Source organism: Clytia hemisphaerica, unplaced genomic scaffold (assembly GCF_902728285.1).
Source record: "Clytia hemisphaerica strain Z4C2 unplaced genomic scaffold, Clytia hemisphaerica genome assembly, whole genome shotgun sequence".
Lineage (NCBI taxonomy): Eukaryota > Metazoa > Cnidaria > Hydrozoa > Leptothecata > Clytiidae > Clytia > Clytia hemisphaerica.
In genome coordinates this window covers 15,771-84,014 of record NW_027103576.1, presented here as the reverse complement: position 1 = coordinate 84,014, position 68,244 = coordinate 15,771, and the positions used below count along the sequence as shown (strand labels likewise).

The window sequence follows — 68,244 nt, the reverse complement described above, 5'->3', positions numbered from 1 at the left end:
CGTTGTTACTAAAAGTGGTACACAAGGTAACACATGGTAACAGGGGGTAACACTAGGGTAACAGGGGGTAACACATGGGTAACACATGGGTAACAGGGGTAACACTAGGGTAACAGGGGTAACACATGGTAACAGTTTGAAAATGGTGGCTCTGAGGGGTCGGAAATTTGAAAATTGACTTAACCAATGTTGTTGGTGAATACAATGATAGAATGAATGATGCTGGTCAATGCAATGATGGAATCGATGTTGCTGGTGAATGCAATGATGGTGTTACTGGTGAATGCAATGATGGAATCAATGGTGCTGGTGAATGCAATGGTGGAATCAATAGTGCAGGTGACTGAAATGATGGAATCGATGTTACTGGTGAATGCAATGATGGTGTTACTGGTGAATGTAATGATGGAATCAATGGTGCTGGTGAATGTAATGCTGGAATCAATGGTGCTGGTGAATTCAATGTTGGAATCAATGGTGCAGGTGACTGAAATGATGGAATCGATGTTGCTGGTGAATGCAATGATGGTGTTACTGGTGAATGCAATGATGGAATCAATAGTGCTGGTGAATGCAATGGTGGAATCAATGGTGCAGGTGACTGAAATGATGGAATCGATGTTACTGGTGAATGCAATTATGGAATCAATGGTGCTGGTGAATGTAATGCTGGAATCAATGGTGCTGGTGAATGCAATGGTGGAATAAATGGTGCTGGTGAATGCAATGATGGCATCAACGTTACTGGTGAATGCAATGATAGAATTAATGGTGCTAGTTAATACAATGGCCCTGAGGACTGAGGGGTAAAAATATAAAAGCCACGTGTTTTAAAGCTATTGAAAGTTAAATAGGGTTTCACTTTCTATCCGTTTATATCATCAATATCAAACTAATAAAATAAGTCATTTTGTCAATATAAGGAAAATAGAATAATGAGAACATTGTACCTCTAAAACTGGCCTTCCCAGTGTTCGCGGGGTGTTTGAATAAGAATATTTGGCTTAATAAAGCTTAAAGATACCACACTTATATACAAAAGTATATCAATATTTTTTGTAAAAAAGCGTCTCTTTGTCAAATTACATCAGGACTTGATTTGGATGTTCTCTACGGTTGAGAGAGCAAATAAACTTTTGTCTTTTTTTCCTTTTTTTGTATTTTGTTGAGATCTTTCTCGTAGAAGAAGAAACACGTGGATTTCCTTTCATAACTGATTGATTCCACCATTGCATTCACCAGCACCATTGATTCCATCATTGCATTCACCAGTAACACCATCATTGCATTCACCAGTAACATCGATTCCATCATTTCAGTCACCTGCACCATTGATTCCACCATTGCATTCACCAGCACCATTGATTCCATCATTGCATTCACCAGTAACACCATCATTGCATTCACCAGCAACATCGATTCCATCATTTCAGTCACCTGCACCATTGATTCCACCATTGTATTCACCAGCACCATTGATTCCATCATTGCATTCACCAGTAACCCCATCATTGCATTCACCAGCAACATCGATTCCATCATTTCAGTCACCTGCACCATTGATTCCACCATTGCATTCACCAGCACCATTGATTCCATCATTGCATTCACCAGTAACACCATCATTGCATTCACCAGTAACATCGATTCCATCATTGCATTCACCAGCACCATTGATTCCACCATTGCATTCACCAGCACCATTGATTCCATCATTGCATTCACCAGTAACACCATCATTGCATTCACCAGCAACATCGATTCCATCATTTCAGTCACCTGCACCATTGATTCCACCATTGTATTCACCAGCACCATTGATTCCATCATTGCATTCACCAGTAACACCATCATTGCATTCACCAGCAACATCGATTCCATCATTTCAGTCACCTGCACCATTGATTCCAACATTGAATTCACCAGCACCATTGATTCCAGCATTACATTCACCAGCACCATTGATTCCATCATTACATTCACCAGTAACACCATCATTGCATTCACCAGTAACATCGATTCCATCATTTCAGTCACCTGCACCATTGATTCCAGCATTACATTCACCAGCACCATTGATTCCATCATTGCATTCACCAGTAACACCATCATTGCATTCACCAGCAACATCGATTCCATCATTACATTTCACCAGCACCATTGATTCCATCATTACATTCACCAGTAACACCATCATTGCATTCACCAGTAACATCGATTCCATCATTTCAGTCACCTGCACTATTGATTCCACCATTGCGTTCACCAACACCATTGATTCCACCATTGCATTCACCAGCACCATTGATTCCATCATTGCATTCACCAGCAACATCGATTCCATCATTGCATTGACCAGCATCATTCATTCTATCATTGTATTCACCAACAACATTGGTTAAGTCAATTTTCAAATTTCCGACCCCTCAGAGCCACCATTTTCAAACTGTTGCCATGTGTTACCCCTGTTACCCTAGTGTTACCCCTGTTACCCATGTGTTACCCATGTGTTACCCCTTGTTACCCTAGTGTTACCCCCTGTTACCATGTGTTACCCTGTGTTACCACTTTTAGTAACAACGGATGGTAATCAGTTTCTTTAAAAGATCTCCAAGAGGGGGTTTGTATCTAAAGAATCCTGCATTTACTAAAAATAGACAAAAAGAACGACAAATTTCTTACCATGCAGAACCTCTTGAAATTTTGATATATTAAGGATTTTACTTTTACATAAGTGTACCCGTTTCATATCAGACACATATTTCATATCAGGACAGTGTCTTGCTATTGTTATATTATGCTTATATAAGCAAAAAAAAATTTCTTTTCCTGTTTCTGACCAATCTTGCTCCACATCCGTGTCAATCCAATGTGAAAAAGCTTGTGAATTGAAATTGATGAGTAAGCAATCAAAACCATTAAGGATTGAAGGATCGAGGTCTGATCATAATTTGGCTTTCTTTTAATGATGTCCAATATCCTTTCCAATCATGCCAGATGATACCATTTGCTTCAGATGAAGCAACTCCATTATGGCTGTATCGACCATTCATGGCTACTCTGTGACACATTAGATGCCACCAAGGGCCAAATCTGAATGCACAACCTTCAGCATTGCTCCAAACATCATTCCTCGTATCCACTGTTGAAAATTTCGCTCCATTCATCCTCTCCATGCCGTATAATTCGTTCGGTGAGTAATCTTGAGTTTCTTGCTCAAAAGTAATTTTGAACCCCTCATCCTCATTCTCGACTCGAACACCAAGCATTTTCTTCATACGAGTATCACCGTCAAATGCTTTTGCCCACACCAAATAATCATACTTCTCCGACGTTGTCAGAAGATTCAACCATTTGTTACCAAGCCAATATTCACCACTGGCATCACCAAATCCTTCTTTATAAGCATCCCAATCTGCGTTATAAAAGTCAATACTACCGTCAAATCTTCTTTGAAAAACCATCCAGCCTCCTCCAGCTATTTCCATCTCACAATACAGTTGTTTTCGGTAGATTCCTAATATATAAATTTCATATACCCCGTTGGTACGTTTTCCTTGCTGGTATAACTCTGTACAATCTTTAGCAATTCTTAGTGAGTGGTATGTAACTCCTGGTTTATTGAGCAATGTCATTGACTCATGATAACTTTGTCGATAAAACAGACAGCCGGTGAAAGTTGAAGATCGTGAAACTTCGAATGAAAAACATTGTGGCGAATAATGACAAACGCTGAAACATTTTTGATATGGTGCTCCTTCGATTGAATGAAATGGTGTAGCTGTTATTGATCTGTTCGTTCCAATAAGGTTAAAAATGGCACCAAATAATTTTCCTATTATAACAAAATTTAGGAAGACCAGAAACGTTAGTTTTTTCCTCTTCATTTTCAAGTGAAAATTTTCTTCACAATCACAATTTTTCTTTTGCCACCATTGAAAAATATATTTTTTCTAATTTTGATTTTTGATTGAAACAAATTAACCGATTTATTTTTTCAATCAGCCAACCTGTTGATTGGTCGGTTGCCTTGTAAATAACAATACTTATTGTTAAACAAAATTATTTCGTATATTCAAAATCCGTGACAGAATCATTAATTATTGCGATTCCTTCTCAAACATTGGTTTAAAGGGACATAAAAAGTAGTCAAATATAAACATTGCGCGAACCACGTGTCATTAAAGAGAACAATCAAAAACACGTGTCCAAAACCAAATTGTAAAACAATTGAAACATTCAAAATCAGCCATATTTTTTATTTTTTTTTTATTTTGACATGTGACATTTATTTTGATTTTGTGTCCCGCTGCATACGGTTTGTTTACGAATTTCGTGAGTACTTTCATGTCCCTTTAACTAATGAGGAACATGTACTAAAAATACTGAAAAGCTGTTCCGCGAAAGTTATTTCTCTCGTATTAGAATAGAGTTTTATTACATACACAAAAAATGAATTTCCTTCAAAATGACAGAATTTGGTTATTAACAAACTGTTTTGAATACTTTATCGGGGAAAGAAATGTCGGAGTTTTATTTAGTCGTTTTTTTTCGTCACCTAGAGGCATTTTCGTCACTTTCCCCCGACCAAAATTTCAAATTCGTCACTCCTCGACAAAAATTTCAAATTCGTCACTTTCACCCGACTAAACCCTCCAAAAGATTTGGCTTTCTTCACTAGCTCGTAAATGGATCTTGTAATTCGAAGTTTAAAGCACTAATTTCGGTAAATAAAGGTGTATAAAAATTAGATTTTGGTTGCGGTATAAAATTTCGGGTAAATGTTTTGGTCGGGGATGAAAAAATTGGGTACAAGTTTTGGTCGGGTGACAAAATGTCGGGGAACAATTTCGTCACCACCTCAAAATTTTCGTCACTTTCCCCCGATATACGGTGAGAGGCGGGTAGGATAAATATGAAAAATCTGAATACATATTGGAAATTACACTTAGCCAATTAAATCATTCTTAGGTTTTGGCAGTGTTTTTGCAGATTATTAACTAAAAAGTCTGTCCAGATATAATTGGCCGTGGAAACAAGAATGGGGAGTACCAATGCACCAACAATTAAACACTTTCCAACTTTTAATTGCACTGTTCAAAAAAGATAACATAACCCCCGTTTTTAGTAATAAGTTGCAGATTAGATATTTCACAGAAAAGTGCTACCAAGGAGTATTTCGGGTCCCATATCTTCCGAAGGACTTTTCTATTCGCCTTGAAATTTAACAATTTCTTAACCTAAGGTTGAACTACCACTGGTGTAAAAATGAACGTTATAGCATAAGTAGAAAAAAAGCTCAATTTTTGTAATCGCAAATTTAACCGCTAAAAATCGCAAATTTTTCAACCAAAAATACATTCAAATAGAGCGCTTTTGATTCTCTGAAACGAGCAAAAAAAATTCCATAATTATATTTGACTATCAAAAGTTACAGGCATTCTTGTTTCCACTGCCAATTATATCTGGGCAGACTTTAGTGAGATGCGTTGTTATTCTAAAACGATAATTACCACGTAAATAAAATGGCAGCTTGTTGCCAAGCTACCAAAATCCGGAAGGATTGGACTATGTTTTAAACCTGCTTTCATCGATTAAACAAAATTGATTAGGATGAACACATAGGAAACATTAAATGAAAAAAAAAGAAAATCCAATCTTTATCCTTTCATTGTCTTCTTAAATGAGTTTTTTTTTCAACAAAAAATCTGAAATCTGAAATAGAAACATTAAAACAACAAATCTTGATTTAGTTTGTTGTTTGTGATAATATGATGCGATAAAATAGTTCTTTACAAAAGAAGAAAACCTTGACGAGATGTAAAAAAAAATTCAATATGAGATTTGATGACCAGTATGGTTAAAATGATGTAAGGAAAAACTAGAATAACTTGTTACTTTATATCAAGGTGAGAGGGTTTGAACCAATGCAATTCTGACACGAAAAATTTATGATTGATTGATTGATTGGTTGCCGTTATTGAGCACTTGAATATAGGTTCATTTATTGATTCGCAGGAACATTTATTGACAATCAATAATGGATATCCAGAGAAACACAGGTCCAATTAAAGACGTGTTATGGATCTTTTTATTGGTCAATTTGATTTTCGAATCTGTCAATTGTTATAATAAAGGTAAATGACATATTATTTGACCTTAAAGGTTTTGTCTTTACATAAGTGTTCCCGTTTCATATCAGACACATATTTCATATCGGGACAGTCTCTGCCTATTGTTATAATAGTTGATATAAGACAAACATGTTTACTTTTCCTTTTTCTGACCTTGCTCCACATCCGTGTCATTCCAATGTGGAAAAGCTTGTGAATTAAAATTGATGAGTAAGCAAACGATATCACCCTTATTTAAAAACAAACCTTTAAAACTTCCTGAGGCTTGAGAGGCTTTTAATGTTTGTCATTTTGGAAGCACCGTTTGATTGTGCTTTTGAACTAGTCCAACATTGTGGTCGAATTGCAGCGACTTTAAATTTTCTGATAAACATTACATTGTGTCCGAGAGAAAAAAAAGGACACAATTGGTTAAACCATGGTCAAACTTGGTTTCATTCGAAACGTTTTGAGCGTATAATTCTTTCCAGCAAGCACACAACGTTGTTTTAACGTTCAAAAATCTTAACAGGAGCAAATAATAAAAAAGCTAATATATGTCAAAAATCTGGTCTAATGACTTCATTATGGCAAAGTAAAGACGTTAAAAAGCAATATAGGGGTAGGAGCAAAAGTACACCAATAATGACTTCCTAAAAGTTACATACACGTCAAAATCTAGTCTAATGACTTAATTACCTGTTATTTACAGCAAGATAATTGAGAAGATTAAAATCACATCTGAACCCACTTGTTGTTCCTATTTTCGTTCCACTAAGTATATCAATCTTTCAACTTTAAAACTGGCTAATCAACATTATAAATTAGATTTAGTAATTAGGGCTACTCACAAAGTCAAATTTGCTGACACGAAATTTATTAAAACACAAGACAATCAATGTATCTTAAAGGTTTTATTTTTAGATAAGTGTTCCCGTTTCATATCAGACACATATTTCATATCAGGGCAGTGTCTACCTTTTGTTATATTATGCTGATATAAGCGAAAAAATGATTTTCTTTTCTTCTTTCTGACCAATCTTGCTCCACATACGTGTCAATCCAATATAAAAAGCTTGTGAATTAAAATTGATGAGTAAGCAAACAATATCACTCTTAAATTAAAAACAAAACCTAATAAAAAAATATTTTTCCCTATATCGAGGGACTTTTTGGTGACATACTCTCCTTTAAATTCAAATTGAAAATATTCTAACCCCTGAAAATCCAGGCCAATTTAGGGTTAACCCGCCTCTTGAATTCTGTATTTTTATAGAATGTTAAAAGATTACCCACGTTGAAATTCTGACCATTTTTGACACTTTTATTTTATCCTTGGGGGTTTTAACCTATGGGGTTCCACCATATTTAAAATCTGAGAGGAAAATCACTCCAACGTTGTCAAAACCTTTGTCTGAAACGCATTTTTAGATAGATCAACAGTCAAGAGTTAAAGCTTGAAGACTTTCCTTTTAAAATTAGAAAACAATTCCTACTTAAGGACAGTTGGCAAAGTCTGCATTCTTTTTGTTACTATTTTTATGGAACCATAATCAGTGAAATTAGACTAATTTCCCCTTCATCCGACAGCAGCGAGTTTATGTCTTTGCAGCCATTTGCACTCTTGAGGACGAAGGAGTTACTCAAGCGATTTATGGAATAATCCACAATTTTGACCCGTCGTCCTCAGTCAATCAGGATCTAGTCAAATCAAAAGCTAACCGTCTCCGTCACAGAAAAATGCACATACATAAACTCGCTAGTGAGGCTGGGGAGGGTTCAGCTTCCCCACTTTTGAGCAAAATAGACTTTTTACTCTAATTCATGGCGAATTCAATATCATTTAGATCCTTTAGCCCCTCCACTGTTAAGGTGGTTCCGCCGGGCCTGCAGACCCAAGAGAATGCCAAAAAATCATAACTTTTGAAAACCACTTCACCTTTTTGTTTTTGCAACCATGTGGAACTCCATGTTTCCGCCGGGCCTGGTCTGCTTTCAGTCACAAGATTTAAAAAATCTTATATTTTGCTTTAGAAACGTCGAATGGAAACGAAACTGAAAATGAAGAAACAAAACTTACCGACAGTCTCGATTTCAAAATCACCATAGCAACCCTGTGTGCTTTGCTACTCCTATTGGCTATTGCGCTGTTGATTCTTCGGAAATGTAAGCGATCTAAACCAAGTAAGCCATCAAACCAAAATGGATATAAAACCAAGAGAACCAAGTGGTCTGTTATGCTGGATAGACGACCGTTACCAAAACTTCCACCAGAATCTAAAATAGATGAAGAGAACATGACTTTGAGAAGTAAGAAAAATGAGAAAAAGCGTCTCCGAAAGATAAGCAAAGCTAAAGATTTACAAATCGAAACATTTGATACACCTCGAAAATCGTATGATATTAAGAATGCAAATTCCCCGGAATCAAAAGATATAAAAACGGTCGAAAACGCAGTAATCGAGGTACACGATGGAATCGGAGTTATCGAGGAAATTGAAACATACGATTATGCACCTCCGCCAATCGAGAATCGATTAAGTATTGATAATTCAACTATCGAAGAATCATCGAATATAAGCGATCAGCCGATCGAACAATTATCAAATTCGAGTGATAGAGATATCGAAGCAAGATCGAATACAAGTGGGTATTACGAGACTACGATACATGGTTACGCGAGAAACGGACCTGATTACGCGTCTTCCTACGAGGATTTAATTACGACATCAGCTAGCGAGAATATCGGAAATTACGAGCCTGAAAGAGGATCTAATCCAGGTAACCACGGCACTCGACAACCTTACGAGCTGAATTATTACGAGGAGCCAGATAACACGTATAATGAACTGGCTAAGACTGTTTATGACTCTTCTCATTACGAGGATTTAGGCAATATTACGAGGGTAGATGAAAAGAAAGACACTGAAACATTTTCGATAGAGGTTTATCAGACTTTGAACGAGGTAAGTTTCGATAACCACGACGGAGAAGATTATGATGATAATAAGGGTTATGAGGTCCCTGTCGAGAGTATATCGATGGAAAGTATATCAACCGATTTGAAATAAATGATTTTTAACTCCTGTACTTTTAGAGGGTAATAACAGGTACGGACAAAACGAGTTACTGAGTTTTGGTGAAAAATTGAACATTGGGAACATATATTGGATTTTGGATTCCAATGCACTAGTAAACATACACCCCCTTCTCACAGACCCACTGAGACCCCTTCCCACTAGAAAAATCTGCCAAAATATCGTCCCAAATGGAAAATTATCCTGCTATTTTTGTCCGTTATTTTTATTCCCACTGGTTGGTAAAATCCTACCGGGTCTGTGAGAAGGGGGTGTAAACGTAGAGATGTATTTCTCCCAAATCACTCTGTTTCTGTTTAAGGGCTCTGACCATAGTCCAAAAATTGATTTTGGTATTTGAACATTAAAAGTTATATTTCAGGTTCCTTAACACTTTTAACAAAGAATTGCCTTTATAAATTGCTTTTTAATCGAATCCCTTAAGAGTAATTAAGAATTTAATTGCAAAAATGACGTTATGAACTTTAAAAAGATGTTAATAATATGTTGCATCACCCTCTTTTACAAAAAGTGCCTAGTTTTAATGGGTAATTAACTTTTTTGTTTCAAAATTTCTTTACACTGTCCGCAAAGAATTGAACTATTTTAAATGTTGCGGAAAATTTTTCTGAAAAGATGTGTCAAAAGTTACGACTGTTTTTTTAAGCAAAATCCAGATGAAAAATTGATGAAAAACCACTATTTTGAAGATTTCGAGACAAAGAAGCATTTACAAAAATTTTCCGCAAAAATTCTTATGGTTCGGTAAAAGATACACCATCTACAACGAAAATCTTTTCGAAATCTTTTTTCTTCGCCAAAACTAAGCTCTTCAAAGTTGAAATACTCTTCCTCGCAAAAGTCTTCATTTTCTTCTTCATCAATTTTTTTCAATGCAATTTTTGAATTTTCAGATTCAGGAATAGTTTGTCTAACAGAAAACGTATAACATGCCATAGTTTTGTTGGTTACATCAGTCAGAAAACACATTTTAAACACAGCAATTATGAAAAATTCACTATGGTCAGAGCCCTTAAGTCAATAGACAAGAATTCACTTTCATCTTTGCAGAGTGGCAATTGAGTTCGACGGTTTCAAAGTTCGCGTCTGCCCGGATAAGTTAGTTTTCTAACGGTTCTGGTGACTGGTCAAAAGACAACATCCAATATACTGTATTCACCTTGCAACATGTATACACGCTTTTATAAGAATGGTGTAAATCCATTTCATCATATTCTTAACTTTTTTGGGAAAAATCATCCTTAAATATTTATACAGCATTCTTAGGTTAGGATCCTAATTCAGACTAGATTTAACATACGTCTCAAGGCATTTTTGTGAAAGGAGTGAGCCTTACTTAGGGTAATTGACAATTTATATTTGAAAATACTCTAAAAATGGCATTCTTAGCTTGAATAACAAAATTCCATGATAAAATTCCAGGTGGTATTCTTAGCATTATTCTTAATTTTTTGGCCATTTTCATCATGGACATCCTCATAAAGTGTATTCTTATAAAAAAAGCGTGTAGGGCAATGCGTATATACGATCTTCAGAGAATCATATGTATGCAACCTACCCCTTGGAGAAATTTAATGTTGGTGAAGAGCGAGTTCAAAAGAGACTTATTATAAGCCTGTGGTCGAATTTCTAACTTTTCTTATATTAAAGAATTTAACGAAAAATTCTATTTCCTAAACCTAAAGAGTCTACACTTTTTGAACTTTTCTGATATTTGCAAGAGAAGCCCGGAAAGGTGGTGATGGATGCTGAAAGTTATATAAGCTGGAATTTGATTAATTTCCTCAAGTGTACGAAAAACATTGAAGAGAAATAAAAAACAAAAAAAGTATTTAGGGGGATTTGCAGATATTAATTTTTTTCTTGGGTTTTTAAGTGCCCCTCACTGAGTCCTTTTGAGAGAGTAGACGCCATAGGCTGGCCTCAAAAGAAGGAAATGTTTTACCACTTTAGGAAATAATGATAACTTCAACTTTTTAGATACTCTCCTTGATTTCAGAATAAGTGAGGTCATCGATTAAAAAATTATTTTTTTGGTTCCTTTGGAGTTATTGATTTTACTACGGTAATGACTAGCTAACTTCTGATACTTAAACGTTTTTTTATAAAAAAATCCAGAATTATTGAAGCCTTTGGATGTTCTTTTAAAGTTTTTGAATTTTTAGCTTAAAAGTGTTCTTAACATGCTCTTATTTTCACCATTTGGCGAGTATTTTTGTCCATTTTCCTAAAAATTTGAGTGCTTTAGAGTCCGCAATGCCTTAAAATGTTCTTAACTTGTTCTTAATATTTCGGTCATCGAAGCCTTATGTTCTTATATAGTTTGTTCTTATGAGAAAAAAAGCGTGTATCTTTAAAGCTGTAAATCATGATATTTATGACGTAATGTTTTATATGGAAGCATCCAAAAAAGCCCGGGTATTTACCACTTATTTGAATTTAAACAATAAAACTGGTGGTAACCCAACTGGCACACAACGTTGTTTTAACGTTCATCTGACGTTTTATGGACGTTGTGAACGTTAAATAAACGTTGAAACAACGTTGTGTGTCAGCTGGGAAATGCCCAGGCTATTTCGGGAGTCTCCGTAAAAACATTTCGTCCTGAATTATCAATAGATGCCCAGAATGGTAAAGGACGTTGTTTCAACATTCATCTAACATTCTAAACGTCCTTTTGACTGTCCATGGGGTTTTGCAACATTGTGCCAGCTATAATACTGTTGACCATTGTATTACATTATTTCTATTGATTTAATTTTGGGCTGGCAGCGTCAATTTGTTTGAAAACGGCAAATCATTTGATTGTGGTTGGTTTTCGAAATCAGAAAAAAATTTCAAACAATTTACTACCAAATAAAGGAAGAATTCATAATAGCTAATAGATATTGTTTTGAAGCCTAATAAATAGCTTAGATTAAGCGGTTAATTATATTTTTGGACTGAATGTTGTTGATTAATGGTCAATGATCTCTTATATTAACAAATAACGAGTGTGTAACTTGCCGCGCGAGTGACGTCAAACGCTCCATCATTTTGCCACTAATTTGGTCTTCTTCGTTCCAGACATTCACGTGTTTTCCACTACGGATTTTTTTTTCATATTTCGATTTAAAAGCCTACTCGGTGCGAAAAAGAAATCGTGTAATTTTTAATACGCCGTTCATTAACTCAAATCAAATGACTTTGGAGGTTCGGTGAAATGGTTACCCTGAGTATCAGAGGTTAAGTTTTCAAAGAAAATAGTAACCTCTGAAGACAAATAATAGAAATTTTATCGCGCATGTGTCAATCTAATCACTGTAGAAAAAATCAAAGATGAAGAGCAAATATTACCATATTAATGTCTAGCAGACTGTATCAGTATGCAGTTTACTATTTACGAATTCCCCAGAAACCTCCAAGTGTAGTTGAAATGAGTTTATTTCGAAAGAAATCTTTTACATGATCCCCAAATGTATAACAGTAGTTACTAAACTTTTAATTATGGAAATGTCACTTTAATTGAATCGAAATAATAGACAGACTTTATGTTATGATTCTCTATCACTGATTCTTTTTACAAAGCATTGATGACTTTTTGTAAGTTGTGTTTTCAACGACGGGAATAAAAATATCGACTATGACGCTCATCCAAGATCTTGGATGGTCGTCATGGTTACTTTTGTCTTCGCTGATTGCGCGATGAATAGAATCTCGATTCGTCGGCACAGCGTAAATATATGATTTTGAGCTGTGCTTTTCACGGTATGAAATGGTGGCTGAATTGCCGTACCATGTTTTGTCAGATAGTCCCAAGTTAGAGCAGTTGACGGTATGCACTATAGAACTCCTATTTCGCCGGATTCATGGTCTTAAAATCTAAATTGAACTTAAAGAATCAATACGTAATTTAATGCTGCCAAACTTTTTATGATAAGAGAGATCGCTTTAAAATATTACAAATATCTGAAGATTATAATTAGCATAGGAGCCGGGGGAGGGCAAAATAGGTGCAAGGTATGCCAGGTGCCAATTTTTTCGCCGCACATATCGTCAGTTGGTAAACCCACTGCCCCCCCCCCCCCGGGAAAAGTCATACCCGTCACCTCGCAAACCTGGGGGTACTAGGTACTAGGGGTACTCCCCCGCGGAGCATAAGAGAAAGTAGTTTGAAGGATAAGTTTTATGTACATTAAAGTAATTAGGGAAGCACAGTGAAAAGTAAAGTGAAAATTTTGCTCCAAATTAGAAACAATATAATCAAATAGTTGATCTCATCAGGGGGTCAAAACGACTCAAATCAAAATAAAGAAAGAAAATGTAAATTTGAAAAAAATCTTTTTCCTCACTCTTCATATATCTATCGTGTGATTTTAAATTTTCGGAAGAAATGTTGGAGCTTATGTTTTGTCTTGGCGACCTGGTTGTACAGCAACCAAAATATTTAAGTAGTGAGAGTAACAAACAATCCTTCAAACGTCAGAGGCTTTTCCTCTAATTTTGCGATTATTCATGATGTAATCTTTTACAGTTTTGGAGAATCTTGACATGTAGAAATCAAGACTACAACACTTTCTTATCGGAGACACCAGAAAAAATAGTTGAATCTGAGCTCTATTTTCCTACACGTTTTTTTATAAGAGCATCCAAAATTTTTGAAGCCTTCGGATGTTCTTAACTTTTTGAGTTTTAAGCCTAAAAATGTTCTTAAATTTTTCTTATTTTGACCATTTTCCTAAGAAATTTGGTGTTTTTGAGTCCACAAAGTCTTAAAATGTACTTAACTTGTTCTTAATATTTCGGTCATCGAAGCCTTATGTTCTTATATAGTTTGTTCTTATTTAAAAAACGTGTACTTTTAGAAACATGGTTTAAGTCTGACTTTTTCGATTGTTTCCGATAGGAGAAAATAACGTAATCTTGAAATAACGGGTAATCTTGACAGTGGCTAATTTCAGGCCCGGCAGAAGCGGAGAGACTGGGGAGACTGAAGCCTCCCCACTTAGCAAGTGAGACTTTTTTGTCGAATTCCTAGAGAATTTTATCTTGTTTTGAGCCTTCAGCATCCCCACTTTTACGGTTTTTCCGTCGGGCCTGAAATTGACCTTATATTATTCGAATTTTTTTTAATTCGAATAGAAAGAGTTTTAATGAGTGAACTGTATGCGCCTTATGAATATCGTATTATAAACGCGTGTAATACAGCAGTATAGGCGTTATATGATAATACGATTATTGTTGTACGGCATTTAGTTCGTATAAACTAAAATTGTTCCATCCATCACTTTTTGATTTATTTCTACTATGTCTGAAATAGTGGTCTAGCTTGGTAGACTAAGTGGCACTGGATCTTGAATCTCAAAAGGAAGTTTGACGGTTTTTAGAAAAATTTTTCTAATGTAGCTCATTGGCTTTAAAACTAGCATTTCCTGAGCTTGGGTTTCTTAGCTGTCAACTATTTTTTCTGAGTTTCCTTGTTTTATGTCCCACGTTTACCTGTGATCTTTCTCTCAAACCATGATGCAGTCTGCCTGCGCTCCAGATCAGCAAATCTATCATTCATCAATTACGCAATATCTGACCTTGGGTTTACAAATATCTAGGTAGATCGACGCTTTATAAAAAAAGAGTTTGCAGCTTAGATATTCAGGCAAGTTTTTCTTGCGAAATATGAAATCAGAGGCTAAAGATCACAGTCTTGGCAAGTTCTTGGTATTAATTGTAAAACCAGCTGAATTTCTTTTTATTCAAAAGCCTTTATTCGTAACAGTCCATAAGTTCATAAAATTTGGGTTTTTGTGAATCCCAGCTGGCACACAACGTTTTTCGACGTTTATCTAACGTTCACAACGTCCACATAACGTTAGATGAACGTTGAAACAACGTCGTTTGCCAGCTGGGATTTCAGTCCCTCCAAAAAACTCCAGTCCGTTGAAAGGGCTTTGGGGGCTAAAAAGCCGGGAAATACATAAATTATTAGAATTAGGAAACACGGTAGATTTCGCTATGGTTAGTAAGAGATGAGCGACCGAGCGAAACGAGCGATTGAGATTGACTTTCATTCTTTAATGCTCCTGCAGTGTTATCGAGTAAAAATATTTTAACAGAAAAATAAAAACACTGGATTAATGAGATTTTTTCTCCTTTTTTCCAATCATTGGATTTTTTTGAATCTGGAAGGTTATAATTGCTTTTTGAAGAAAGGATACTTTTTGATATGATTGGTTTGAGAGAAAGAAAAATCTAATCTAATTTCATCGCTAATTACTTTTGAAGAAAATTTTAATTTTTTACCAATCTTCAGATATTTTTAATTTTTCTTTTTTTTTTCTTCTTTGCTCTACACTGCTTTTATTTTGATTGTCCTTTTGGAAAAATATAAAAAAAAAAAATTCTCTTTGAAAAGAGGTGAAAATTAGAATAATATTATATCTCAAGATTTCTTTCCAAATATATAAAGTTTTTAAAGAAAAATATAATTCAAAGCTTGCACAGTTGTAAAGCAATTTGCACTAAAAAAAAGCACAAATAAATTTGGAAAATTTTATCAAGAAAATCTGAGAAAATTGCGATTGGAAATTCGAAGATTTCAAGTTGAGTTAGTTAAGCTCAAGATTAGTTATGATGTTGAAATTTTGAGCGCTCAGCAAGAAGCACTTATTCACAGATGGTCTTGTAAGAGGAAATACTGCTGTTTGAAAATGAAAACTGATGATTTTCTATCAAATAAAGTGTCGTCTAGGAGTTTTGGTCTAACGAAATAGAGAAAAAGGAAGTCAAACTTTCGCGATTTTAATCATAGTCGACAGAGCTCAAAAGTGGAGAAGCTGTATTGATTCGAATTTGCATGCACTCTTTTTGCTTCTTTGTGGAAACCATGTTAGTATAATTAGAGAAATCCACATGAGTGGTTTCTTCATGGTAAAAATGGTTACAACCATAGATTTATAAAGCCCGAAGGGCTACAATCATGGTCGTGATATTTGAGAAAAAAGGGAAATCCACCGGGAAGTTTTGAAAGGTTGGAAGTGTTGAGTTTTAACTCTGAGTTTTAACATGAGACTTAAGATCCATATGTTCAAAAATGGTTCAATATAGGGTTCAATATAGGGTCGGTTCAGGGTTATGGAATCTGGGGGAGGCTGAGTGTTGGACGTCCTTAAAACATGTTTAAAGCCGCTGCGCCTGTCGCAAGTCAGGGACTCCAGATTGCATTGGTTGGGTTTTTGAGTGGTTTTTGGTGTTTGTGTTTTTTCTGCTTGGCTTTTTAAACTTTATGTCTATTGGTTTGTTGGTTCTTTTTCGCATAAAATTCTCATTTCTTGACAGGATGTTTGATTGGTTTGATTTATATATTTAGAAAAATTAAAAAAAAACGTATAATTATAAAATTATTAGTGCCTTTTTATGTTTCATCTTTATTTTATTTAGTATTTTCAACACTTTCTCTCCTTGAGGTCAGATCTCTGATCTTCACCAATATAAATTTTACCAAATACTATTCCTAGTAATATAGGGGAGTGCTACACACTCCAATCATCATAATAAATTATCAACCAGAAATCATTTCCTTGCAAGTGCCCGGTTGCACAACTCATCCAAAGACAGTCCACTCGAATAAGGCTCATAGTATAGCCTGGAGGTCTATAAACCCGAGTCAAATCGAAACATCCGATTAAATTTGAGAGATGGCCCAAAATCGACTTTCTCGCCCGAGCTCCAAATTTCGAAAAACGAGGAAATAAGCTTAATTCTCAATAGATTTCGACCATGATTGTAGATATCGTACTTTTACTAAAGAATATGCCGTGCGTTAGGTAGGAAATCCTACCTAGGCCACGTGACATTACAAATGAATTTTATTATTGCTAAATGCTCTTTAAAGACTAGTTTATTGACGTGCTTATCTAGTAGTAATACCACTATTCTAAAAAAACTCCAATCAAAGATTTCTATTCGCTAGGGTTGAGAAACTGTCCCTCAAGGGTCAATATATATTTTGTAATATTTCGAATGTGGTGAGGTAGGAATGCATATTTGTTGTCTGGCCTTTAATTTTCAGCTTTGCGGAAAGAGCCGCCCCCTTCAAGCGGCACCCCTATATCACTGGAGAGGGAGGAAGAGTATAAGAAGCCTAATGGGCCATTCCATTTTATATTAATACATGGGGTGGACGAACATTTGCAATGGGTAATCGGGGAAGAATTTCCAAGGGGCATAAAGGTGTATTTTTTGATTTTTTCTAGGGGTAAAAATGTAATTCTAAAATTCCCAGGGGTCAAAAGACTTTTAGTTCGTCCATCCTCACTTTTAAGTTATGAAAAAAAATTTCCAAGGGTTCTTTTTCAAGTTTTGCCATTTTCCAGGGGGTATCCACACATTTCTAAGAATTATTTTTGCCTTAAAAAGGTTCGTCCATCCCCCATGTATGGAAATTTGATGGAACAGCCCAATAAACAGAATAAAGTGTTTGAACGTTTGAAAAGTTATTTGGAATTACAGTTGACTCTCGCTAATTCGAACTCGAACGGAAAATTTCATTTGTTCGAATTATAGAAAGTATTTTGGGAGTGATTTTACTTGACGGGGATTGAAAACAAGTTCGAATTATAGAAAGATTGGAATAATAGAAGTTCAATTAAGTGAGAGTTTACTGTAGTGAAAAATCCAAATGAAAATGAACCAATATTTCGAAAGTATTTCAAATTCACCAAGTAGGAGTGAATATCAGTTGAGCTTGAAGATGAAATGCTAACGAAGGATGACAAAAGAAGAGATTTACTCGTGAATTTTCACACCTGGACTATTTTTTCCTTTTCGGTTTCTCATTTTTAATCTTCACAATTCATGTTTCTTTTTTAACTAACTCTAGTGTATTTAGGGGATAGATCAGAGGGGATTAAGTTTCCACAACACAACACCATGAGAAATAGTATTTGACATTTAGAGCATTGACCTGGCAGAACTGGCAGGAATTCTTCGTTTCTTTTGTGAGAAAATTTAGAAACCTTTTTTTTATATAAAAATGGTGTAAATCCATTTCAACATGGATATTCTTAACTTTTTTGGGAAAATCATCCTAAAACATTCTTACATCATTCTTAGGTTAGGATCCTAATTCAGACTAGATTTAACATTTAGTACACACGTCTCAAGCATAAAATGGCATTTGTGAAGGAGTGAGCCTTACATGGGGGTAATTGACAATTTACAATTGAAAATGCTCTAAAATTGGCATTCTTAGCTTCAGTAGCCAAATTCCATGATGGTGATATTCTTAGCATTATTCTTAACTTTTTTGGCCATTTTCATCATGGACATTCTTATAAAGTGTATTCTTATAAAAAAAAGCGTGTACGGTAATAATCCCTCCTTTAATGGAGGCTCTATCTGGTATCGAGCATCTCCTGTATTGATTTGCTCACCAAACAAATAATTGATATTTACCTTTTAGACAATTTTAAGCAAAATAATAACATCATCAATCTCAGAGATCACGCGACAAACATGAAACGAAAGCCGAAAAAGCAGACAAGCCGAAGTATGAGTAAAGATGAAGAGCAAGTCCACCTGTTATCAGAAACAGATACTTCCGATAATAGTTCTCCTTACCGTGAGAAAAAAAACAACGAACGCCAGAAACGGTAAGATATGTTTGCTGGCTCTCAGGCTCCGCTACAAGCAAGTAAGTCTGCGACCACAGTCGGAGGCGACCCAAAGGCTCCTCTTTCGATAGCTATCTACCCAAAGGTAGGGGAGGGCCCCACTCCTCCCTGGATTGCTCAACTTACCCTTGATCCTTCTCTTAATTGCTGAGCATCAATTAGAGAGGCATCAAGTACTATTTTGAGAATCTTTGGTATGACCTGGCTGGGCGTTGAACCCACAACCTTGCGAACCATTAGCCAGATGCTCTACCACTGCACTACGGTCGCTATAAGCGCGCTTTAGAGATTATGGACTTATTTTGGCGAGGATTAATTGGCAAGATATATCAAATTAAATACCAACCTAGTTGATATAAAGTAATTTTATTCTCCAAATTAAATTCCTGCTGTAAGTAATCCTTAAACCACTACAACACCAACAAGCTATACTTTCTGTTTTTTTTCTGCAATTTTGCGAGCTCTGTCAGTATCCTTGAGTTTTGTTTTGTGTTTTGTTTCTACAATTTTACGGTTTTACAATCTGCAATTTTGTGAGCTCTGTCAGTATTCTTGAGTTGTTTTTTTTGTGTGTTTTGTTTCTACAGCATATTTTTTTCATAGAATATAATTATCTTTTTATTTAAATATGATTATTTTTACATAGGACGAATAGCCATTGTAAAATATGGAAGAGCCTGAAAGACAATTGATAATAAATAATAAAATAATAAAATCCAGAGAGATTTTCAAAGATATTTTAAGAAGGGTTTACCTTTGAGGGAAACTGGGAGTCTTTAACTTGACGGGTCTTTAAGACAAATGTCAACATGTTTTTGTACACTCCCTTCATTATTATGAGACAACGTTTATTTATCGTCCATAAAGTTTGTTTGACATCAGAATAAATAAACGTCCTTGGACGTCAGATGGGAGTTGAAGTAATGTCGAGCCAGATTGGTATAGACTAGCAAACTAGTCTGTTAATTAATCATGTCAGAGGGTGGGAACATAAAGGCGGTGGGCGGTTGCTAGAATAGGAGCTGAGTAGGAGAATGAGCAAAAGTTGGTGAGAGGCTGCTGATTAACAGCTTTCAGCCCTCTCCGCCGACAAAATCTCTTCCTACGCTTACCTAACTCGCTCACTTGTCCCGCGTGATACCGTTCCAGCCCGACTGACGTGCCAGTCAATTTACTTCTATTTCAGCTATCTTCAACGATTGGATTCAAAAGTGGACATGTCAGCACCAGAAGCTAACGACACGTCATTTGAGGATGTCCCTGTAATGATCATTTGTCCTCATTGTCGAATGAAAGTCGTCACAAAGACTAGTTACAGCAAAAAGAAACCTTGTTGGTGAGCAGAGTTTTTGAGCTACAAAATCTTTGAAGCCTTCGGACGTTCTTAACTGTTTGAGTAGTTTCAAGCCTAAAATGTTCTCAAAACGTTCTTACGAGTATTTTTGTGCAGTGCAGAAATGAGCTTAACATTTGTTTAATTAATATTTTAGCCATGAAAGCTAAAACTATGGCTCTTATACAGTTTGTTCTTATAAAAAACGTGTAAGCATCAATTCTCATCGTAATTTTCATAAAAAACCGCCTAATCTAACTCCTTGTCGTACCAGAAATTAACAAAAACTTTTCTTAAAAAGACACCCCCTTCTCACAGACCCAGTAGGACTTTTTCAAAGAGTGGGGGTAAAAAATAATGGAATTAAGCAAGATATCTTTTGTGGATAGGCATTTAAATTTTGTTTTCAAATCAGAAAATTTAGTGGGGATGGGAAGAATAGCATAATAGTTTACAGTGAAGATTATTTGATTATCTTCAATGGGACAAAAATTGGACGATAATTTTAAATCAGGGACGATATTATGGCCGCAATTCTTTCATTGGAAAGGGTCCCAGTGGGTCTGTGAGAAGGCGGGGGTGTAAAAAGCAACAGAAAAAAAGAGCTGCTGACAATTTAATTAATATTGCACTTTAAACAACAGTCAGTGAATGGAAATTTATCTGCACAACTTAAGCTTATTAAGTTTTGAGCTTTTTTCCAATCCCCTTTTATTCCGACTCCCCCTCCCGGCTATTAGCATAGGTACCCGAGAGTAAACGATTAAACTTCCATCGCCATTTCTTTTTTGTAGTTTCTGCTGCTGTTCCCAAGAAATCCTCATGATGTTTAAACCGGTTCGACACAATTGTCCGAAATGTAATCAACGGATTGCCAAATATAACCGATTCGGATTCAATTTTCGAAGTCATTACAAAGTGAGGAGAAAAGTAAAGTCAATCAACCAATCGTTGAAGAAGAAAAAATGCAGAATAATAATAATAATGATTTCAGTGTGACCACGCCTCAAGAAAAACAACTGAGTGATAAAGAAATGTTATCACCCGTGGACAGTCCATCTATAAAGAAACCTACTGCTGTAAACAAACCACAAAATAAAACGAAAAAATTTAAAATCTCACCAAAAAGTCGAAGCAAGTCTACAAGCTCAACGTGACAACCTCGTGTTGTGGGTTTTCAAAATGATTTGATTTGAGAATTGTTTTATTCCAATTGGGAATGGATTGGACAAAATCTATTATTTCATTGACTGTCACCAAACAAAACAAGACACGGAACAAATAGCATTCTGGGCATTGAACAAAGGCTAGATAATTTTTTGATAATTTATGTCCCGGAGATTATCAAGAACGAACGAATCGTTGAGTTAAAAGCCTTTGCCTGGCCCAAACAAAGGTTCTAGTGAACTATTGATCAGTGTCCAGCAGTAGCGTAGACAGGAGGGGTGCAAAATTTGTGTAGGAGAGCAGACTTTTATGACACAGTAACTATCTATTCATATTATAAAAAGATAATTACTGTGTCATAAAAGTCTGCTCTCCTACACAAATTTTGCGCCCCTCCTGTCTACGCTACTGTCCAGTCCTGAATTATCTTACACGGATATCGAAAATTATAGCACCAATAATGTGAGAAAGTGAAGAAATATTTAATATGGGTGACCATGCACTTTCAGAAACCATGATCAGCTGACAACTCCAGATAAAAACAAAATGAAAGCAAGTCCAAAAAAAAATGATATCCTGGTTCCATGATACTCAAATGAAAGCAAAATGTTTGATTTTTCAAAAAGCTATATTTCGAACTAAACTTAGTACACATCTTAGTACATATATGCGTGAAATATTTTACTTTCCGGACTAACTTTCATTTTATTGACTATCAGCCATTGCAAGAGAAAGATAAGTGAGTCTTGGTCTCGAATCGGATTCAAGGTATTCAAGGCGACCGGAGACAAGCACATTAAAAATTGATTGGTTACAATTACACGTAGTAAAATAATCACTTTTTCGTACAATTTTAACAATTGTTGTAGATAGGTACATGCACATTTTTAGAAGATAGTGAAAAATTCGAAAAGAATAATTTCTTAAGCTGTAAAGGAATTTCTTGTTTTTTATAGAGCAGAGAAAAATTTTTCTGAGTCAAAATGCTCAATGGCATATCCTCATGTCAGGGGTAAGTTATACATTCTTCATGCTTTTTAGTATATGTTTCATTTCATCATATACATTAAGATGAACGCTCTAAAATCAGTCTTAACCCCCATGAGAATTTGGAAGTAACCATTAACAACCTGGAAAGCCACCAGGTACCCCCTTTAACTAAAAACTACACTGAAAATTTTTTTTCGCTTTTCGTTTTTGGCAAATGGACAAATTACGAAGTTCTACATTTTTCGGACCATTTCGACATTCTGGGGCAACCAAAATATGCAGCCAATATTTTTTTATTTCCGACAGTCAGTAAATTGTTTAAAGCTTTTTCTGAAAGATGAGCGGATGAAAATAAATAAAACCTAAGATTACGCAGTTCAGCAGAAAAGTTTACCACCTTTAAATGAAAGCATTAACTTTTTTGAACTATACATATCCTACCAAATATAAGGTTTCACTAAGTCTCGCTACAGCTCGGACATGCACAGGGGACGCCAGAAGGTTCGAGTTATAGAAACTGAACCATAAATCTTAGCAAACTATTTAGGTCCGAAAAGGACACAATTTTATTGAAACAAGAATATAATCCCTCTACAACTCGCACGGACACCGCCCAGAGGTTCAAGTTGTTGAAACTCCACCGTATATGTTAACCCAAGACAAATCTCCGAAAAGGACGCGATTTTATTGAAACCTCAAACAGAAAATATATAATCCCTTAATTTTTAACTCGAAACAAAACTTTGTTCCTCCCTTTGAATAATATTTTGAAAATGTCCAAATTAGTGCTAAGGATAGAACGAGACTTTAAAGTATATTTCATGCTTATTTAACATTTTTCACAAAATATTAGTAAGAGAAAAAAACTTTTTGCAATAAGAAAAAACCTTTTAAGCCTTCTTAGCTTTCATCTCGTCACGGATTAAGAAGAATTATGCAGTTAGAAGGAAAAACGGAGGATTTGAACTATTTTCACTTCAATTTTCTATTCCGAGAGTTGTTAAGTTCGAAGATGGTTGTGAGTTCGTTGATGGTGACACGAAATGGCGAAAAAGCTTGACAAAAAATCGTATAGAGTATTGGGTAGCTAGTTTAACCTGGGGGGGGGGACACTCATATGGTCCGAGACCCTCGAAATGCACTGTAAGGGTGTAATTTTGATAGAGTGCACTACAAGGGTCTTCTTTTAGCTGGATACACTGTAAGGGTGTGTTTGGGGACTGCTTGTCTTGCAAGTCTGGCAATAAAAATGTGTTGAATCTTTATAGTTTTGACTCCCTCAGCATTTGCAGGTGGCTTCAGCAAAATAACATATGAAATCAAACTGCACTGTAAAGGTATATTTTCATTGCTTTGATTAATTTTCGCGGGTATAAGATTTAAGTATTGGGCTGCTAACACAAAATTAACGTGTATAAATCTAAAGCCACCCTAAACTTTCTCTCAGCAAATATTCTAAGACTTTAAGCTCGGAATCGTGCTATTCAACTCAAGCTTCTATTATTCGAATCAGCTCCCATCAAACACTTGGCAGACTGCAAAGTTTTAAAAGTTTTTTGAGCCTGGGAGTCGACAAGATCTCTTTCTATTCTTCTGAACTTTTGTATACAAATGGAATATTTGGCCCCCGTCGCACAGCCCCGGTGGAAAGTTTTTCGTCAGTGGGGATTAAAATTCCTATTGAAATCCCAATGGGGATAGAAATTCTATTGTTCCAAGGTTTAAAAATCCAGTGGGGATGGGTTAGGATTGCAATTTCTGAACATTAAGGGGATGAAATCAAAGTCAATTTTTCAGTGGGGCTAAAATTTTAGGGTATTTTCCCACCGGGGACGAAACTTTTGCTAAATTTTCCATTGGGGTTGGGGTCCCAGCGGGTCTGTGACACAGGGGTGTAATATTTGACCACATTATAGCGCAACTTGGTTGCGTATAAAGTCAAAAGAGTATTCTTGTACATTCAAATGGGAGATTTGGCTAATTTATAGCGTGGAATTGGTTTGTATAAAGTTAAAACACTGCCGTAACATTGCCGTATTTTCCAGCGGTCAAAGTAAGGTTTTTCAATAGCAATGAAGTCCGTAAAAAGCTGCCATATTTTGTGCGAAAATCAGTATTTAGCTCGTTTCGGAATCGACTTTGGCCAGGCCTTAGAAGCGGACCCCCTCGCGAAAATGTCTTCAAATAGATCCAACTTTCGAATGGAATTCATGTGGTTGCGCCCTAAAAAAGTTGTCGCGGATCCTAAGGTTTGGCCCTCTCGAAACGAAGGAAGATATGACGTAGCCTGGAAATTATTGGACACAAAGGTTGCTTATCCAATTAAGAAACAAAAAGATTATATCTAATTTTCGAAGAAACTGTTTCAAAAAAAAAACAACTATTATGTAACCCGAGTGTCGGATTTGAAAGTGGGATTTTCTTTAGATAGAAATCTGTTTATCAAGCTATAATCGTATAAAAAGCCTATTCTCCCAGTTAAAAGAAATGGGGAATTTTACATGGAAAGGCGGTCTGATAGGCGGTAGTTTATCGTTTGATACGGAATAAAAGATACACCATTTATAAGAAAAGTGACTCTAGAAATCGTTAGTAATTGAACTACTACATTTAACTTTTTTGATTTCAGCATGGAATGGGAAAGGCTTGATACCATAAATTCTCAAACATATCGATTCTCCAGCAAAACCAGTTTTGCGTAATTATTTGTGATTAGTTTATCATTTAGCTTTCGCTATTTTCCGTCTCTTATCGTTACTTAGGTATAAGTTTCCCAAAAAACTATTTCCCCTTTTCCAAAAATGAAATTTCTTATAGAGTAAAAAGACTTTGTTGAGTTTGCAAATCACTGAAAGTCTTTTCTTTTTCGTTTCGTTCATTTCTTTGATTTTAGCTTAGCGGACAAAATGTTTATTTTCGCGGGATTAATTTTTTAAGAACAGAAAATGTGATGAGTTTGAGAATGTAGTTTGGTATTCATTCTTATAAGAATGTTTCTCTGAAAAGGAAACTTCGAGAAAAAACAACACATACAGTCGAGTCCCCATGACTCGAACACGCACGAGTAACACAAATTTGTTCGAATTTTGGAAATTTTATAAGGCATTGTTGACTAGTGACTAGAAAACCTAAAAAAAACGTGTTCGAGGAAAAGGGACTCCTCTGCAATGGGCTTTTCCAGAAAAAAACCGTACACCCCCTGTTGAGGAGCTCCAATCTTTTGTGAACTAACCCCTTGGAATGCCAGGCAATTTTAGGATCATACCCCTCTGGAATTCCGAATTTTTACAGATTTTCAATCATTACCCCCATGGAATTCCACTTATTTTTGACGGATTTTTGTCTGCTGCTAGGGAATTCCACTGCATTTCAAACCATACCCCCTTGGAATGGAAATGGACCTCCTCAACAGGGGGTGCACGTTTTTTTCTGGAAAAGCCCAATTAAAATGGAGCTGGTTGTGTTCTTTCTGGTCACTGCCGCGTGCAACAATTCTTCAAGTTTTCAGGTTAGCAATACAACACGTTTTCAGGCAGTTTTAAACCAAAAAATGTTCTCAGCATGTTCTTATTTTCACCAATTTGTGAGTAATTTTATCCATTTTTCTAAGAAATCGGGAGTTTCAGAATCAACAAAGCCTTAAAATGTTCTTGAAAACGTTTAAAAATCGAAAACATCTTAAAAGTTTGGTTGATGCTTTTTCGCTGAAGCCTCTATAAGGGTCGGTTGTCGGTTGCTTTGTCACAAGCATCTCTAAAGAGGAGTTACAAAAACTCATTTGAGCCTTAAAGGCTTTGTTTTTAAATAAGAGTGATATCGTTTGCGTACTTTTCACATTGGATTGACACAGATGTGGAGCAAGGTTGTTCAGAAAGAGGGAAAGAAAAAGATTTTTTTGTTTATTCAGCACAATATCATAAGAGGGAGACACCATCCTGGTATGAAATATGTGCCTGATATGAAACGGGAACACTTATGTAAAAATAAAACCTTTAAAAGATTTTCTTTTTGAAAATTGAGATGAACAATAACGGCACGGACAATGCAAATAATTATAGTCACTAAAAGTTTCCTAAATAGGAAATTTTCTTTAGATCTTAATTTCCTATTTAGGAAATTTTTGAGGATCTTTATTGCCTATTTAGGTAATTTTTAGAGGTTTTTGGCTATATCTTAAGTAATACGAAGCAGTTTTTTGTCTCACGAGGCTAATTTCTTCAAAATTTTCCAAGAATTTCGAATATCTAGACAAAATCAGTCGGAAATCAGCCAATCAGCTCGTTTTTGCAAAAAACTACAAAATTTCCTTTTTAGGAAATATTTCAGAGGTCAAATTTCCTAAATAGGAGATTTTCAACCTTACAATTTTCATAGAATTTCCTTTTTAGGAAATAATTTCCTAATCAGGAAACTTTTAGCGTTGAAAGGCAAAAAAAATGAATAAAATATATTGTGAATTTCACGATTTCGTAAAATTCCCGTTACACTTTTCTAATTTTCTTATAAAAAGATATGATCATTTCAGAGCTTTGACAAGATAAAGCCCTTCCCATATTTTCCCTAAATTATATAGATATACGTTTAGAAGATAGAAAAAGAACAACAAATCGATTTATACGCGTAAAATCGATAGCTCATATGGCGCTTTATAAAAATTATGTTTTTTTATCATGGAAATATCGATACTACAACCGAGAAGAGAATTTCATGGCTTAATTGTTATTCTTCTTAAATCATTTTCATGTTAACATATAAGATCACGGATCATATTTTTGATATCCCAGGTGGCACACAACGTTGTTTTAACGTTCAAATAACGTTATTTGGACGTTATGAATGCCAAATGGACGTTGTTTTGACGTTGTGTGCCGGCTTGGCAAAGAGCTCTTTAGTTTGTGAAAGTGAGAATTGGTTTATTTGATTTTTTTCAGTGGGGACAAAAATTAAACGATATTTTTCCACCGGGGTCGATATTTTGTCCAATTTTTCCAGTGGGAAGGGGTGGCCCAGTGGGTCTGTGATAAGGGGGTGTTTTTATTGTTATCGATATGGGATTTCATTTTCACGTTAATATAATTTCCCAATATCTTGGAGAGGAAAGTTCACGAAATGTAGAACAGCGCGTTTACATCTTTTAAAGATTCTAAATCGTCAAAACTTTCTATACGTGTGAAATTGTTGAGATCTAAGATTGTGAAATGTGGGACACGGATTAGTTAGTTTCCTTCATAAATTTGATCTAAATATTCTAATTGCGCCAATAAATTTCGAAATTCTCGTACAGACACACATCAAAAGATTCAATAAAACTGTTTGAAAGAAGTTGATTTTAATTCGGAAAGAAATTTCTTAAGACGAACTGTTACTTAGAGGCTTATATAATTGGTTTTTGGTCAAGTATTTCCAAACATTTTTCCAAGCAAATACTTGTAACAAGATAACAAATTTTCAAAGCAAAATAAATCTTTAAATATTGTAAAATCCCTAAGAGCTTATTTCATCATTTTTATCTTTTCTCAGTTTTGAATAATTTCGATTTTCGAGAAGAAAATTCTGAATTTTTCTTTACGATTTTGTAAAGCGTGTAATAGTATTACGACCAGTCATATTTTTTAAAAGAAAGAATTACAATCACAAGCTTAGCAGCGCCAGAAGATGTTAAAATTTTTCAACAATTCTTTTGAATATTTTTGAATATTTTGGAGCAAGCATTTTCAATGGAAAACAAGGAAATGATTGAAGACCGGCTCAATATAAAACTAAATTTTTCCTGATGATGGGTTTCTAGTTTAGAATTTGAAAACGAGCGAAAAAAGAGCTCATTTTAATAGAATTATTTCCAACCTAAAGCCTAAAAAAGACCATCTTGGCTAACGAACAGAATCGATTATCTTATTTGATTGGAAGAGATAAAACATTTTTGAATTAGGAATTCAAAAGATGGTTGAAAGTAATGGTGGGAGTTCGAAAAAACATAAAGATGATTTGCTTATGACAACAAGTTGAAAGCCTCTAGATACACCTTTTCGACCGTAGCTGTTTTACCACCCTAAAGCCCTTGCAGCCTTTTTTTCGCATCTATAGACAGTAGAAAATAGTGTAAATAAAGGATTGGATCGAGGGGGGGATACTTAAATAATAGATTGGCGCACGCCACGCACCTGACTGCGCGACTACGGTCGAAAAGGTGTATTCATGATATGCAACATTGCAATGTCTTCTACGGACCCAAAAGCTGATTGGTTGAAAGTGACGTATTGACTGATTTTACGTCACTTACAACCAAACAGCTGTTGGGTCCGTGATGTAATGTCAGAAGACATTGCAATGGTTCAATAATCACCTCGATTGCGAAGTTATTTCAGGATTTAGGATTACGTAGTCTAATAAAAATATTTTCAGTCAAAAGTGTTACTGTATTCTCTTATGACGTTACTCGCCATATGGTTACTACTTTAAAGCGAAGGGAGACATGGAAACTAATATTCAAAACGATATATTTATTCTAGTTTTCAAGATTTTCGAATACACGCTTTTTCTTTATAAGAATGATGTAAATCCATTTCATCATGGATATTCTTAACGTTTTTGGGGAAATCATCCTAAAATATTCTTACAGCATTCTTAGGTTATGATCCTAATAATCCTAATTCAGACTAGATTAAACGTTTAGTACATATGTCTCAAGCATAAAATGGCACTTTTGTAAAAGCAGTGAGCCTAACTTGGGCCTAACTTGGGGATAATTGATAACTTATAATTGAAAATGCTCTTAAAATGGCATTCTTAGCTTTAGTAGCAAAATTCCATGATGGTGATATTCTTAGCATATTCTTAGTTTTTTGGTCATTTTCATTATGGATATTCTTATAAAGTGTATTCTTATAAAGAAAGCGTGTATTCTGACTTATTGTCCTCTTTTGCATTATACCCCATATTGAGCTCGAAAATTAAATTTCAAAATAGATTTTTCTTTTCGTCAAGCGTGGTAGGATAAGGAAATTATTGCGTTGTTACAAGGTGCTGACGTTCTTTCCTTTTTGAAGGTATTTTAGGGTAGAAATTATTGCTATATTATTGCTATATTAGAATTAAATTTTGCAATTTACTGATTATAAAAGAGCTTCAAAAATTAAAACTGCAAGAGAAATAAGGACATATACTGATGAAAGGTTCAAAGTATCTCTGGTTTATGTTCAAAATGGTGACTCTTAAATAAACACCCATCTTAGAGGGGTGGCATTTATTCGAAGAGGGCGTTTATTCGAAGGGTGAGTGATGTGCTTATTTGAGGGGGCATTTATTGAACATTTTATCTTCGAGGACGCGCGTTTATTCAAGGGAGCGTTAATTCGAAATAATACCGTACTAGTCGCGCGGCTGAGGTTGAAAAAAGTGGCTAGAAAATGATTTTCGTGATACACCTCTTAGATTCCACTTTTTTCGATGGAAACTCTCGAATTAGTATATGTAGATTTCAAAATCAAAAAGTTTCCACGATATTATCGTGCAAGTAACGAGTAAATGGCGATTTTTTGCGTTTCCAGGCAAAATTGCAAGGCCTGGAAATTCATGATTTTTTGGGGGTCTTCAAATTAAAAAAAGACCTATATCACATGATAGAGCTCTTCAAACTGAGCAAAAAAGTGTATTACACCAAATTCCCAACTTCTCTAGATCAAAAGTTATGGGCCTATTTGTGGTCAAAAAGGTGTTTAATTTTGCATAAATTAATGCAGATTGTGGGGAAATTCCCTGTTTTCCATCAGTTTTTTTCCACAAATAGGCCAATAAATTTTGATCTAGAGAAGTTGGGACTTTGGTGTAATACACTTTTTTGCTCAGTTTGAAGAGCTCTATCATGTGATATAGGTCTTTTTTTAATTTGAAGACCCCCTAAAAATCATGAATTTCCAGGCCTTGCAATTTTGCCTGGAAACGCAAAAAATCGCCAATTACTCGTTAAAAAAAATTTTAATTCAGTTATTTTCTTAAATGAGCTAAATAGTATACTTAAAGACAGAAACATCATAGATTATAGTATTTTTGAACGAATATTTGTAAATTTATTAAACGAACATGCACCATTAAAGACAAGGTTAATCCGTGCTAATAATAAGCAACATGTCACCAAAGACCTCAGGAAAGCTATTATGCTCCGATCAAAACTTAAAAATATAGCAAATAAATCCAAGAATCCTGAAGATGTTGTTCGTTATAAGCGTCAGAGAAACCTTGTCGTTAATATGAATAGGAAAGAAAAGAAATCTTTCTTCAGCAAAAATGACCCAAAACAATCTCCCAAAGGATTTTGGGACACTTTCAAGCCATTCTTTTCAAACAAGGTCATTAATGCTGATGAGAGAATTCAGCTCATTGAAAATGGAAGCATAATATCTAGAAATAGAGATATTGCTGAAACTTTCAATGAGCACTATCACACTGTTACTGATCGATTAGACGTTCCTCGATGGAATTCTGTTAATGGTGAAATCTCAGATGATATCAATACGGCCATAGAAAAATTCTCTGACCATCCTAGTATTTTGAAAATTCTTGAAAACAGGCAAGGTGTTGATAAATTTGAGCTTTCACCTGTAATAAATTCCGAAACACTCAAGGTAATAAAAAACCTGAACGATTCTAAATCAGTCAGTGGTGATATTCCTACCAAAATTATAAAGTTAGCCAAGTTTGTATGTGCTCCTACTTTGACAGCGTGTTTCAACCACAGCCTTACATCTCAAAATTTTCCTGATAGCTTGAAGCAGGCTGATATAATCCCAGTCCATAAAAAGAATAGTAAGCACGACAAGGACAATTACAGACCGGTCAGTTTGCTCCCCTCCTCAGCTAAAATCTTTGAAAAACTTATCTCAAATCAGCTTAATATATTTTTTTGAGTTTTTTTTCCCACAAGACTATGCGGTTTTCGCAAAGAGTATAGCACACAAAGTGCTTTACTAAACATGTTGCGAAAATGGCAGTCAATTCTCTCTACTTCGGGTAAAATAGGAGCTATACTGATGGATCTGTCAAAGGCCTTTGATTGCTTACCCCATGATCTTCTGATCGCCAAACTTCATGCATATGGATTGGATTGTAGAAGTCTCGCCTTCATACATAGCTATCTTTCAAAAAGGAAACACAGGGTCAAGGTGGGATCATCTTACAGTAACTGGCTACCTTTGCTATTTGGAGTGCCTCAGGGATCCATTTTGGGTCCAATTCTGTTTAATGTTTTTATAAATGATTTGTTTTACTTTGTAAATGAAGATGACCTCTGTAACTTTGCCGATGATAATACTCTCCATAAATTTGCTTCCTGCTTGGAGGAAGTCATTGAAGCTTTGAATATAGACATGCATATTATTCTATCCTGGTTTGAAGATAATTCCCTCGTAGCAAATCCGGAGAAGTTTCAGATGTTATTTCCAGGTACAAAGAATGCAAATATAGCTCTTGATTTAGGAAATTTTTCACTAAAATCTTCAGAGTGTGTTAAACTTCTTGGTTTAGCCATAGATAGTGCCTTATCCTTTTATCCGCATATTCAGGATCTATGTAACAAGGCCTCACAAAAAACAAAAACTACACTCAGGTTTAGATCGTACCTGAGCCAAGAACAAGCGGACTTTATATTTAATAGTTTTATTTTATCTTATTTTAAATATTGCCCTTTAATATGGATGTTTTGTAGTAAGATGGCTCACAATCTTTTGACCGAAGCTCATTGCAGGGCCCTTAGGGCAAAAGAAAATCTTGTCCATCTTGATTATGACGACGAGCTACTGGTCAAAGCAGATTGTGCGTCTATTCACACTCAAAATCTCCAACTTATGTTAGTGGAAGTTTATAAGAGCGTAAATAAAATCGGAAATAAACTAGGCTGGGATCAGTTTGAAATTATCCAGCGTAAATCAGGGAGTGATGTTGAGGATGAGGATTCCCAACATCCCCCAACATCCAGAAGAGGCGCTCAAATCAAACTTCCGCTACCAAAAAATGCAGTTTGCTTGAATTCCTTCAACTATCGGGCAGGACAGGCTTGGAATAGATTGCCCAATGAGATCAAAACATCAGACTCAGTTGAGTGCTTCAAAACCAAAATTTTGAAAACAAAAATTTATTGTTCTTGCAAACTGTGTTCAATCTTTTAATGATTTTTAAAATTTTAACCTTTACAAGATTATTTACTATTTAGTAAATATTTGATCGTCATGTTGGTGTTAATTAGTCTTTGTACTATTTTTATTTTGACCAACGTTAAACAAAGAATAAATAAAAAATAAAATAAAAATTACTTGCACGATAATATCGTGGAAACTTTTTGATTTTGTAATCTACACATACTAATTCGCGAGTTTCCGTTGTTTTTTTTGGAATCTAAAATATGTATCACGAAATGAAACGTTTTTCGACCTCAGCCGCGCGACTATACCTTAAACATTCGGTGAGAAAAACAGAGAAAAAAATTTTTTTTAACTTTGATAAGCTCTTTGTTGCGGTTGTAGCTTTCTTAATAAAAATTTCACTGTAAAATTATTAATACGGCTACGAAGAAAAATATCTTATTTCTTGAAATAAATCATCACAAAAATTCAGGGTTCAAAGGTTTCAGTGACACTGTATTGCCCTTTTTCTGTCCGGTATTTCGGTATTTGAGAAAAGATTGTACAGTATTTTAGTATTTAAGACACTTTAAAAGTTGTCGATGTCGGTATTTGAGTTTATTTTGTCCGGTATTACGGGTATTTGGGCAAAGATTATACGGTATTTCGGTCTTTAAGACACTCGTAAAGTTGTCGGGACGGTATCTTGATTTTCTTTGTCCGGTATTTGAGAAAACATTGCCGGTTTTTTTCGGTATCGCAGACCCCCCTTAACCGCTGACCCATATAAAACTTTCTATAGGAAGTGTTAAAATATTTGTTGAAAAATGGCAAAAACAAAAATTATAATGCACACTTAAAGCGAAAGGACTTTACTTTAGCTCCCATTTAGAGCTAACTGATATACTTCACAGGACAGAGAAGCAGGAATAGAAAATTTAGAAATAAAGATGAGAAGATACGAAAAATATATAAAATTCAGGGAATTCTTTTAGGTGAGACATATAACTACTCAACTTTATGGAATAAAGAAGAGATGGGTTGGATAGTTTATAGGCAGCTGTTAAGCTTATCTAAAAATAATTGATATGAAAAAGTATATAAAAGTAAGTTTTATATAAATGATATAGATTAATTTTGATGATGAAAAAAAAATAAAGTGAAAGGTGTGTAATGTATTTCTAGGAGAATGGGGCCCCCATTTTATATCAAAGACATTGTAGCTTTTGGAAAAAGAGCTTCGAGAACTACAAAATAAAGTTCATCTATGAAGAATGGTAGCATAGACAGTTCTTTGAATTTAAAAGAAAGTTTTAAGAGAGGGAATAAAGGCTTGGGGACACGAGAAGTTATTTTCGCGTTGGTGCAATGCAACATGCTCCATCCCAACAACACAAGAAAAAAGTGTGTGTCTCATTGTTTCTTTTTTTATTTCATGGGACAAATAGTGAGGGAAATACCCAAAAGACACTCTGATTTTGTCCCAGGGACAACAGGTAGGTAGCATGGAGCATGTTGCATTTCACCAACGCGAAAAAAACTTCTCGTGTCCCCAAGCCTTAAGTAAAAAAGAATTTTCAAAAAATTACGTCACGAATAACTTGTGTCTCGTTTTTGAAGTAATACTCTCTTTTTTATAAGAGCCAATATAATTTTGCTGGGAGGCTCGGCTGTTTTTATTTTTTTGTTACTTTGATCATCAAATTGTTCTTATCCTGTTCTTATTTATAGAGTGTAATTGAGGTATTTTAGGCGTTATACCCAATTTTTACTACTTTGACCCCTAAATTGTTAGGGAAATATTTTTTCATTAAAGAATAATTGGATGTCTCAAGGAAGATGTGTGTCACCTTGGTAACCGTTTCAAAGCGAGTCAGGGATTCGCTGTTTGTGGGCATAATTTGTGAAGAGGCCTTCTAATGAACGGTAATTTAGACAGAGAAAACTGTAAGCGACTCTTTTGAGAAATACTCTTTTATTACGTCAATTTCTTGTTCTTTTTAAGGTTTAGGCCATGTTTACACATACCGGGTGTGTCAAAAAAAAAACGGGCCGAAAATTGAAATTTTGACGTAGCTTTTTCTACTTATAACTTTTCTTAAAGTTTCATTCCTATAGCTTATTTAGTTTTGAAGATATAAAGAATTTGCTTAAAAGTATGCAAATCGAATTGTTTACAGATTTGACGTTAATTTCCCTGTGTTGATCGGGCTGCAGATCTTATTCAAAAATTCAAAAGCAACCCGAGAATGATCGAACGGGCTGTATTTCAAGACGAGAGTGATTTTCCTCTCGAGTTTCCACTTAACACCCAGAATGATCGAGTGTATGGCCGAAAAAATCGCGTCAGAGTTTTGAAAAATTTCGCGTGGATTTAAAATTCATTTATTGATATAAATTGATTTAAGATTTAAAAATGCGATTTAAAAATTTTTGTGGTAGATTTAATTTTGCGAGTCAGGAATCACGCGCGTTTTCGCGAGTTTTAATTTCGCAAAAATGGCAAAAATTAATTTAATCTCACGAAAGTTAATCCGATTAAAGTGGTAGTATCCATTGTCTTTGCTTCGATTTAAAGGATCGACTTTCAAAAGTTCCATTTTATTGTACAGTATAACCAATGATGGACTATATGACTTACTTACCGTATTACTTCGAATAAACGCCCCTCTTTTAAACTTTTTGATCCAGTTTTACATCTCTAAACTAATATATTTTTGAACTGAAAGAAAACGAAAAGCCAAAACAAGGTTTCCATTCACTTTATTAAAGTGACCTTGGTTAAATAACACCCTTTCTTTTGAACGCCCCTTCGAATAAACGCCCCTCCTAAAATCCAAAAAATTCGGTAAACGCCCGGGCCGCACCCTCAGTCGGTTTCAACAGCCCTTGTGCGTAAACCTATAAATATTTCCGTTGGACCCGCCAATCCCCGAAAACGAGGGCTGGGTTACCAGACCTCCCGCTGCAAAATTCTTGACGCGGTTTCGCAAAATTCCGTAATGTAAACCTTCCAGATGTTGAAAATTTTCCCGACCTTCAGAGCTTTAGCGTGTCGGATGAAAATTTCAGCATCTGGGTGCCAGATAAGATGAGAGTGAGCATTTTGGGTAAAATATGGACCAGTCTGTAAAATACCAACCACTCACGTGACTAAATTGAAACTTTGTACACTGTCTTAGATGGTCGATATCTATCACTGGTGAGAATTTCAAGTCAAAAGCTTAAGTAGTTCAGGAGTTGGGGCAGGTGGTCAACGTGTATTCTACAGACCGGTCTGCAAAGTATCAAATACTCTTGGGAACGAATTTTATCGACCGCCGGAGGCGGTTTCTTTCATAGTGGTACGCTAATCTCGTTTTGCCTTGGCTCATTACTTTGTCTACCATTTACTTTCGGTTTTTTAAACTAGATTACCCAGGTGTTTCTCTTTTTTTTTTCCGTGAATGTCTTTTATTTGGAATTGAATAATCGAGACATGAAAAATGACTACATTGTAATCTGTTTTCAATGAATAATCTAAAATGTACTGGAGATGACATGTAGACGTTAATAATGTGCGCACGCTCTTTCGCGAGCGTGATGCGTGATGGAAGGCGGTCGTTTCAGTGTGGTTTACATCCACACTGTGACCTAGTTTCTACTCTATTTTATAATTGAAAATTCAGTGTTTCGTGCATGACTACATGACACCCTATTTCTCGTGTTTCCTCAGATCGCTCCGTTTTTGGCGCTAAATCTTCATATTGCATCAAAAGAACTCTTCTTACCTTATCGGCCAAAACTTAGTCGGCCCTGATAACTAGATTTTGGCTTGGCGACTAAAATTAGGGCCGACTAATAATTAAGGCCGACTAAAATTAAGGCTGACTAAGTTTTGACCGATAAGATAATGGTTTATTTTCCCGCGCTGCTAGCAAACTCGCAAACGATGTTTTTTGATTGGCTCACCCTTCTTTTTGATTAAAGTTGCTTTAAAAGACGCTACAGACATCTGCTTGCTGTAGAATAGTTATAAAAATCTGTGTGAGATTTTTTACCAGGAATTTCCAAAAACATACATTAACCTGGTCTATAGGTGTGCAACCTAGGGTTTTTAATGAAAACAAATACGCACTTTTTTTGTAAGAACTAGTAAATTTAGGTGTAAGTCCAACTGTTCTTGTTTGGTCTAGACTTTAAGATCGCTCGTGTGTTCCAAGTATATTCTATATATATGCTTAAAGACCTTACGAGGTTTAAAATTAATTTTTTTTTCAAAGTGATTCCCCGCAGAAAGACTCTTCAGAATTCGGTCTTTAGGTTTTAACCGAATTTCAAACTCTTGTTCTCATATAAGCAGTTTGATATGAAAAATAGAGAAAATATATAAAAATCACTGCTACTGTAAAGAAAAAGGTGTTAGAACAACCTACATAAAGATGGCGGGATATAAACTGAATAAAATAGGAGGGAGAGAGATTTTATATAGACTTCAAGTGAAGAAGAATTAAATAAAAAAATTGATAAAACTTTTTTTGGAAACAGCGATTTTTTACCATGAAGGTTCCAACTCTATGTAAAATTGAAATATATAACAAAACCTCTTTTATAGGTGTTCAGGAGAGCGAGAGAGATATCAGAATTCAAACAGTATTGTCTATCCGTGTGAAAAAATAAAGTTTTTTTGGAATTAAACTTGAGGAATTGATAAGAAAGAATTTATTTTTATCGTATCTAAAATATATTACTTTAAAATGATTTGAGACGAGCGCTTGAATGATAAATTTTACAAACTTCTTTGAGATATGCTTTTTAGAAGTGTAGGTCCAATTTTGTTTGTTAGGGTAAGTCTTATCTATTTTATTGGCATAAAATTTCGCGATTGAACTAGAAAAACATAGGGATTCAAAGAATTTTTTTCTGCTTTCTTATTAAGGTTTTTTCAACCAAATCTTAGTGGATTTTCAAAGTTTTTCAACTGCTCAAAGGAAAATGGCTCGTTTGAAGTGTGGAGTGAGGAAGATGAAAAGCCTCTTGCAAATTTCTTATTCCAAAAAAAGTATACGGTTGATTGCGAGCGAAGCAAGCACGGGAAGTTTTGTGAAACACAATTATATACACTGCTTTAATGGGATAAACTTTCGCAGGGATTAAATTTCGGGGATTAAAATTTTTGAAGAACCTCATCCGCGAAATTAAGTACCCTCAAAAAATTTGAAATCTTTCCTCGATCCGCAAAAGTTTTAAATTTCTATCGTCTTTTTTTCGTCCCGCAAATCAATCTACTCAAACGAAAAGAAAATCTCTTCGTTAATTTTCAAATTTTTGCACGCTACAATATCAAAATGTTGAGAGAAGTTCTGTTTGCTACCCCGATTTTGCAAAATTGGGAATCACTTTAGAAAAATTAGATCTAATCTAGACGATCGTATCGTCTAGACTTAGGTCACTGTAAAAGGGAATAATTTGGAAGAGGGAATACCGCCCAGGGTGGAAAAATTTTCGGGGCGGAGTAAACAGTGGCAGTGGTGCTAACAGTCTAAACTCTCTTCGAAACTCTCCCGCCGATTTTTTCCCGTATACCGCCATAACGCCATGCCGCCATATTTTCCCGCCTTCACTATCATTGTAACGGACGATAACATCGTCTAGATCTAATCCTGATCCGCGAAATTACGCGAAAAATCAGGGAACTCCTCATCCGCGAAATTTAACCCCCACGAAAGTCTATCCCATTAAAGTGTGAGTATAAAACACATTCTAAGATGTTGTAACAACCAGAGTCATAACAAGACACATACATGCTGAAGATCTGGGAGAAGATCTGTTAGTAAATTTTCAAAGCTCCTTCTCAGAGAAAACTATAACCAAGGATATATTATACACTGGATATACAAGTAACAGATTTTTGCCTATTTCCCGTGTACTAGCTATGTCCGCAGTAATGATATTATTGTTCACTCTCCTTCCCTCATTAAATGATTTTTCGAAGCATTTTTATTGCATTTCTTATCGAAAATCACTCATCCAATTCCCAAAAGAGACTTAAAACTTTCCTGTGAGAGTCAGATTCTTCCACTTAATTGCTAATTATAAGTCGTTATGACGTTTCAAGCTGTGAGAAAGATGCAAAAGACGTGTTGTGTATAAGAAATTTAATGTTGACACCGGAAATTTTTAAACTTCAACCTAAAAAAAACACTTTTCCACCACGTGCTTCCAAAGGATTTTCATACCACAGTGGAGCCAAGACACTCTTATGTATGTTAATTTCAGCTCTTCTGGGGACAGTCTTGGAAAGATATTTCCAATTGAAAATTTCGTGTCACTATAAGCATTTTGTCTGAATTTCTTGTCTAATGATGTTTTTCTCACATTACATTTCACAAATGTATCCAGCTCGGAATGCTAGCCTTACTTTCAAACTTTTTTTCTGCAAATGTACAAAAAGAAAGAGCTAGAGAACTTTTTAAAAATAAGACTGATAAACATTTTTAAAAATCAGACATCTTCGAGCCGCCATGACAGTTGTCCTTTGCGGACAAAACTAGAACATCAATTGTTTTCTGAAACAATGAAAATACAATGACCGCTCTTGACCGAGTCGTTTATCCAGTGTATGATAAATCTTTGCTATAACTTTGAAGTCTTTACAATGGTTGTTGAGTTCATTTTCAAGGTTTTCAAGGACTTAAAAGTCCTATAAATACCCTGTATCCCCTTATTCAGGCTTCATTTGGCGTCTTATAGGCGTTTTTCGGGCGTTTCTGTAAGAAATAAGGCGTAACATGGACTTATCTATTTTTTTAGGTAATTGATATACTGGTGTGTTCTTAAGCTTAGATGTTTTAGAGCATTAGATAAATTCATACCCTACACAAGAGCTTGGAAAAGCTTTAGGAGCTGTTAGATTTTTTCACTATATCTGATAATGCAACAGGTTAGATACACTTTTTTATTTTATAAGAACAATTTTATAAGAACAGCGAGGCTCAATATCCCCAAATAATAAGAACAATTTAAGAACAAAGCTGAGACTGAAATTACTCAATTTCAAGCAATTTAGGAGTCAAAGTAGTAAAAATTGGGTAAAATGTCTAAAATACCTCAATTACAACATATAAATAAGAACGGGATAAGAAAAATTTAAGTGCCAAAATAATAAGTAAGAACAGCCGAGCCTCAGCAAGATTTTACTGGTTCTTATAAAAAAAGTGTATTTCCGACATAACGGAGAAAGGAAAAATGACCAGGAAGAGAGAATTTAAAGAGCATCAGTTTCATAATTAAAATTTACGAAAAATCGAAGAATACAATTTTCAAAAGAGAACATGTTTTTTCGTTTTTATTGTCTTATAAATTCACCTTTTAAGATATTTGATATGATTACATCGGAAGAAGTTATATCGGATCGCCCAAAGTTACCTTCATGTTTTTATTTTATTTTCTTATCTCTGATCCTGTCTTTCTCTTTTCTGACTGTCTGAGTTTCTGAGACTTAGTTTCTCAATTCTGACTAAGTTTACATACCTGTATCATATTTTGACCAACCACATCATCGCACCGTGCGGGGTTCGAACCACCATCAAAGAAAGACCTTCAAATTCGGACACCAACACCCTATCCGTTGAGCCATCGACGCACAGCAAAATCACGCAATTCATAACATATTATACCGAACTGGCAAAAGACGGGGGTAATGTTATTATAATATGGGTAAAAGTACCCCTTTTTTAAACCTGACTGAAATTCGAGCCGTTACTAGCAACCTGCGGGGCCCAAGGCGCCGAGTATGCACCCGGCACAGTGACAAGCCGTTACTAGCAACCCTGACCCTGCCTAACTGATAGTTAATCAATTCCAAACAACAAAACCCCCGGAAAGGTGACTATCAGCGATCCGTGGATAAGAAAATAAAATAAAACAAGTGATACTTTTATGGACCTACCTGGGTATGCATTAAACACATTTATAATTGATATCTACGTGACGTGACCATTAAACAATCATTCAGAACACAAATAGTGACGATCTATTCAAATTAGTCGTTTATTTCTTATACAAAAAACGTTTAGAAACCAAAATTTCATGCTCTTGAAATATTCTTTCATATTCAAGACTTCGTGAGCAAAAAACATCTATCTCATCAAAAAATTGAGTAATTCGGCTAAGAACATTGATGTATGCTTATTAATAGTGATTCTTATAGATAAAGATGCGTTTTTTGAGCCGAAAAATTATTTTTACAAAAATCTACTTGAGCCATATTTTACCTACTTTCATGCAAAAAATTAGAAAAAATAATGATCCAATATTTCACGAAGTCCAAAAGCCCGTTTTTTAGCCGTTTTTTGGCCCAAAATAAGCAATAACATTTTTATTTGAAAATCCGACTCCGTCACATTCGAAGGTTTATAGTTATGCATCTTTGTGCAAAATATCATAAAGAATGAAAAAGCCAATCTCGAGAAAAGCTAATACCTAAGTAATTGATAATGTGCTTATAAAAAATATCGAATTTGGCCAGTTTTTCTATAAGAACACGCCAAGCAACTAAAATTTCCTGTCTTAAACACACATATTCTTCAAAAGTAAGCCCTCATGAGCAAAAAAAACATCTATCTCATAAAAAAATTGAGTAATTTGACTAAGAACATTGATGTATGCTTATTAATAGTAATTCTTATAGATAAACATGCGTTTTTTGAGCCAACAAAATTTTTTTGCAAAAGTCTGCTTGAGCCATCTTTTACCTATGATGGTACCCTACTTTCATGCAAAAAATAAAACAAAATTAATGATCCAATTTTTCACAAAGTCCAAAAAACCCGTTTTTTAGCCGTTTTTTGGCCCAAATTTGCCCCAAAAATTTTTTTTCCGGAAATTGGGCTCCGTCACATTTTGGCCACCACCATTTTGCACCTTTGTACCAAAAATCAAAAGATTCCTATGATTCAATCCTGAGAAAAGTTGGTAACAGACGAACGGACGGACGAACGGACGAACAAACACAGGTTAATTTATAGGACCTCCACCGGGCCTCCACCGGGGTAGGTCCAAAAATGAAAGTAACTTTGGGTGATCCGATATAACTCTCTCCGATTATATCAGGGTTAAAATGTATAAGGGGGTAAGGGAAAGAGAGTTAAAAGTCTTCCTATTAACATTGAAGGAAATTTCCGTTACACTGAAGTTGAGCCGGTTTTCACTATTTCTGAACAGTCAACGAGACTTCTACTTTATCTCAAGACTTCTAATGTATTATATATAAGATATGAAGAAAAACTTTATTAGCTATTTAGTTCTTTGCATTGAGAGCTCAACTAAACAGGTCGTAAAGCTGTAAAATGTTATTTAGGAAAGAGGATTTAAATTCTTTTGTTTTCAAGTCAGAAAATTCAGTGGGGATGGGAAAAAAAGCATAACAATTTGCAGTGAGGATTGGTTTATTTGATTATTTTTAGCGGGACAAAAATTGGAGGATAATTTTCCAGTGGGAAGGGTTCCCAGTGGGTCTGTGAGAAAGGGGTGTGGTAAGAGATAAGAAGATATAAATGATAAGAGAAGGTTTTGAATCTTTGATCTTTGCGAAAAGAATATGCTCCGTAATGGTTGATTTTTCGCCCAAATTTACTCAAATCTTGCTATGCTAAATTTCGTCAGCACTGCACGGACCAGAGAAAGAATTTTCAGCTTCTGACATGGCATTTATACGAAAGTGAACTTGAAGTGTCTGCGTAATTATGAGAAAGTCAGGGACTGTATAAACGGAATCTTAAAAAATACACACTTTTTTAAAATGACCATCATGGAATTTTGTCAGAATGCCGAAGTTAAGAATATCCATGAGGAAATGGATTTACACTATTCTTTTTAAAAAAGCGCGTACTTTCTTATGGCATAAAAGGAAGATGCACCTCTTTATGTTAACATTGCAGAATTAACAAAAGAATTTATGAAAATTTGTGTTCGCACTTAACCAGGACAAAAATATTAATTAGGCCCATTTTCGATGTTTTTATTGACTGGTCAAATACAAATATGTTGACAGAGAATAGTATTCAATTTTCTTGAAAACAAAAAGAATATGTTCAGTTGACCGTAAATATTTCTTGATTGACAGGCAATCTTTTGCACTGACTGTCCATCACTCATTTTGACAGCTGACAAAAGAAATTGACAGTTAATACAAAACATTGACAGTAAACCAGGCCCGGCGAAAAACCGTAAGAGTTGGGAGGCTGAAGGCTCAAAATGAGATAAAATTCGCTACGAATTCGAGGAAAAAAATCTAAATTGCTCAAAAGTGGGGAGGTTGAAGTCTCCTTAGTCTCCCCGCTTGCGCCGGGCCTGTAAAATAGTGAAATAGTGACGAGAAATAGTGACAGTCAATATAAACGATTCGTTGTCAATAATTTGCAATTGGAAGTCAATTAAAACTATTAACAGTCTATAAACTTGCTGACAGGCAATGAAAAACATTGAACATTGGTCTAATAAATGTTTTTTGACCTAGTAGAGATAAAAAATCGACCAATGAAAAGCCGGGAAGACCTGTCAAAAATAAAATTTTAATCAAGTTTGAATAATTTTTTTCTTTTCTATGTGACCTATTTACTTTGGTGTTCAGAAAAGAATCCTAATAGACGAGTTCCCAACTTCTCTGTGAAACTCTCACGAAGATGAGAAGTTCTTACATAACTTTCTCAACGGAAGCAAACTTTTGAAAAACAGGAAAAATAGCATTAAGATACAAAAAAGAAAAAAGTAACAAATTTAAAAGACAGTAAAGAGGTCCCAAGCTTGCCAGCTTAAAATCTTCTTAAAATCAAATTTCCCATTTTAGCCAAAACAGGCATCCGTCAATCAACTACAACCTACTCAACTCTTTTTTTATCTCAGAAGACAAAAAAACAAAGGGTACAACAAAAACTAGATCAATCTAGACTCCGATTAGAAGTCGGAAATAGGACGTGATCAGTGGTACGTTACATAAACTCTTAAAGACTTAAGTTAAACTACGCAGAGATTTTGGAAGATGTCTAAAAAAGGCAACCGTCTATGAAAAGTATTAACCAATCTACGCACATCTTTAATCAAAAAATCAATTCAAAGCAGGTCTATCACGAAAAAGAGAACACAGTAAAAAGGATGATCACTGTCAGACCATGTTCACATGTTACTCTTTCGCTCCTGTATGATTTTCGTTCGTTATGGATCGAGTGTGTTCATATTGGTTTCAGAACGTTTCGGAGTAAGAAAATGGAGCAGTTCAGTCCCGATGAAAAAAGTTGAACGAAACCGTTTCGATCTGTTTTGCTTTGTAACGTCTCTTTTTGATCTTTCGAATTTTGACGTTCACACTTGTTTTGGAACCGTTTCGTTTTGTCTCGTTTCGGAACGGAACTTTAACGTCTGAACATGGTCTAAATCGTCTCTTCTCTTGGATTACACAATGATTTTGTATGACATGTCATCTATTTGTTAATCAACTACAGTCAACTCTGGCTAGTCCGAGTTCGAATGGAAAATTAAATTTGTTCGAAATACAGAGGGGATTCGAATTATAGAATGTCTTTATGAGGTTTCTTCTTCACGGGGACTGAGAATAGATCTTATCGAAGTTTTTGATTTTTCTAAAAAAGCGATGCATTGTGGGATTCTTCCGGGAGTATTACAATTCCCTCGAGGAATTCCTAAGAGATTTTTATTGTAATACTCCCGAAACAATCCCACAATGCATCGCTTTTTTAGAAAAATCAAAAACTCCGATAAAGTCTATTAGTTCGAATTATTGAAAGATTCGAATAATAGAAATTAGAATTAGCGAAGTTCATAGTACCTAACTTTTCATTTTATTCTTTTAGAAAAAAGTGAAAGCAAATTTAAAAAGCTCTACCAGGAAAAGACCAAAACAGAGAAGCAGACAGTTAAATTCAATCTTCAGTTGGTGCAAATCGGAGGGATAACGTAATGGGCCGTAAACTCAATAAATATGGCAAAAATGAAAAATGCAGCAGCATAGAGAAAGAATCACTCTTACCGGAGCCCGAAAAACAACCAGTCAGTACTAATAACTTAGACGTCCCGCCGGCTGCTAAGAGGAAAATGCCGGAGCGAAAGAAATCGGCTTGGGCTCCGGTAGCGACGGCGACGGCTTTTGAAGATGTGCCGGTGTTTACCATATGTCCTTATTGCTCGTCAAAAGTGGTGACAAAAACACAATTCAAAAGAGGGAAGAAACATATGTAAGAAATAAATGGTTTAACTTATAGTCGAATCTCTCTAATTCGATTTTCAAGGGGAATTAGATATTAATAGATAGGAGTTTTATATTTTTTTAGGATGGATACATGTTTTTTTTATAAGCATATGAAAATCCGAAAACAGGCTCAGAGATGCTTAGGTCGAAAGCTTAATAAGGCTGAAAAAAAGCTTAAGGAAACGCTTATATCCTAATACTTAATACTGCTATACTACTGCTTATATCCATACTACAAAGTAGCTTATACTTTTTTCATAGGCTCGAGGAGGTAATGCTTAGCATATGCTTCATTTTTCCCCATATCTGAGCCTAGATATGCTTAAAAGTGCAATGCTTATAAAAAACATGTACAAGATGAATATAAGTGAAACCCTATGGGCACGCAACGTCTTATGGACATTCAATGGACCGTTTTATGACCTTTGGACGTCCTAGAAACGTACATTAGACGTCCAAAAGACGTTTGTGCCAATCGGGAATGGCCTCGTTTTCATGCAGAATCTCGACGCTTTTTACGCGATTACTTTTAATTGCAACTTTTCAAAGGAAAGTGCATTATTAAGTATTAAGTGAAAATTATTTTGAATTAGTTCCTCCATGACATTTTGAAAATGAACGATATCTGGTTATTCATGGCTTTCTAAAGAAATAGGATTAAAATTTATTGACAAAAAAAATTCCTTTTGACGGATTGTTTTGGCGGGGAATTTTGTTTTGAAACATCTTTTTACAAATAAGGCATGATCTATGGCATTGGGCTTTTCGAGAATTTTTTTTACCCAAACAGTTGAGGATATTGATTTTTCGAAGTATCGAACCCCCTGGATATCCTACTTTATTAGTAAAGACCCCCTGGATATCCTCTCTTATAAAGATGCTTATCCCTGGATATCGTATTTTTTACTTGAAAAGACACCCCCTGGATATCCGCTCCCTTGTAGATATTTAACCCCCTGGATATCCACTTCTGAACTAAAATCGTTAACACACTGGATATCCAATATCCTCAACAGGGGGCACGGACTATTCTTGGAAAAGCCTATTAAATGTTAGGGTTCTATATTTGATTTTATTTCTGAAGAAAACAGAAAGCTCTCCATATTTCGCATAGGGTGTTGAATTAAAGGGATAATGAGATGGTTTAAGAAATTTAGCCTGCAGAAATCACCTGTGTTCTTGAGTTGAGTATTTTGGTCGTACTTTTTATCAAATTTGAGATCCATATCACATTTCGAGATTTTTAAAAATGGGTTTTGACAAAATTCTAGATCGTTTGAGATATTTGGCCAGCAGAAACCTTCTGAGATATTAAGTGAAACCTCCAAGTATTTTCATGTAACTTTTTCCAAACTCGATATCTATCCCAATTTGAAATCTTTAAAAATGAGTTCTTAAAATTCCTCTTTTTTACTAAAAGTTAAAAAGTTACAATTCGAAGACCTCAACTTTGGAAGATATTTAAGCCAATGAATCAATATACCAATAAATACCAATCTAATTTATCCCTTTTAACTTCTGATAAAAAAGAAAATTGGAATAATAAATCATATGTAAAACTCACAGTTCTGCCATCATGCATCAATCAGGTTCTTCTTGCTCCATTGTAGGTTTTGTTGTTGCTGTTGTCTACCATACTTCCTAGACGTCTTCAAAGATGTCATCCATAGCTGTCCAAAATGTAACACACAAATCGCTATATACAACCGCTTCCAATTCTTCAATCCCAACAGAGATTCCAACAGCGCGGCTGAAGAAACGTGTGAAGGATCTTCTGATGAACGCTAATTGGTCGAAATAATGGAAATACAGTTTTCCGATTGGTTCGTTTATTGGTTTTTCTGTAAACCCATTGGCTGATGAGTTCATCCACGTTTTAAGAGGATGCAAATTACAGAACTTCTTTCCAATATGAGATGAGAATTGGATATTTGACATTTGAACTATTTTGATATTGTCATTTGCTAAAACAGAAACAATGTACAAAAACTTGAAGCATTGAATAGAGTGACTTTGTGAATGGTATATACAATGTTATGTATACAGAGTGTTCCGAAAAAAAGCATGTACAGTATTTTAATCATAAGATAGCTCGTTTCTTGATTGATAGAATACAAGGCTCTTACAGCTAATTGAAAAAAAACTTTTTTAGAATAGAAGCTTTTGACCTTTGAATGTTAGAATTACGCTAGAGTTAAACTTGATAGTCGTTCTTGCTATTTAAAAGTAGCTCAGAAGAATCTTTTACCTTATAACTCCACAAATTTGATATACCGTATTACTTCGAATTAACGCCCCCTCGAATAAACGTTCTCCCTGAAGGAAAATTTTTTAATAACCGCCCCTCGAATAAACGCTCTCCTAAAATCCAAAAAAAAATTAATAAATGAAGAAATACGATATGAAATTTTCTCTTCCATAAAATCTTGATTACAGGAATTTATTTAGAATAAGAGATGTTAAGATGTCAAAAAGTAGCTAAAGAACTTCCTTTGGTTTTCTCCAGGGCTCACAATAACCGAGCAAAAAGGACATTTCTTTTTCTGACAAAACTTATTCTGAAAATAAGAGAAATTTCATTCTACCAGACTAAAAATGAAAATAATTGGAAAAGAGCGCCTAAATTTTTAGTCCGAACTTCGAATCATTATGATTTTACATAGTGTCATTATTGATTTTTTTTTGTGATCGATAAATAGTTATATAATATATTAAATGCCATAATTTGTATATATTTATTGAAAACATTGAAAGAATGAAATTACCTTTTAAGGGAAATAATTTTGTCGAGAAATTTCGAGAATTTTTTTAACAAGAAGTTAGTTCCCTAGGTGAAACAAAATACTAGATAATAGTCATGCCAGATCACGCAGTTGTATAGATTGACTCTTGTCGTTCTAAATAGCGTTTTTCTAACGATTTCTTCGACTTCTCTTTAAGTAGATTTTCCAAATGTGGAGAAAAAACTTTCAGCATGTGACAAAAAGATTTATATTTCTCAACAAATCTATCCATGAGAATAGATATATCTGCCCATGCTAGTGGACCGTTTTTCTCTTGGTTATAGTCTAACGCCAGTTCATGCAATACGTATTCAAAAAGAATGTATTCAGCCCAAGTCCATTTCTCTTTATCACCATATGTTTTACGAAATTGTTTAAATTGATTTTGAATTCTCTTAATAGACTTTTGTGTTTCGTGTTTGTTCCTTTTCCGTATTATTCGAGTTTGGTCTACTACGCCCTCCTGTTGTTTTGATGTCAGCCTCACGCCATGAGGATTGGCACAGGCTTTGCAATCACATAAATTTGAACATGGTTCACCGGCTCTAAAACATAAACATCTGCTTGGATATTTTGAACCATCAATAGTCACACATTTTGATGTTAACTTTTTCTCCGCCATTCCACGACCACATCTACAATTAAATTGTTTCTCAGAATTCACTTTTTCCTCCTCTTCCTTATCATTTGACTGTGGAGCGATGACCAGAGATGAAGGATCAAGCATCACTATCTCATGTCCTTCCTCAATCAACACCAAAACAAATGGTGAAAAGGAATCCCATTTCTTAGGGTAAACAGGTATAAGAGGAAATCGTTTAATACTGGTAACAAAAAAGAAAACAACACAAAACAGATTTGATAAACTCTCAACAAATGCTATTCCACTGAATGGTTCATCAGCTTTGGTTGAATGTAAAAGTAAGCCAACTTTCTCAACAATTTGTTCTATTGGATTATCAAAGTCAATGCCAAACTTAGTTTCCAGTTCTGATAGATGTGTTGTATAGTCTGCATTGTTCAATGTGGTTACATGTTTCAAAAAACATGTCAAAAATTCTGTATTTTCATTTGTGGAATTTTGATTTGACCAGTTTACCAGTGATCTCAGTTTCTCTACATCGTCCAAGTATTGGCTACTGGTAGTGTCAGTATTAGTTGAATAATACGGTATTGATACAAGTTGTATTGATGACACAAAATGAGGTAATAGATGTGGTGACTGAACAATATCAGGGGCACAGTAGCTCACATATTTAAAGCATTTCAAAAACATCATATAATTAATAATTTCTTTGTCTACCTCGGCTTTATCCTCGCAAATTCCATCATGAAAATTTGCTAAAATTGAGTCAATAAGGGAAATTATATTTGAGTCTTCAGAAGGACTGTTGGTAGAGTTAGTTTCTGGCTCACACAATTTGACATCATTTTGGATGTTCATTTGATGGAATCCGACAGAAACCATAGCATTGATCATTGGCACACCTAAATGTAAATTACCTGTCCATTTTTGTAATTTGGAATGTATCTGGTGAAAATATTTGGCATCATGTAAATCATAAACAACTTCATGAAAGCAATCCTTATCAAAGTGAGACTTTATTATATCAATAATTGTTACTGTATCTTCTTTGAAATTTTGTTGAGCTAAGGTATTTTCGAATTCTTTCCAATTTTCTTTGAAAGCTATGCATCTGTTTTCTTTTTGTGAATGTCCAAGTAAATCTAAATTAGAATTTTCCTCCTCCAAGCGACCTTCCAAGCACTCAATAAGCAGAGGTAGATTTCCTCTGACAATAAAATCTTCACTGAAATGTGATATCAAATCTTGTTTCCATTCACAACATTTGCTAGTAAAACAGCCTTTGATCTTAGCATCCGGATGCATCTCATTATATGATGAAATGAACGATACAACTTCCTAGAAAAATAAAAATTGTTTAAAAATTAATTCAGTCAATTCAGATCATTTTTTGATCATTGATCGATTTTAGCACTGACCTTATGGACATTCCTATTAGAGTATCAGTTGAAAAATAATCCGTGATGAAATTAAAAAATATCATTCTCGTTAGAAAAAAGAACAACATTAAGCCTGGTAGACTGGGGGAAATTTCAAAAATCCATACTAAATTTTTAAGCTTTATCGCCATCTATTAATAAAAACAATGGACTCACACATAATGTTGTCACGGAAATCTGCTTGCATCCCGCTTGCATAAAGTATATACCGTAAGTTGGTCTAATGTCACCATTCCCTCTTCTAATTTCGACACCCTTCTATGCAGATAGGAATAATAGGAAGGTCAGAATTGCTGATTGAAACTAATTTTCTTTGCTTAGCAATCAGAGAAGGAAAATGTTTTTTCTATATTTGTGATTCTGACCTTCATATTATTCCTATCTCTAAAGAAGGGTGTCGGAATTAGAAGAGGGATTAGACCATTAGACCAACTTACGGTATATACCTAACATTGAAAAGAAGTTAACTGTTATCCTTACTGTAAAACAATCTTTATCTTTAACCAACTTCCAAAACATCACCAATCCTTTATCATTTGAAACAAAAACAATTTTATCAAGAGTATTGGTAATTGAAGATTTTCTGATATCGAAGGAATCATCAATGTAAACAAAGCCGTCTGGAACATCAATATTTTCACAAGTTTTTTTAATGCCACATTCAAGTTCATTGTAATAAGAGAGAAAACATTGTGTTAATAGAGGTGGGCTTGGTAAGCAAAGCCTCTGTGAAGATAGAAAAGCTATCATATGCTCCATTTCAATAGTTTCTCGTGAAAATTTCAAACCAAAGTTTACAGATTTCTTATTAAGATTTTCACCATAATTTTTCAATATCAATTCATGTAGCTTCTTGATATGAGAACCATTGCAAATATTCTCAAAAATAAAAGTGGATAACTGTAATGTGACTCCAGCACGGTGAAACAATTTAAAAGGTATTTCTATGCCACTATTATTAGTTTTCTCCAATATCCTTGGATCATATCCAGCAAACTGATGCTTCTTTGTATAAGAGCAACAGAGTTTCGTTGACACTAATAATTTAATTTCACTCACGCAATACAGTTGTCTCATAAAATAATTTGCTCCTTTGTCTACAGGCAATGTTTTCAAACCACCACCACATTCCGGACAAGATGGTAGAAGGAGTTGTATGTCTTTTAATTTTGTTTCAAGATCCCAAAATAAGACATTGGGCATCATAATGAACTGAGGATATAGGTTCAAATTCTCCAAATTTTGACTGTCAAATTCTGCGCTGCTACTAAGTTTATTTTCTTGTATTAATATTTCAATATATGATTTGTAGTTGGTCACAGGCTCCAAACGTTGGCGTTTATAGTTCATCTTTATGTTGTTTAATCTTTATATCTAAAATACATAAATATAATGGTAGCTTTATCAAACGAAACATCTTACAATAAAGAAAATAAAAACCCTTATTAAAAACATCATTTGTGACTTCCCAAGCAATTTAAAGTACCTGAAAATCAGGCCGATCTTGCTACGGTATTTCAAGGGGTCTAGTAGCGTAAAATATTGTTTTAGAGCATCAATCAGAGGATCTAGAAAATCTGTGAACGGTCCTGGTCACTTGTACACACTCATGGCTGCTTGTTGACTGGTCCTTGCCACTAGTTAGTACTTGTTAGTTAGCGATTACATCAAAAAAATGTTATAAAAGGATGTTGACCACCACCACTCACTGAGGCTAGTCTGGGATCAGATGCTCTAAAGTGGCGGCTAAACTAACCGGACTCTTAGTGGCCCTTAGGGGCCAAATATTTTTTAAACTCACTCCAAATAAGATGAAAATATTTTCTAGTATAATTTAACTTTTTCGTTGCTTGTAAGAAAAAGTAACAAATTTTATCTACAATTTTATTTTTTTCAGGCCCTTCGCAGCACCATTTTTTGTCAATCAGACATAATGTCCGACTGAAATGAAATCTTGTCGGTCAAACTCAAAATCCTGGTGGTCATTCAGTCTATATTTTTTCTAAAATTAAACAGTCTTGAAAGTTATGAAGATAGCAAGTCAATAAAAGTGAACTTAGAAACACTCTTGAAATTTATGAAGTAAGCAGGTCAATAAAAGTGAGCTTAGAAACACACGTTAAAGTTACGAAGAAAGCAGGTCAATAAAAGTGAACTTAGAAACATTCTTGAAATTTATGAAGTAAGCAGGTCGATAAAAGTGAGCTTAGAAACACACGTTAAAGTTACGAAGAAAGCAAGTCAATAAAAGTGAACTTAGAAACACTCTTGAAAATTATGAAGTAAGCAGGTCAATAAAAGTGAGCTTAGAAACACACGTTAAAGTTACGAAGAAAGCAAGTCAATAAAAGGGAACTTAGAAACACTCTTGAAATTTATGAAGTAAGCAGGTCAATAAAAGTGAGCTTAGAAACACACGTTAAAGTTACGAAGAAAGCAAGTCAATAAAAGTGAACTTTCAAAACACTCTTGAAAGCTACAAAGGAAGTGTTCAGTAAAAAAAAGGGTGTAAAATAATTATTTTGAACTTATCATCACATGACTGACACAAAAAGATTCTTAGTCAGTCAAATGAATTTTCAAGTTGGACACTGACCGACGCTTATTTGAGGGCTTCACCCTCTGAACGCTCTCTAGTATCAAAGGAAAGGTTCATCTCCATATAAACTATCGTCATTTCTCGTCTTCAAACTTTGCATATTTAACTATGTTTGGCGTTATTCCATTCCATCAACATCAATAACCTTGAATGAAAATAAAAACAAAGGCCAGAAAGCAGAATGATTTTGGATAAGCATAGAAAATATTAAATCTTTTTTTGAATAAAAAAATTCAACTGTTTTTTCAGTTTATTTATCCTTTCCCACACAAGGTTGATAATATCAGAGTATCATTTTTACAAATGGAAGTCTTTTTCGAGTGAACTTTTTTTACAAAGACAGGAAAAAGAAACATCGCACTTCAAAAATTTTAACTCAAATATTGAAAACTTTTCATTAGAGTGTTAAATGCCAAAATAATTGAATTATGGTATGTCGTAAACTGCAAGGCGTCAATAACACGACGTCCGCTGAGTTGCTTTTTGAATATGAAACATATTGCTTTTGGAAGATTGTTTAAGGTTTAATAAGATCAGTTTCTTATTTGAGTAAGAAAGAGTAAGTTTCCACGGTTCGTACTTTGAACATGGGAAATATGAAACAATCTACCAAAATTAGCACCCTTTCATCAACAACATACCATATCTGTCGTTTTAAAAGTTTATAGTTTTTTCGTTAAAGAATGATACTTGCTTTAGAATTTGTGTTGGTACTTTCAGATAAAGTGTATGCAGTTGCCTTTCTCATACAGATTTGTAAAAGGGGTGGCTTTCTAACTTAAAATGGAGAAAAAGAGACTGTTCAAAATGAATCAAAACTGTTAAAGATATGAAAACCTACTTTTATAGATAGGAATGTTGTTCTTCTCTGGAAGATCACGATATTGCTAATTTTGAGTTACTAGAATCCATCTAGTATCAAAGTAAAGGTTCATCTCCATATAAACTATCGTCATTTCTCGTCTGCAAACTTTGCATATTTAACTATGTTTGACGTTGTTCCATTCCATCAACATCAACAACCTTAAATGAAAATAAAAACAAAGGCCAGAAAGCAGAATGATTCTCGATAAGCATAGAAAATATTTAATCTTTTTTTGAATAAAAAAATTCCACTGTTTTTCAGTTCATCTATCCTTTCACACACAAGGTTGATAATATCAGAGTATCATTTTTACAAATGGAAGTCTTTTTCAAGTGAACTTTTTTACAAAGATAGGAAAAAGAAGCATCGCACTTCAAAAACTTTAACTCAAATATTGCAAACTTTTCATTAGAATGTTAATTGCCAATATAATTGAATTATGGTATGTCGTAAACTCTAGGGCCTCAATAACACGACGTTCGCTGAGTTGCTTTTTGAATATGAAACATATTGCTCTTGCGAGATTGTTTAAGGTTTATAACAGATCATTTTCTTATTTGAGTAAGAAAGAGTAAGTTTCCACGGTTCGTACTTTGAACATGGGAAATATGAAACAATCTACCAAAATTAGCACCTTTTCATCAACAACATACCATATCTGTCCTATTAAAAGTTTATAGTTTTTTCGTTAAAGAATGATGCTTGCTTTAGAATTTTTTTTGGTACTTTCAGATGAAGTGTATAAATAATTTTATAAATATAAATATTTTTTTCTAGACTTTGCACACATATGCTATATAATATTTTCAGCCGAAGAGCCAAATGTAAATTTTGGAGATTGAAATATACCATTATTATTATTATTATCTCATTTCTTTCCTTATATAAATTCAAAAGTACAATAGAGATTTCCTGTTTATAAATCATAAAGAGTACATCTCGTACTAAATAGTAGCAACATAAATTACCCTGAGGTGTATTTGATCGAGAGAAAAAATCGGAGCTTAGGTTTTTACACATCAGTTTAAAAAAGTAAATTGATAATTTGATTTCAAGAAGCTATGGTTACTTCCCTGATGCTAAAAAGCACACTGTGATTTGAAAAGCGAATTGGGAAAAATTCCGCTTTAGATCGTTAGATAGGTTTCGTTCCTAGATATAAATAAACTGATATATATATATAAATAAACTAAAAGATATAATAAACAGTATATATTAGATAATATTTTCTTATTCAGGACTATAATTTCAGGATTTTTGGACTAGATTTATGTTCAAAAAGACGCTGTAAAACACTGAAAAGATTCACAGAATATTCATTGGTGACTCGATAAGGATTCTGAACAAGCTTGATTGCGTCTCATGATTTATGATGTTTGTCTCATACGAATAGAATTAGTTTTAATAAATTCCTAATCAATTAATATAATTTTTTTTTTTTTTTTAATATTTTTCTAGCCTATGAATCCTTCCTCAGGCAGGCTCTCAAACAAAAAGAAATTTTGCGTGATATGGAGTACTGTTAGATAAACTTCCCCCATTCACTTTATTTCTTCTTGTTATAACTTAAATTTCACATTTGTCTCGCGCTTGTGGAGAGAATCGGAAATTGAAATTATATCAAGAAGAAATGGAAAAAATCGCATCTCAAAGAGAGTTCTAAGTGAATCCTGTACGTGGATTCTCCCAAAAACTCTGTATTCATGTTGCAATATCAATCTATTGGGCTCACGCTTGTGGAGCTGTTCAGAGATTGAAGTTACATCATGAAGCTGTGATATTTCTGAGAAATTAAGAAGATTTATTTAGGAGTATTGAATGTGGATAAGATTCTAATAGTAGTATAAAATTAGACTAAGTGAGAAAAATTTCGCACTATATGCGCTGTCCCTAACAAGGCTATTTTTTGAGCTTCAAATTTATCAAATTTATGTACCTCAAGATTTAGTTTTTCAATATCCTTATCAAAGCATTTAAACATACAACCCATAGCACCAATAATGACTGGAGTGATATTAACTTTTGACAATCGCCAGAGAGTTTTTATTTCGGTGGAGAGGTCTGAGTATTTTCTTAGCTTCTCTAGGCGTTTTTGGGCAACACGGTAATCGATCGGGATGGCAACGTCAATTATGTTGGCGGTTTTATTGATTTTGTCTATAACAACGATGTCCGGTTTGTTGTATTGGATACGGTGGTCAGTTTGGATCGGAAAATTCCAAAGTATCCTAACATGATCGTTCTGTTCGACAATTTTTGGTTGATGTTGGTACCAGGGAATCACTTTATCGAGGATACCGTACTCGTTCAGGAGAAGCATGTGGAGGTACTTGCATACATTGTCGTGGCGTTCAAGATATTTGGTGGGTGCTAAGGATTCGCAGCTGCTTATGATATGGTGGATCGTTTCTTTTTCTTTTCGACAAACTCTACAAATGTCTGATTCTTCCGTGTGGAAGATGTGTTTTTTGATGTAATTTGTCGTTATCGCTTGTTCTTGTATTGCACATATGGCTGATTCGGTCGCACATTTAAGTGAAGCTGCAGTTAGCCAATGCATCGAGGCTTGTTTGTCTATGTGTGGTTCGTCAAGAAGCTTAGCGTACTGCCCGTGGAGATTTTTCGATTTTAGAAATTCAACTTTCATATCAGTTCGTTTATTTTTAATTTTGTTTTTCCGTTGTTGCTTGTTGAGGGTAGACATTTGTTCAATTTCAAACTCGAGCTCCTGGCAATAGATTTGCGCCCTTTGGTGTATCGATTTTGCGTTTCTAGAGGTCTGCCAATCAGAAACCAAGTTGAGGAGGGCTTCATTGGTTGATAGCAAATAGGTACTGAAGTTGATGATCGAGTTTTTGAAGTGTTCGGTTAAGTTTATCAGACCTCTACCACCCTCCTTTCTTGGGATGTATAATCTCGTTATGTCGCTTTGGCTGTGCATTGCGTGGAACGATTGCAGCATCTTGCGTGTCTCTCGGTCGATGATTTCAAGTTCGGTTATGGACCAATCTAGTATTGGAAATCCGTATGACAGTGCCGGTACTGCCCACATGTTGATGGCGTTGATTAGATGTTTACTGGAAAGTTCACTTTTTAATATCATTTTAAGTCGGGAGAAATATTCCTTTTTCAATGACGATTTCGTTTCTTTATCAGTCGTAAAATGTTCTTTGAACCCCAGATATCGATATTGTTGGTTTGGTTGAAGAGATGTTAGGAGCTCGCCGTTATTGAGAGTGATGTCTTCTGATGGTTTGATCTTTCCTCTGATGATGGTGGTCTTGTTGCATTTATCGATCCCAAACTGCATGCATATGTCATCACTAAAGGTTTTGACGATAGCAATCATTTGACGCAGTTGTTGGTCGTTTGATGCATACAGCTTGAGGTCGTCCATGAATAGCAGGTGGGATATGGTGTTGTTGGCGAATCGGTATCCAAGGTTCGATCGTTTTAACAACCATGATAATGGTAGCAGGGACATGATGAACAACATTCCGGACGGGCTGTCTCCCTGGAATATGCCTGTGTTGATTGAAAATTCGTTTGTCGTAATCGTGCTTTCGTGAAATGGAAGTGTGATTGAAGTTTTCCATTCTTTCTTGGTTGTTTCGATAAAACTGATGGTTGTCGAGTCGAATTTATGCATCTTCAGGACATTGATGATCCAATCGTGCGGGACGGAGTCGTACGCTTTTCGATAATCGATCCACGCCGTAGATATATTACGCTTCTTGACTTTGGCGCTCTCCATAATCATCTTGTTGATTATCAGTTGGTCGATTGTGCCGAAGGTATTGCTGGCGTTGCCTTTCTGCTCTTCAGGTATCAAGTTGTTAGCCGTGATGTGGTGATTCATACGGGTTGTTATGATACTTGAGATGATTTTAAACATGATGGGTAGACAGGTAATTGGTCGATAGTTAGATGGGTTCTGGGTTGGTGGTTTCTTTGATATTAAGGTGGTTCTCCCGGTGGTCAACCATTTAGGGCAGGTTGTTGGGTCGACAATTGTGTTGTTGGAAAGCTCAGCAAACTTGGCATGAATATTTGGAAGGTTGCACCACCAGAAATTTTGGATTTTATCAATTCCTGGGCTTTTCCAATTGGCGAATTTGTTTGTTGCAGACATGACTTCATCTGGCGTGATATCACTGTACTCGGACTGCGCGGCATCGATAGACTCTTCATACTGTTGTAGCCAGACGGATTCTTTGTTGTAGCACTTCCGTGTTTCGTACATCGGTTTCCAGAACTGTTCGATACTTTCTTTCGATGGTGGGTCTTTGACTTCGGTCTTATTTCCTCGAAGCTCGTCGAACAATTTCGAAGGTTTCTCGATGAAATCATTGTTCTGGCGGAATTGTGTTTGGCGTTTTTGGTATCGTGACAGTCTGTTGTTTAAAGCTAGCATGCGTTGCTTCAAAGTTTCTAATATTACTTCTCTCTCGTATTCGTCAGTGATGTGTGTATTTTTGCCGCATGGCGTTGTTGTTCTTTTTCATTTTCGTAGAGGGGTTTGGGTCTCGCATCTGTGATACTCGGCTTACGTCTCCTCGGATGTTGTCAATTCTCATTTTCATATTGAACACCCAGTTATCCCCCTTTCGTTGTTTTTTATTTGTTTTTCGGTAGATACAACATTTCTGCGCACTGATCTCATTTATAGCTGTGATCGCGGCCGCGTACGTCAGATTGTTGAGTTGATTGACGTCAGAAATGTCAGTTAGCACTGTAGCGTCTTCGAGAACTTTGTTTACTTTTCCCAAAGATTTTTCCAATGTTTTTAGGGTCTTTTTGTTAGGTTTTTTGAAATTATACCTTTCTTCAAAGGGTGTGACGATACTATACGCATAGTTTTCGAGTAGTCTTTCCTTTAGTTGTAGGAGTTCGTCTTCCTCTGGTTGATTTTCGTCCAGAATCTCGATATTTTCCGGTTCTTCTTCGGGTTGTCGAGGCGGTTCGTTTTCAGGTGGTTGTTCGTGTTCTGGACCGGTTTCTGCCTCTGGTTGTTCGGTTAGTTGGTTTCGTGGCTGGTTTCTTTCGTTGTCGATCTCATCTTGAATCTCATTTCGAATTTGTTGGATTTCCAGCTCGGTTAACCAGCTTCCTCGTGTATTTTCTCTGGTGTTGACCTTCTTTGTGATGACTTGTTTCCGGTCACAAATCTTTTGTTCTGTACACCGGATTTCGGGGTGAAGGGTTTCCCATCTACGATGGAACTCCTTTCGGTAAGGAGCGTCAGGGTAGCGCAGAATTGTGTTGAAGAAGCAACGGATAACATCTGAGTTTAGGTTTTTCGTCCATTTCATCCGTACCTCTCTTTGATGGTTTTGCGTGTTGTTTTCTTCTGAAATAACAGCAGGCTCGTCATCTCGGTTGTTCTGCAGTTGCTGTAGGTGTTGTTGGTTGTTTCTTAGTTCATTTTGTTGAAGAATCACGTTGCGTTCGTGACTTTCAAGAAAACTTTCGTTCATTTTCGTCAGAGCACAAATAGACACGTCTGCACTCTTTCGACGTCAATTATTATTATTATTATTATTATTATTATTATTATTATTATTATTATGCGGTTGTCTTTCTCATACAGGTTTGTAAAAGGGGTGGCTTTCTAACTTAAAAATGGAGAAAAAGAGACTGTTCAAAATGAAACAAAACTGTTAAAGATATGAAAACCTACTTTTATAGATAGGAAATGTTGTTCTTCTCTGGAAGATCACGATATTGCTAATTTTGAGTTACTAGAATCCATCTAGTATCAAAGTAAAGGTTCATCTCCACATAAACTATAGCCATTTCTCGTCTGCAAACTTTGCATATTTAAATATGTTTGACGTTGTTCCATTCCATCAACATCAACCACCTTAAATGAAAATAAAAACAAAGGCCAGAAAGCAGAATGATTTTCGATAAGCATAGAAAATATTAAATCTTCTTTTTAATAACAAAATTCAACTGTTTTTTCAGTTCATTTATCCTTTCACACACAAGGTTGATGATATCAGAGTATCATTTTTACAAATGGAAGTCTTTTCCGAGTCAACTTTTTTACAAAGATAGGAAAAAGAAGCATCGCACCTCAAAAATTTTAACTCAAATATTGCAAACTTTTTATTAGAATGTTAAATGCCAATATAATTGAATTTTGGTATGTCGTAAACTCTAGGGCCCCAATAACACGACGTTCGCTGAGTTGCTTTTTGAATATGAAACATATTGCTTTTGCAAGATTGTTTAAGGTTTATAACAGATCATTTTCTTATTTGAGTAAGAAAGAGTAAGTTTCCACGTTCGTACTTTGAACATGGGAAATATGAAACAATCTACCAAAATTAGCCCCCTTTCATCAACAACATACCATATCTGTCGTTTAAAAAGTTTATAAATGAAAATAAAAACAAAGGCCAGAAAGCAGAATGATTCTCGATAATCATAGAAAATATCAAATTTTTTTTTGAATAAAAAAATTCAACTGTTTTTCAGTTCATTTATCCTGTCACACACAAGGTTGATAATATCAGAGTATCATTTTTACAAATGGAAGTCTTTTTCGAGTGAACTTTTTTACAAAGATAGGAAAAAGAAGCATCGCACTCATAGTGTGCACCCCCCCCCAGAATAGTGGGGGGGGGGGGTTTGTTGATTTGGGTCGAAAATTTTCAGGTGGGATTTGGGGTTTTCCAGGTTTTAGGTGGGAGAAACAAGTTAAGGTGGGAGTTAATTTCTTTAGGTGGGACTTTGGGTGTTTTGGAAAAAGTTAAAGTAAAATTTCTTATTTTCAGATTCTATGATATATTTTCTTTATATATTTCATAAATAATTTTTTACCATGCTAAACTTTTCTTTTTATTATTACAGGTCATTTGATGTGTGAATAAATATCTTTAAGAATGATTTTTTTTTACTTTTGATTACCTTATTACACTTATATAACTAGTCAAGTAAAAGTACGCGGTTGAAATGAGTGCGAGAATTTATTAACGCGAAAGGCAGGGTTTTCGAAAATAACCACGGCTCGAATTTTGTTTAAACATTTGTAATTAACACGAGGTAAGCAATTCGCATTAATAACATGAGTAGTTATATAAGTGTAATAAGGTATTTTGAGAAGCACCAAAATGTAAGAATTGGAACTATACATATACGAATAATTACCACAGTAAAATAATGATAAAAACTAGACTTACATAATGTGAACAATACGCAAGAAATATTCTTGCTCTTATTTTTAACAATCATAATCGTATATTGACGAACAATATATTGCATCTTCATATTAAGGTAAAGAAATTTTGTTTTGTTCCTCGAATTAGTATATATTTTTGTTTTTAGCTGGGATCTGGGAGTCTGGGCTGAAGGTGGGAATTTTAGGATAAGGTGGGACCTGAATTTTCAGGTGGGACCTGGAACCCCCTTGCACACTATGGCACTTCAAAAATTTTAACTCAAATATTGCAAACTTTTCATTAGAATGTTAAATGCCAATATATTTGAATTATGGTATGTCGTAAACTCCAGGGCCTCAATAACACGACGTTCGCTGAGTTGCTTTTTGAATATGAAACATATTGCTTTTGCAAGATTGTTTAAGGTTTATAACAGATCATTTTCTTATTTGAGTAAGAAAGAGTAAGTTTCCACGGTTTGTACTTTGAACATGGGAAATATGACACAATCTACCAAAATTAGCACCCTTTCATCAACAACATACCATATCTGTCGTTTTGAAAGTTTATAGTTTTTTCGAAAAAGAATGATGCTTGCTTTAGAATTTTTTTTGGTGCTTTCAGATAAAGTGTATGCAGTTGCCTTTCTCATACAGATTTGTAAAAGGGGTGACTTTCTAACTTAAAAATGGAGAAAAAGAGACCGTTCAAAATGAAACAAAACTGTTAAAGATATGAAAAACTACTTTTATAGATGGAAAATGTTGTTCTTCTCTGGAAGATCATGATATTGCTAGTTTTGAGTTGCTAGAAACCATCTAGTATCAAAGTAAAGGTTCATCTCCACATAAACAAGAACAAGAAGATGACAGTTCATGGGCCGAAGGTCTTGTTAAAGACACTCACACACGCGCTACTATCAAACGTGTCAGTCGCCTCGGAAAACCATCCCAGGAAAAGAAGCGCCCTTTATTAATCTGTCTATCTAGCGAAAAGGAAAAATTTTCACTTCTCGGAAACCTTCCTTCTCTCAAGGGCATCCAAAAATACAAGACAACGAGTATAACTGAAGATCTAACACCAGATGAAAGAAAGAACGTAAGGGAACTATCGTTCAAAGCTAAAACTAGAAATGAGAATGATAACTCTGATATCTATAAATGGAGAGTTCGAGGGGACTCAAAAAACGGATTCGACATCATCAAGGTCAAAATCAGATCCCAAACAAAGAAGACAGACACGAAGAATGTAGCATTCGCCAAGAATCTTACTCAAACGAAAATAATCGGAGAACAATAATTCAAGAAAACCATAACGTAAATCAAGTAGATGATGTTGAAATAAAGATCAACGAAATCAGGATCTTTAATTGCAACGCCGACACGCTAACACCTGAGAAGAAGCGACAACTGGTGCTTGATGTAGAGAAACATTATCCCCACATCATTGCGATATGTGAGGTGAAACCAAAGCACGGTGGACTGCGAGAGCTACACGAACACGAGCTTAAAGATTATAAATGTGTCAGTCATACGAACATGACCACTGGCATCGGTCGCGGGATAATTATTCTTGCTCATTCATCGATCAAACATTTGGTCACCGATGTCAACCATCAATGAACCAAGTCAATTTCAATGAAGTATCTACAATCGAAATTCGTCTATCCGGAAACGATCTCCTGGTCGTCTCCTGTATCTATCGCTCCCCTACGAACATGACACGTCAGCTGAAAATAACAACAAGTTGAATCATCTAATCAAAGATATCGCATCAAACAACAAATACTCTCATAAATGCTTTGTCGGGGACTTTAACTTCCCAACAATCAATTGGAAAAATTGGACGACGCCACATCTCGAGGAAAGTAAAGAAGAAAGATTTCTTGATGCCCTTCGCGACTCCTTTCTCCACCAAAGTGTAGAAGAACCAACCAGATGCCGTGGGACTGACGACCCATCTTTAGTCGATCTCATTCTAACAGGTGAAGCTAACCAAGCTCTATGTCTAGAGTATCTCAGTCCTTTGTGTTTAAGCGATCCATAGTTGCTTGACCTTCAGTATCAAATGTGATGCTGTATTGAAACCTAAATCAGAAAGATACAAGTACGAGGACGCAGACTTTGAAGCAATGAAACAAGATCTCAACTCTGATGATTGGTACAAGCAATTCCCGAGATGGCTAAATTCTAAGTCAACCGAGGAGCTTTGGCAGCTTTTCCGAAAGAAGATTTTGATATACGAAACCGTTTTGTACCCATAAAGATCATCGGTGGTCAAAACTGGAAGAAGAAAGGTAAAATACCTATTGGAGTTCAACTTCGGAAAGAAATAGCAGAGAAGAGACGCCTCCATCGGAAATGGATGAAATCATCGCCCGAAGAAAAAAGAATACAATCGAGCAAATACACCCCTGTAAGAAACAGAGTGAGCAAATTGATGAGACAAGCTCACAGGAACTACGAACAAAGAATTTGTGATAACGCAAAGACCAAACCGAAGATCTTCTGGTCACATGTGCGTAACAAGATGAAATCTTCTAGTACAGTTTCATCACTACTTGAATCGCCAAATGTCAAAACCTCGTTAAAGCATGAAGATCACGAAAAAGCTAATATACTTCAACGACAGTTCCGCAGTGTATTCACAAAAGAAGCAGTAGGTGAGCTTCCTGCATTTCAAAAGAGAACTGACTCATCCATCGGAGATATTCATATCTCTGAGGAGATGGTACAGAATCAATTGAAAGAGCTCAACCATAATAAGTCATTCGGTCCAGACGAAATACACCCTAGGATACTAGCGGAATTATCTGACTATCTGTCTCTACCCTTGGCTGTAATCATGAACAAATCTTTAGTTGAAGGCTCATTACCACAAGATTGGAAGGTGGCACATGTCACACCTACCTACAAAAACAAGGGACCTCAGAATTTGGCAGTCAATTATCGACCTGTTAGTTTGACATCGGTAGTGTGCAAATTAATGGAATCAATACTGAGGAAACACATCATGAAGCACCTTTCTGATCATAATCTTTTATCGAACAAACAATATGGCTTCATTAACAACCGTTCAACCGTGACACAGCTTTTGTACTATCTGGATAAATGTTATGAGAGCATCTCTAAAGGAAACGTTGTTGATAGTGTCTACTTCGATTTTGCGAAGGCTTTCGACACTGTACCCCACCGTCGATTATGCAAGAAACTATCAGCATATGGCATCAACGGTTCAATCTTAAAATGGATAACGTCATTTCTAACAGGTCGAACTCAATCAGTAAAAGTGAACCAGTCCTTCTCGACTACAGACCCTGTAGTGAGTGGTATTCCACAGGGTAGTGTACTGGGACCAATACTGTTCGTGCTATACATCAATGATCTTCCTGAAAAGATCATCTCATGGATCCTACTGTTTGCTGATGATACCAAAATCTTCAAAGAAGTCAATTGCGTCGAAGACTCTGTTTCCCTTCAGAATGATATAGACACACTTGTAGAATGGTCGAAAGACTGGCTATTACTATATCCATCCTGAAAAGTGTCACGTTCTGACGCTAGGAAAGTTTGGAAACATCAAACATGCTCATCCATATTCCTAGATGACGCCAATTGGGAACACGTCTTTGAAGGAAAAAGATCTTGGAATCCTCATTGACTAAGAACTTACATTTGAAGAACACATTGCAAAGCAAGTCAAAAAAGCAAACGCGATACTTGGCATAATCAATCGAGGATTTGTAAATATGAGTACAGTACTTTAAAACATTGTATGTGCGTTTGTTCGCCCGCATCTGGAGTACGCTCAGTCAGTATGGTCTCCGTTTCTACGTAAACACGTAAATCTGATTGAAGGAGTACAAAGACAAGCACAAAACTGTTCAAAAATTTCGTAATATGTCTTATGAAGAAGACTGCGTGAATTAGATCTTCCAAAGCTCGATTTAGAAGACACTTTTGTGACTGGTCCAACTTTACAAGCACATCAACTATTACGAAAACATACCATCCCAAAAAAGATAGCCCTCGAACGCGACCAACAGAAGCACAACTTTGAATGATCCAAACTTTGAGCATGGACTCCGTGGTGTACAAACGAATTCCTTCTTTATCGAACTATACAAAGGAATAAATGCCAGATGTCGCTGAGGCAAAAACATCAAAGTCTTCAAAGAAGACCAACACTGCTGGAGTAACACCCGAAAAGATTAACACAGAAATTGTAAAATAGTATAATCACGAATCAGTTCAGAGCCCCTCGTGCGGCCAGACTTAGACATTAATAATATAATAATAATAATAATAAATAAACTATCGTCACTTCTCGTCTGCAAACTTTGCATATTTAACTATGTTTGACGTTATTCAATTCCATCAACATCAATAACCTTTAATGAAAATAAAAACAAAGGCCAGAAAGCAGAATGATTTTCGATAAGCATAGAAAATATTATTCTTTTTTTGAATAAAAAAAGTCAACTGTTTTTTCAGTTCATTTATCCTTTCACACACAAGGTTGATAATATCAGAGTATCATTTTTACAAATGGAAGTCTTTTTCGAGTGAACTTTTTTACAAAGATAGGAAAAAGAAAGCATTGGACTTCAAAAATTTTAACTCAAATATTGGAAACTTTTCATTAGAATGTTAAATGCCAATATAATTGAATTATGGTATGTCGTAAACTCCAGGGCCTCAATAACACGACGTTCGCTGAGTTGCTTTTTGAATATGAAACATATTGCTTTTGGAAGATTGTTTAAGGTTTATAACAGATCATTTTCTTATTTGAGTAAGAAAGAGTAAGTTTCCACGGTTCGTACTTTGAACATGGGAAATATGAAACAATCTACCAAAATTAGCACCCTTTCATCAACAACATACCATATCTGTCGTTTTAAAAGTTTATAGTTTTTTCGTTAAAGATTGATGCTTGCTTTAGAATTTTTTTTGGTGCTTTCAGATAAAGTGTATGCAGTTGCCTTTCTCATACAGATTTGTAAAAGGGGTGGCTTTCTAACTTAAAAATGGAGAAAAAGAGACTGTTCAAAATGAAACAAAACTGTTAAAGATATGAAAACCTACTTTTATAGATAGGAAATGTTGTTCTTCTCTGGAAGATCATGATATTGCTAGTTTTGAGTTGCTAGAAACCATCTAGTATCAAAGTAAAAGTTCATCTCCACATAAACTATCGTCACTTCTCGTCTGCAAACTTTGCATATTTAACTATGTTTGACGTTATTCAATTCCATCAACATCAATAACCTTGAATGAAAATAAAAACAAAGGCCAGAAAGCAGAATGATTTTCGATAAGCATAGAAAATATTATTCTTTTTTTGAATAAAAAAAGTCAACTGTTTTTTCAGTTCAATTATCCTTTCACACACAAGGTTGATAATATCAGAGTATCATTTTTACAAATGGAAGTCTTTTTCGAGTGAACTTTTTTACAAAGATAGGAAAAAGAAGCATTGGACTTCAAAAATTTTAACTCAAATATTGGAAACTTTTCATTAGAATGTTAAATGCCAATATAATTGAATTATGGTATGTCGTAAACTCCAGGGCCTCAATAACACGACGTTCGCTGAGTTGCTTTTTGAATATGAAACATATTGCTTTTGGAAGATTGTTTAAGGTTTATAACAGATCATTTTCTTATTTGAGTAAGAAAGAGTAAGTTTCCACGGTTCGTACTTTGAACATGGGAAATATGAAACAATCTACCAAAATTAGCACCCTTTCATCAACAAAATACCATATCTGTCGTTTTAAAAGTTTATAGTTTTTTCGTTAAAGAATGATGCTTGCTTTAGAATATTTGTCGGTACTTTCAGATAAAGTGTATGCAGTTGCCTTTCTCATACAGATTTGTAAAAGGGGTGGCTTTCTAACTTAAAAATGGAGAAAAAGAGACCGTTCAAAATGAAACAAAACTGTTAAAGATATGAAAACCTACTTTTATAGATAGGAAATGTTGTTCTTCTCTGGAAGATCATGATATTGCTAGTTTTGAGTTGCTAGAAACCATCTAGTATCAAAGTAAAAGTTCATCTCCACATACACTATCGTCACTTCTCGTCTGCAAACTTTGCATATTTAACTATGTTTGACGTTATTCAATTCCATCAACATCAATAACCTTGAATGAAAATAAAAACAAAGGCCAGAAAGCAGAATGATTTTCGATAAGCATAGAAAATATTATTCTTTTTTTGAACAAAAAAAAGTTCAACTGTTTTTTCAGTTCATTTATCCTTTCACACACAAGGTTGATAATATCAGAGTATCATTTTTACAAATGGAAGTCTTTTTCGAGTGAACTTTTTTACAAAGATAGGAAAAAGAAGCATTGGACTTCAAAAATTTTAACTCAAATATTGCAAACTTTTCATTAGAATGTTAAATGCCAATGTAATTGAATTATGGTATGTCGTAAACTCCAGGGCCTCAATAACACGACGTTCGCTGAGTTGCTTTTTGAATATGAAACATATTGCTTTTGCAAGATTGTTTAAGGTTTATAACAGATCATTTTCTTATTTGAGTAAGAAAGAGTAAGTTTCCACGGTTCGTACTTTGAACATGGGAAATATGAAACAATCTACCAAAATTAGCACCCTTTCATCAACAACATACCATATCTGTCGTTTTGAAAGTTTATAGTTTTTTCGTTAAAGAATGATGCTTGCTTTAGAATTTTTTTTGGTGCTTTCAGATAAAGTGTATGCAGTTGCCTTTCTCATACAGATTTGTAAAAGGGGTGGCTTTCTAACTTAAAAATGGAGAAAAAGAGAATGTTCAAAATGAAACAAAACTGTTAAAGATATGAAAACCTACTTTTATAGATAGGAAATGTTGTTCTTCTCTGGAAGATCATGATATTGCTAGTTTTGAGTTGCTAGAAACCATCTAGTATCAAAGTAAAGGTTCATCTCCACATAAACTATCGTCACTTCTCGTCTGCAAACTTTGCATATTTAACTATGTTTGACGTTATTCAATTCCATCAACATCAATAACCTTGAATGAAAATAAAAACAAAGGCCAGAAAGCAGAATGATTTTCGATAAGCATAGAAAATATTATTCTTTTTTTGAATAAAAAAAGTCAACTGTTTTTTCAGTTCATTTATCCTTTCACACACAAGGTTGATAATATCAGAGTATCATTTTTACAAATGGAAGTCTTTTTCGAGTGAACTTTTTTACAAAGATAGGAAAAAGAAGCATTGGCCACTTCAAAAATTTTAACTCAAATATTGCAAACTTTTCATTAGAATGTTAAATGCCAATATAATTGAATTATGGTATGTCGTAAACTCCAGGGCCTCAATAACACGACGTTCGCTGAGTTGCTTTTTGAATATGAAACATATTGCTTTTGGAAGATTGTTTAAGGTTTATAACAGATCATTTTCTTATTTGAGTAAGAAAGAGTAAGTTTCCACGGTTCGTACTTTGAACATGGGAAATATGAAACAATCTACCAAAATTAGCACCCTTTCATCAACAAAATACCATATCTGTCGTTTTAAAAGTTTATAGTTTTTTCGTTAAAGAATGATGCTTGCTTTAGAATTTTTGTCGGTACTTTCAGATAAAGTGTATGCAGTTGCCTTTCTCATACAGATTTGTAAAAGGGGTGGCTTTCTAACTTAAAAATGGAGAAAAAGAGACTGTTCAAAATGAAACAAAACTGTTAAAGATATGAAAACCTACTTTTATAGATAGGAAATGTTGTTCTTCTCTGGAAGATCATGATATTGCTAGTTTTGAGTTGCTAGAAACCATCTAGTATCAAAGTAAAGGTTCATCTCCACATAAACTATCGTCATTTCTCGTCTGCAAACTTTGCATATTTAACTATGTTTGACGTTGTTCCATTCCATCAACATCAACAACCTTTAATGAAAATAAAAACAAAGGCCAGAGCAGAAAGCAGAATGATTCTCGATAAGCATAGAAAATATTTAATCTTTTTTTGAATATAAAAATTCAACTGTTTTTCAGTTCATTTATCCTGTCACACACAAGGTTGATAATATCAGAGTATCATTTTTACAAATGGAAGTCTTTTTCCGAGTGAACTTTTT

At 35.0% G+C, this 68,244-nt stretch overlaps 5 protein-coding genes across 5 annotated transcripts; 3 read left to right on the top strand and 2 right to left on the bottom strand.

Annotated features, from left to right (window-relative positions):
- Positions 1–2,702: 2,702 nt before the first annotated feature.
- On the bottom strand, positions 2,703–3,955 carry LOC136801207 (microfibril-associated glycoprotein 4-like). The gene has a single exon (XM_067057842.1). The coding sequence runs from the start codon at positions 3,885–3,887 to the stop codon at positions 2,919–2,921; it is 969 nt and encodes a 322-aa protein (XP_066913943.1). The 5' UTR covers positions 3,888–3,955; the 3' UTR covers positions 2,703–2,918.
- Positions 3,956–5,803: 1,848 nt separating this feature from the next.
- On the top strand, positions 5,804–9,501 carry LOC136801203 (uncharacterized). Its single transcript, XM_067057838.1, has 2 exons — positions 5,804–6,137; positions 8,148–9,501. The coding sequence occupies exons 1-2, from the start codon at positions 6,041–6,043 to the stop codon at positions 9,182–9,184; spliced, it is 1,134 nt and encodes a 377-aa protein (XP_066913939.1). The 5' UTR covers positions 5,804–6,040; the 3' UTR covers positions 9,185–9,501.
- A 9,150-nt stretch (positions 9,502–18,651) lies between these two features.
- LOC136801204 (uncharacterized) lies at positions 18,652–24,998 on the top strand. Its single transcript, XM_067057839.1, has 4 exons — positions 18,652–18,837; positions 20,045–20,194; positions 20,986–21,109; positions 24,978–24,998. Exons 1-4 carry the CDS (start codon positions 18,701–18,703, stop codon positions 24,996–24,998), a joined length of 432 nt encoding a protein of 143 aa, XP_066913940.1. The 5' UTR covers positions 18,652–18,700.
- A 19,315-nt stretch (positions 24,999–44,313) lies between these two features.
- On the top strand, positions 44,314–47,211 carry LOC136801206 (lipopolysaccharide-induced tumor necrosis factor-alpha factor homolog). The gene is made up of 2 exons (XM_067057841.1): positions 44,314–44,690; positions 46,315–47,211. Exons 1-2 carry the CDS (start codon positions 44,416–44,418, stop codon positions 46,490–46,492), a joined length of 453 nt encoding a protein of 150 aa, XP_066913942.1. The 5' UTR covers positions 44,314–44,415; the 3' UTR covers positions 46,493–47,211.
- Positions 47,212–47,348: 137 nt separating this feature from the next.
- On the bottom strand, positions 47,349–50,888 carry LOC136801205 (uncharacterized). The gene is made up of 2 exons (XM_067057840.1): positions 49,993–50,888; positions 47,349–49,411 (listed from the first exon to the last, which is right to left on the bottom strand). Exons 1-2 carry the CDS (start codon positions 50,860–50,862, stop codon positions 47,570–47,572), a joined length of 2,712 nt encoding a protein of 903 aa, XP_066913941.1. The 5' UTR covers positions 50,863–50,888; the 3' UTR covers positions 47,349–47,569.
- Between the last annotated feature and the right edge of the window lie 17,356 nt (positions 50,889–68,244).

What these genes read in the sequence shown, in the direction of transcription:
- LOC136801203 (XM_067057838.1), top strand. Translation starts at nt 6,041, where the DNA reads ATGGATATCCAGAGAAACACAGGTCCAATTAAAGACGTGTTATGGATC. An exon ending in TGTCAATTGTTATAATAAAG is followed by an intron (nt 6,138 to 8,147) that starts GTAAATGACATA and finishes ATTTTGCTTTAG; the next exon opens with AAACGTCGAATGGAAACGAA.
- LOC136801205 (XM_067057840.1), bottom strand. Translation starts at nt 50,862, where the DNA reads ATGAACTATAAACGCCAACGTTTGGAGCCTGTGACCAACTACAAATCA. An exon ending in AAGATAAAGATTGTTTTACA is followed by an intron (nt 49,412 to 49,992) that starts GTAAGGATAACA and finishes TTATTTTTCTAG; the next exon opens with GAAGTTGTATCGTTCATTTC.
- LOC136801204 (XM_067057839.1), top strand. Translation starts at nt 18,701, where the DNA reads ATGAAACGAAAGCCGAAAAAGCAGACAAGCCGAAGTATGAGTAAAGAT. An exon ending in AACAACGAACGCCAGAAACG is followed by an intron (nt 18,838 to 20,044) that starts GTAAGATATGTT and finishes CTTCTATTTCAG; the next exon opens with CTATCTTCAACGATTGGATT. An exon ending in AGCAAAAAGAAACCTTGTTG is followed by an intron (nt 20,195 to 20,985) that starts GTGAGCAGAGTT and finishes TCTTTTTTGTAG; the next exon opens with TTTCTGCTGCTGTTCCCAAG.
- LOC136801207 (XM_067057842.1), bottom strand. Translation starts at nt 3,887, where the DNA reads ATGAAGAGGAAAAAACTAACGTTTCTGGTCTTCCTAAATTTTGTTATA.
- LOC136801206 (XM_067057841.1), top strand. Translation starts at nt 44,416, where the DNA reads ATGGGCCGTAAACTCAATAAATATGGCAAAAATGAAAAATGCAGCAGC. An exon ending in AAAAGAGGGAAGAAACATAT is followed by an intron (nt 44,691 to 46,314) that starts GTAAGAAATAAA and finishes GCTCCATTGTAG; the next exon opens with GTTTTGTTGTTGCTGTTGTC.